The sequence below is a fragment of the Somniosus microcephalus genome, chromosome 2 (assembly GCF_052327205.1).
Source record: "Somniosus microcephalus isolate GS21.2 chromosome 2, FLI_Smic_1.0, whole genome shotgun sequence".
NCBI classification, from domain to species: domain Eukaryota; kingdom Metazoa; phylum Chordata; class Chondrichthyes; order Squaliformes; family Somniosidae; genus Somniosus; species Somniosus microcephalus.
In genome coordinates, this window is record NC_140988.1 from 194,873,534 (window position 1) to 194,945,622 (window position 72,089).

General features: G+C 47.5%; 1 protein-coding gene across 1 annotated transcript; it reads right to left on the bottom strand.

Annotated features, from left to right (window-relative positions):
- Positions 1 to 24,742: 24,742 nt before the first annotated feature.
- On the bottom strand, positions 24,743 to 38,441 carry LOC147123174 (uncharacterized). Its single transcript, XM_085968252.1, has 2 exons — positions 28,101 to 38,441; positions 24,743 to 27,532 (listed from the first exon to the last, which is right to left on the bottom strand). The coding sequence occupies exon 1, from the start codon at positions 38,384 to 38,386 to the stop codon at positions 37,436 to 37,438; it is 951 nt and encodes a 316-aa protein (XP_085824378.1). The 5' UTR covers positions 38,387 to 38,441; the 3' UTR covers positions 24,743 to 27,532; positions 28,101 to 37,435.
- Positions 38,442 to 72,089: the final 33,648 nt, after the last annotated feature.

Here is a 72,089-nt window from a genome sequence, read left to right on the forward strand (position 1 = left end):
CAGAATTCAGACTCAGACCCAAACAGCCAGGAGCTGGGTAGTCTGAGAATTCATAATGTGAGTAAGGAAGCTGACCTACAAACTATCTGGGTCATGCTAAAAATAGCTGGAGTCCAAGTGAAAATGGAGTTGGACACTGGATCAGCTGTATCAGTCATAAATCGAAGGGATTACCACAGGCTATTCTCACATATACCCTTAAGAGATACCAAGTTTGTATTGCAGACATACACGGGGCATAAAGTATACCCCATGGGAAAGATAAGAGTCAAGGTGAGAGATAGGGCTAAAGAACACCCAAGAATGAACTTATACGTACTGCCTGAGGGAGGACCACCACTTCTAGGATGGGAGTGGATCAAGAAAATAGACATGGAATGGCACTACCTACAAGCAATGACAAGTGAGGACTCGGTGCAGACAAGCAGCTCAGACTCTGAGCCGGAAGCCGATAAGTCCAGCCCAAGTATGAAAAACAAGGTTAACATGAACTCACTGACTAAGGTTGGAAAAACGATGGCGTGTATAAAGACAGAGAATTCTGAGTCTGTTCAAGTTACAGACATATGCATTACGGAGGAACACCGGGCTCGAACTTAACGTTATCTCAAAGTACGACAACAATTAGAACAATTGAGTTACCGTCTCGTACAAGAGATGAAAACAATGAAAAAGTTCTATGACACCGAATGGGAGAGTCTGGAAAGACAACAGAACCTGCTGGCTCAAGCAGAGAGCGACCATAGAGCCATCGTGACCAATTACCGATCACATCTCCCTTATGATGTTCAGGAGTTAGAATATTTGCATGATCTAGAGATACAGCATAAAGGCAAACCACGCTACACTGAGGATTTTGTCCTGCAATTGGAGACGGAGCTAGTGCAGGCAAGGTTAAGAGAAGCTGAATCGCAATGTGCACTTAAAGAGATGCAGAAAAAAATCTTGGACTTAGAAAAGAGAAACGCTTCTTTACCTGATGAGAATAATGTGGCCATGTTGCAAGAGGAGCTTATAGGGGCGAAACTGAAAGAAGCTAAGCAAAGGATGTTGGAACTTGAAACACAGAACCAAATCAGCAGTAACCAGCTATGTCGAGCAGAGAAGGAGTGCAATGGTCTACAGGAGAAGGTGCAATATCTCTCAGCCCAGAATAAGGGACTACTCACTCAGTTAAATGAAAGTAAAGGGAAAATGGCTGAGATAGACTGCAAGAATAAAGAAGATTTGATGGCAGTGAGACTTCGAGAGGCAGATAGCATAGCAGCCTTGGCTGAACTCCAACAGGAAATTGCGAAAGAAGCAAATGAAGAGGAATCTTCAGGAAGCCAGGATTTTATTCCAGTTCTTCTCTACGACTCCTTACAAGCAGAGTGTGAGAAGTTGAAAGAACAGTATGAACAGGCCCAGGCTATAATTCTGGAGGGGGTTAACTCGGCAACCTCCGAAAAGCTAGTTTCAGTAGAAGCATATGAGCAACTAAAGGTTGAACATGAGCAAGAAGTCCAAAGGCTGCAGGAAATTCTTGATGAGCTCAAGGCCAAGACAGACTCATCGGTAGAAGTTCCATCCATAGATGAGAAATTAGAGGTGAAAGACATGGCAGAACATGAAAGACAAGATGTCCAAGAACTCATAAAAATATTGAAGGAAGCCCAAGACAAATATGAGGCGGCAATGACCGAGGTTCAACAACTTGAAGAACAGATTCAACTGGGAATCCTCTCAGTGGAAGAGAAGGAAACTGTAAGAAACACAGAGACTGTAAGAATGGCCCCTGAACATGAGCTAGAGAGCATCAAGGCGCAACTTCTCCGAGCGCTGAAAGCCAAAGTACAAGAGGAAAAGAAGGTGAAAGCATTGGAGGAAAAGGTGGATGAAATGGAGAAGACTCTGATCCACAGTGTTCCCGTGAAAGAGTTAACGGTCAGCCAACTCCTTCATATGCTGAGGGACAAGACTCTGCAATGGGAACAATCTGAACATGAGCTTCAATCTTCAAAGGGAAGGAGTTCGGAGCTCTCAAAAGTTATGGAAATAGCTGAGGTTGCAACACAGATTTTACTGGGATGCCGAAAGTACGCTGAATCACATCTATGTGAACAACAGAATGTTGAAACAGCTGCTCCAGTAGAAGGATTGAATAGCCCGATCAATCAATCCCCGATGGAAGGGGAAGTATTGAAATCACAAATGAGGTCCTTAGTGAAGGATTTGCAGGAAACCCAGGAAGAGCGGGATGACTATGAACGCATGAAGAAGTCCCTTCAGGAAAGATGTCTAGGGAGGGAACAACAGTCGGCTAACGTCCAGTTGGGTAAGGAAGAAGTAGCAGGCCCTCTCGCTAGACTAGCTCAGGATGACACCGAATATTACCATGACCTGTTGAGTGACACGGAATATTACGAGGACTTGGTCTGCCCAGCTTGTGATGAAAACCCCCAAAGTGCAGAAATCAGGATGAAGCACTTAAAGTCTAAGGAACATAGGGAGATGGTGGCGCTACAGCTGGCAGCTGAGAAGGGAGCCCCGAGAGTCTCCAAGAAGCAAAAAAGGAAAAGACGAAGCCGAAGATGATAACCATCTAAATCATTTTCACTTCTAATGGGAAAGTAGGGAAAAATTACTAAGGCAGCCCAGCTGTTTGTAAAAGTCAGCACTGCTGGTTCAGCAGGACGGAAGTTCAAGCTGTTACGTCAAGGGAAAGACTATTGGATGAGTCACGCTAGCAATGTGAACCGGCTACACCACAGAGATGTTGTTCGGACCGAGTCAAGACCAGAGACTGAATCTGTGAACTGTTCCCACAGAGACTGAACCTGTGAACTGTTTGCCGCAGAGACTATATCTGTAAATTGTTTTACATGAAGCTGAATATATGTTATGTTTAATGGGGAATACGTATGTTGTAAGCTAAAAAGGGAGGATTGTAGTGTATGTAACCGTCTACCTTTAAGAGACTATTGTATGTAACCGTTCACCTTTAAGAGAACTATTTTAGGTGTGGCACTACTTGTTTGGCTTCTGTATACGGTAATACCGACGGTGACCACACCGGTATATAAGTGCTGTGGCATGATTTATAGGGCAGATTCGCCCTGACCTTCGAATAGTAAAGTCCTGTTGTATGTTACTCCTGAAGTCTGTGTCGTAATTAACTGCACAACCCACAGACTTTACACCTGCCATCTCCCGGGACTCTCCGCACTGTGCGGATGGGACCCAGGAATATCCAGCCCAACCTATCAGGTCGATGACCTTTCATCATGTAAAGTCTGTGGGTTGTTTAGTTAATTAATACACAGACTACCAGAGTAACTTAAAACAGGACTTTACTATTCGAAGGTCGGGGCGAATCTGCCCAATAAATCCTGACACAACACTTATATACTGGTGTGGTCACCGTCGGTATTACAGTATACAGAAGCCAAACAAAGTAGTGCCACACCTAAAATAGTTCTCTTAAAGGTGAACGGTTACATACAATAGTTCTCTTAAAGGTAGACGGGTACATACACTACAATCCTCCCTTTTTAGCTTACAACATACTTATTCCCCATTAAACATAACATATAATCAACTTCATGTAAAACAATTCACAGATATAGTCTCTGCGGGAAACAGTTCACAGATTCAGTCTCTGCGGGAACAGTTCACAGATTCAGTCTCTGGTCTTGACTCGGTCCGAACAACATCTCTGTGGTGTAGCCGGTTCACATTTCTAGCGTGACTCGTCCAATAGTCTTCCCCTTGGCTTAACAGCTTGAACTTCCGTCCTGCTGAACCAGCAGTGCTGACTTTTACAAACAGCTGGACTGCCTTGGTAATTTTTCCTACTTTCCAACTGATTTGGCCCCCTTCGTAGGGCCCACGTGCATGATCTGGTAGAAGTGATAATGATTTAGATGGTTATCGTCTTCTGCTTCGTCTTTTTCTTTTCTGCTTCTTGGAGACTCTCGGGGCTCCCTTATCCGCTGCCAGCTGTAGCGCCACCATCTCCCTATGTTCCTTAGACTTTAAGTGTTTCATCCTGATTTCTGCACTTTGGGAGTTTTCATCACAAGCTGGGCAGACCAAGTCATCGTAATATTCCGTGTCACTCAAAAGGTCATGGTAATATTCGGTGTCGTCCTGAGCTAGTCTAGCGAGAGGGCCTGCTACTTCTTCCTTACCCAACTGGACGTTAGCCGACTGTTGTTCCCTCCCTAGACATCTTTCCTGAAGAGACTTCTTCATGCGTTCATATTCATCCCGCTCTTCCTGGGTTTCCTGCCAATCCTTCACTAATGACCTCATTTGTGATTCCAATACTTCCCCTTCCATCGGGGATTGATTGATCAGGCTATTCAATCCCTCTACTGGAGCAGCTGTTTCAACATTCTGTAGTTCACATTGACGTGATTCAGCGTACTTTCGGCAGCCCCGTAAAATCTGTGTTGCAACCTCAACTATTCCCCAAACTTTTGAGAGCTCCGAACCCATTCCCTTTGAAGATTGAAGCTCGTGTTCAAATGGTTCCCATTGCAGAGTCTTGTCTCTCAGCATATGAAGGAGTTGGCTGACTGTTAACTCTTCCACGGGGACCCTGTGGATCAGAGTCTTCTCCATTTCATCCACCTTTTCCTCCAATGCTTTCACCATTTTTTCCTCTTGTACTTTGGCTTTAAGCGCTCGGAGAAGTTGCGCCTTGATGCTCTCTAGCTCATGTTCAGGGGCCATTCTTACAGTCTCTGTGTTTCTTACAGTTGCCTTTTCTTTCACTGAAAGAATTCCCAGTTGAATCTGTTCTTCAAGTTGTTGAACCTCGGTCATTGCCGCCTCATATTTGTCTTGGGTTTCCTTCAATATTTTTATGAGTTCTTGGACATCTTGACTTTCATGTTCTGCCATGTCTTTCACCTCTAATTTCTCATCTATGGATGGAACTTCTACCGATGAGTCTGTCTTGGCCTTGAGCTCATCAAGAATTTCCTGCAGCCTTTGGACTTCTTGCTCATGTTCAACCTTTAGTTGCTCATATGCTTCCACTGAAACTAGCTTTTCGGAGGTTGCCGAGTTAACCCCCTCCAGGATTGTAGCCTGGGCCTGTTCATACTGTTCCTTCAACTTCTCAAACTCTGCTTGTAAGGAGTCGTAGAGAAGAACTGGAATAAAATCCTGGCTTCCTGAAGATTCCTCTTCATTTGCTTCTTTCTGCAAATATTCTAACTCCTGAACATTATAAGGGAGATGTGATCGGTGATTGGTCACGATGGCTCTATGGTCGCTCTCTGCTTGAGCTAGCTGCTTCTGTTGTCTTTCCAGATTCTCCCATTCGGTGTCATAGAACTTTTTCATTGTTTTCATCTCTTGTACGAGATGGTAACTCAATTGTTCTAATTGTTGTCGTAATTTGAAATAAAATTGAGTCTGAGCTCAGTGTTCTTCCGTCATGTATGTCCTTAAACTGAACAGACTCAGAATTCTCTGTCAAACTATGTTGTCGTTGTTCGGTGGAGATCTGTTCTGAAACTTTGTTCTTCTCTGGAGCATAAGCCTTTCTGCATGCCTTCGTTTTTCCAACCTTAGTCGGCATGTCCATTTTAGCCTTGTCTTTCACATTTGGGTTGGTCTTATCGTCATCCGATTCAGAATCTGAGCTGATTGTCTGCACCGAGTCCTCACTCGTTATGGCTTTTAGATAGTGCCATTCCATGTCTATTTTCTTGATCCACTCCCGTCCTAGAAGTGGTGGTCCTCCCTCAGGTAGTACGTATAAGTTCATTCTTGGGTGTTCTTTACCCCTATCTCTCACCTTGACTCTTATCTTTCCCATGGGGTATACTTTATGCCCCGTGTATGTCTGCAATACGAACTTGGTATCTCTTAAGGGTATATGTGAGAATAGCTGGTGGTAATCCCTTCGATTTATGACTGATAGAGCTGATCCAGTGTCCAACTCCATTTTCACTTGGACTCCAGCTATTTTTAGCATGACCCAGATAGTTTGTAGGTCAGCTTCCTTACTCACATTGTGAATTCTCAGACTACCCAGCTCCTGGCCGTTTGGGTCTGAGTCCGAATTCTGTTCGTCTGAACTCTTCTCAGCCACCTTGTGTACCTTGTTGTACTTTTCCTGTGATGGCTTCCTTTGGTTGTTGGTCCTTTGGTTGTTGGTCTTCTTCCCTGACCGGCATACCTTAGCTATGTGACCCAGTTTGCCACATTTCCTACATTCCTGGTTCTTAAACCAGCATTGGTTCTGGTCGTGTGTTGTCTTCCCACAACGATAGCATTTTGTTGTTGTCGAGGTAATTTGATCCACACTGAGTGCCGCTGTCTTTAGCTGCATTTCCGCAGTTCCCTTCGCTGCGGCTTCGTGCGATGCTGCAATAAGGACAGCCCTGTCAAGTGTAAGGTCGTTCTCTTCGAGTAGTCGCTTTTGCGTTCCTTCCTTTGCCAATCCGCACACGAATTTGTCTCGCAATGCCTCTGTCAGATTTCCTCCAAACTGGCAGTATTTCGCTAGTCTACGCAGTTCGACCAAGTATTCTGCGTTGCTTTCGTCTTTCCGTTGCGTTCTCGCATAGAATTTGAATCGTTCCGCCAACATCAACGGTGTGGGGTTCAAGTGATCCTTCAGAACAGCCACAATATCATCGAAAGTCTGATCCGCCGGTTTAGCCGGTGATAGTAGATGCTTCAAGAGCCCGTATGTCTTCGCGCCCATCGAGTTTAGCAAGGTTATAGCTTTGTCATCTTCTTCTATTTTATTGGCCTCACAATAGATCTCAATGCGTTCCATATACGTGGCCCAGTCTTCTACCTCAGAATTAAAATCGTTGATGTTACCACGCTTAGGCATCTTCCTCTCTTCCTGATAAACACCACGAATTATTTGTTTAAATTTTTTTTTTTTTTTCCAAGTTGGTGGTTCCCGCGAAAATGGCGGTTTCCCGTGCTTATCTTCTCTCCCCGCCCACTTCAATGGCGGTTTCCCGCTTCTGTCTTCTTCCTCACCTAATGGCGGCTTCCCGCGTTTCTTCCCTGGCGGGAGGGGTACACTTTCCCCACGGGCGACAGCCGCTGGCTTTCAGGTTCACAGCCTGCGCGTCGGCTTCAGTGCTTTCCCTTATCTCGGCAGGGCAACCGGCGCTGGGTACACCCCGTTGACGGCGAACAGTTTCAGCTGCTGGGCTGGCTCTCGCTCAGTTCCCCTTGCTCGGGCTCTGTCTCTCTCCCGCTCGCTCGGCTCTACCGGCGCTGGGTACACCCCGTTGACGGAGAACAGTTTCAGCCGCTGGACTGGCTCTCGCTCAGTCTCCCTTGCTCGGGCTCTGTCTCTCTCCTGCTCGCTCGGCTCTACCGGCGCTGGGTACACCCCGTTGATGGAGAACAGTTTCAGCCGCTGGACTGGCTCTCGCTCAGTCTCCCTTGGTCGGCTCTGCCTCTCCCGCTTGCTCGGCTCCCAATCGCGCCTCCCAGCCCTCTCGCAGTCCGGTGCTTCCCTCCCCGGCTGCGGCTGAGTTTATCTCTTCCCGCGCCTACGTTCCCGGTCGCAGCGCTTCGTGGCTTCGGTCGCTGCCCGGCCTTTTTCGCCGGTCGCGGTCTAGCTGTCTCAGGACGCCGTTGCGTCCCCCAGCCTGTCTGTACCACGGCTTCCTTGCTCCACGCTGCCCCAGTCTCAGCGCCTCTGGACCCGACTTCTGTCCGGCTCCTTTCCCCCTCGACCGTGGTCGAGTGCACCGCCCTTATCCTCCGGTTATTCTTTTTACTTTCCCTTACTCACAGTCACCGTGGCCGCCTTGCTTCTCGTGCTGATCGGCTCACTCCTCACCGTGGCAGAAGGGACAGTCAGTGCCTGTTGCTGATGGAAGTATTTGTCTCTAAATTCTTCCTCCTTTCTAGTTCTGCAGCCTCGAGTTTTCTCCCAGCAGAACGACGAGGGCGGTTGCCTCTTCTCGACGCTCGTTAACTGCTTCGGAAGTATTGTTGCCGCAGGGTACGATCGGACTCGTCGCCACTGTAAAGTCTGTGGGTTGTTTAGTTAATTAATACACAGACTACCAGAGTAACTTAAAACAGGACTTTACTATTCGAAGGTCGGGGCGAATCTGCCCAATAAATCCTGACACAACACTTATATACTGGTGTGGTCACCGTCGGTATTACAGTATACAGAAGCCAAACAAAGTAGTGCCACACCTAAAATAGTTCTCTTAAAGGTGAACGGTTACATACAATAGTTCTCTTAAAGGTAGACGGGTACATACACTACACATGAGAACTAGAAAAAGTTAGAGATGTAACAGATTTTAAGCAAGTGCAAGGGTAGGGAAAGAGGGGTGGGGAGGATAGAACAAAAAGGAAGATCTATGATAGGGTGGAAGGGAGGAGTGATTAAATGACAAAAGTTATGATTGTGCAAAGCAAAAGGAGATGGTAATGGGACAAGTATTTGACCAAGTGTGGCATCAAGGACCCTAGTAAAATTGAATTCAGTGGGAATCAGGGGGGAAACTCTCCACTGGCTGGAGTCATACGTAGCACAAAGGAGATGGTTGTGGTTGTTGGAGGTCAACCATCTCAGACAAAGGACATCGCTGCAGGAGTTCCTCAGGGCAGTGTTCTAGGCCCAACCATCTTCAGCTGCTTCATCAATGACCTTCCCTTCATCATAAGATCAGAAGTGGGGATGTTTGCTGATGATTGCACAGTGTTCAGTTCCAGTTGCAACTCCTCAGATACTGAAGCAGTCCATGCCCGCATGCAGCAACACCTGGACGACATTCAGGCTTGGGCTGATAAATGGCAAGTAGTATTCGTGCCATAAAAGTGCCAGGCAATGACTATCTCCAACAAACAAGAGTCAAACCACTGCCCCTTGACATTCAACAGCATTACCATCACCAAATCCCCCACCATCAACATCCTGCGGGTAACCATTGACCAGAAACGTAACTGGACCAGCCACATAAATACTGTGGCAACAAGAGCAAGTAAGAGGCTGCAGTGAGTATCTCACCTCCTTACTCCCCAAAGCCTTTCCACCATCTACAAGGCACAAGTCAGGAGTGTGATGGAATACTCTACACTTGCCTGGATGAGTGCAGCTCCAACAACACTCAAGAAGCTCAGCACCATCCAGGACATAGCAGCCCACTTGATTGGCACCTCATCCACCACCTTAAACATTCACTCCCTCCACCACTGGCGCACCATGGCTGCAGTGTGCACCATCTACAAGATGCACTGCAGCAACTTGCCAAGGCTTCTTCGGCAGCACCTTCCAAACCCACAACCTCTACCAGCTAGAAGAAGGGCAGCAGGCGCATCGGATTACCACCACCTGCAAGTTCCCCTCCAAGTCACACACCATCCTGACTTGGAAATACATTGCCGTTCCTTCATTGTTGCTGGGTCAAAATCCTTGAACTCGCTCCCTAACAGCAGTATGGGAGTACCTTCATCACACGGACTGCAGCGGTTCAAGAAAGCAGCTCACCACCAATTAGGGATGGGCAATAAATGCTGGCCTTGTCAGCGCCACCCACATCCCATGAATGAATAAAATAAATTTACAGAAACAAAAGATGGGTCCAGAAGAGGTGTAAATGGGCATATCAGAATCACCAACAGCTGCCATCTGAAAAAATAGAGGCAGAGGTTATGGTCTGAAATTGTTGAACTTGATATTGAGTCCAGAGGGCTGTAAAGTGCCTTATCAAAAGGTGAGGTGCTGTTCCTTGAGCTTCCATTGAGCTTCATTGGAACATTGTAAGAACCCGAGAACAGAGAGATCAGAGTGGGAGTGGAGCGGAGAATTAAAGTGACAGGCAACTGGAAGCTCAGGGTCATGCTTGCAGATGGAACAAAGGCGTTCTGCAAAGCAGTCACCCAATCTGCGTTAGATCTCCCCAATGTAGAGGAGACCGCATCGTGAGCAGCGAACACAGTGTATTAATTTGCAAGAAGTACAATTAAATCGCTGCTTCACCTGGAAGGAGTGTTTGGGGCCCTGGACAGTGGTAAGGGAGGAGGTAAAATGGCAGGTGTTGCATCTCTTGCGCTTGCACGGGAAGGTGCTGTGAGAAGGGGAGAGGGTGTTGGGGGTGATTTATGAGTAGACCAAGGTGTCATGAAGGGAGTGGTCCTTTCGGAATGCTGAAAGGGGAGGAGAGGGGGTGGTATGTTTGGTGGTGGGATCACGCTGGAAGTGGCAGAGATGGCGGAGGATGATCCATTGAATGTGGAGGCTGGTGAGGTGAAAGGTGAGGACAAGGGGACCCCTATCGTGGTTCTGGGAGTGAGGGGAAGGGGTGAGAGCAGAGGTGTGGGCCATGTCAACCATGGTAGAGGGGAATCCTCAGTTGAGGAAAACGGAAGACATATCGGAAGCACTAGTATGGAAGTTGGCATCGTCAGAACAGATATGATGGAGACGGAGAAACTGGGAGAATGGAACAGAGTCCTTACAGGAATCAGGGTGGGAGGAAATGTAGTCCAGGTAGCTGTGGGAGTCAATGGCTTATAGTGGATATTTGTTGATAGCCTAGCCCCAGAAATAGAGACAGAAAGGATAAGAGTCTAAGGATAAGGGGTAAGCCATTTAGGACTGAGATGAGGAGGAATTTCTTCACCCAGAGAGTGGTGAATGTGTGGAATTCTCTACCACAGAAGGCAGTTGAGGCCAATTCATTAAATATATTCAAGAAGGAGTTAGATATATTTCTTAAGGCTAAAGGGATCAAGGGATATGGGGAGAAAGCAGGGACAGAGTACTGAATTTGGATGATCAGCCATGATTGCATTGAATGGCGGAGCAGGCTCAAGGGGCCGAATGGCCTACTCCTGATCCTTTCTTCTATGTTGCTATGTTTCTAAAAGTCGAGGAAGGGAAAGGAACAGTCAGAGATGGACCATGTGAAGGAGAGGGAAGGGTAGAAATTGGAAGCAAAGTGTAGTGTATGTGCCTTTAAGAGCCCCAGGTGTGCTGTAATGCCGGTAATTACCACTCGGGCTATATAAGCCTGTATATTGTGTATATCCGTTAGAACCCCCCCCCCCAGACTTTGCTTAGTAAATACCTATGAACCAACTCTTGTCTTCAATGTCTTTATCAACACACGGACACTACAGTGGTGACGAGGATGGGATAATACTGCTCCTATGCCGTAAGGGAAAGCATCGCACGCCAGTCTGATTGGCAGTGATGGGTTGTAATGAGCCAAAACTTCTTCGGATGTGATTAAGTCTTTGCATTTATGGAAGGTACGTTTACAGTCTTCGTTCCATTTCCAAATCACTCCTGTTTGTAGAAGTTCATTAAGAGGGTGTAGAAGAGTTGATAAGTTCGGTAAAAATTTATGATAGTAATTTATTAATCCCAGGAACAAACTTAATTGTGAAACATTTTCAGGTGCTGGGGCTTTTATGACCGCTTCAATTTTTTCAGGTGACTTATGCAACCCTTTATTATTAATTATGTGGCCACAATATGATATCTGATTTTGGAAAAATTCGCACTTGGGGCGATTCGCTCGTAGGCCCCGTTCTTTCAGCCTAGTGAGCACCTGCTCCAAATTGGCAAGGTGCTCGTTGTCGTTTTCTCCTGTTACAAGGATGTCGTCTAGGTGGCATTGAGTCCCCGGAATCCCTTACAGGACTTGCTCCATAGCTCTTTGCCAGATAGCTGGAGCTGATGCTACTCCAAAAACCAGTCGATTGTACTGGTACAGGCCTTTGTGTGTGTTTATCGTGAGATACTTTTTAGAGGCCTCTTCAACCTCCATCTGTAGATATGCCTGTGCCAAGTCAATTTTGGTGAAACGCTTCCCTCCGGATAGTGAGGCGAAAATATCTTCTATCCTCGAAAGAGGATACTGTACTGTGTGAAGGACCGGGTTTACAGTCACCTTGAAGTCTCCACAGATGCGAATTTTCCTCTGTTCTTCAGATTTATCTTTATTCAATGCTTTTTTCATGACTGGAACGATGGGTGTTGCCCACTTGCTCCAATCTATTTTGGATAATACGCCTGCTTTTTCCAAATTCTCCAGCTCTGCCTCGACTGCTGGACGTATTGCGTATGGCACCGGTCTTGCCTTAAAAAATTTGGGAATTGTTGCATCTTCCACTTTTATTGAGGTGGTGATGCCTTTCAAGGTTCCTAGTTTCTCTTGAAACACTTCTTTGGCGTTGGCCAAGATGTCTTTTAATCGTTCAGGTATGATGTCATCATTGTTTTTTCTCTTACTGGTCACCGTCAGTGCCTGAATGGAGTGCCAGTCTAAACGTATCTTTCTGATCCATTCACGTCCCAACAACGGTGGACCACCATCTTGTAGAATGTATAAATACAACTTTTGTATTTCTTTGCCATTGTATACAACAGGCACCCTTATTTTTCTTTTGGGGTATACTTTCTGCCCTGTATATGTTTTTAAGATAATGGATGTGTCTTTTAGAGGTATATGCGAAAATAGCCTTTTGTAATCCCGTCGATTTATTCCAGTTAGAGCTGATCCTGTATCTAGCTCCATTTTAACTGGGGACACTACTATCGTGAGGGTAACCCAAATGGTTTGGTAATCATCTTTGGCAAGTACATTATGTAATTTGAGACAGCTTAGTCTCTTGTTTTCGAAGTCGTTATCGCTCTTCTGGTCTTCGGAGCTACTGTCCGTCATCATTTGTACCTTCCTGTACTTTTCTTTATTGATTTTTTTTTCTGTCTGTGGATTTATTTTGTCCAGATCGGCATACCCGTGCAATGTGTCCAATCTTTCCGCATTGCCTGCATGCTTTGTCCTTGAACCAGCAGTCCCTCTGGTTATGGGTGGATCTGCCGCAGCGATAACATCTTTCGAAACCCTGTGTCATTTCATGGGTGCCGAAGTCCTGTGTCTTTTGTTGTATCTCTGCAGCTCCTCTTGCTGCTGCTTCGTATGATACAGCCATACTGAAAGCTTTGTCCAATGTTAAATCTTTTTCAGAAAGCAGCCTTTTTTGTGTTCCTTCACTTAAGAGACCGCAAACGAATTTGTCTTGAAGATAATCTGATCGTCCTGCCCCGAATTGGCAGTACTTTGATAGCTTTCATAATTCGGTTAGGTAATCAGCATTACTTTCATTCTTGTGTTGATTTCTCTTGAAGAACTTGAATCGTTCCGCTATCAGCAGCGGTGTTGGGTTTAAGTGCTCCTGCAGGGTATCAACAATTTCTTTAAAATTCTTGTCCTTTGGTTTGGCTGGAGTGATTAAATTTCGTAACAGCCCGTATGCCTTTGCGCCCATTAAGTTCAGAAGTACTGAAGCTTTTTTTTCATCTTCTATTCCATTTGCAGTGCAATATACCTCTACTCTTTCCACGTATGTGGTCCAATCCTTTATTTCGCTATCAAAAGCATCAATATTGCCAGACTTAGGCATTTCAGAAAAGATATGGCACTTCCCGCGCTTTTTTTTCTTTTCTGCAGCAAAGATATGGCGCTTCCCGTGCTTTCCCGCCGCTGCTGCCGATGACAACGCTGTTTACTGCAGTTTCCGTTCTTTTTTCTTTTTTATTTACTGTCGGAGACTCGTTCCCACCGGAGTTTCTCTCCAGGTCTGAACGCTGACCTGCTTGCCGCGCCGGCCGTCTCCCGAGTGCTCCCTCCCAGTCCGTTATTGCTTGCCTCCGATTTCGCTGCCTGCCTCAGCTGTAGAGCCAGCCGCTGGAGCCCCAGCCTGACGCCCAGGGAGGATTAGCGCAATACCTGCCACCAGCTTGGCCAGCTGGTGAAAACACAGCTTCTCTCACTTCCTTGAGTCTTCTGGACGCCCGAGGAATCGATGTCCTTGAGGTGCTGCCGAATTGCAGGTAAGTCCGTTTCCACTTCATCGCCACAGTGTGCATCAACTGCGATTAAGAACATTGAGTCCATAAATGGACCAGCAAAGTCGATGTGCACCCTTTGCCAGGGAGATGAGGGCCACTCCCATGGATGTAGAGGGGCTTGTGGTGGAGCGTTTTGGACCTTCTGGCATCCTAGGCAGCTCTTGGTCATTTCTTCGATGTCTCCATCGATACCTGGCCACCATACAAACGCCCTAGCTAGGTTCTTCATTTTCACTCCACCCAGATGCCCCCTGTGAAGCTCCTTTAGCACTTTATCCTGGAGTTTGGGTGGAATTACCACTCTGGATCCACACATCAAGTTTCCTCGGCACACTGACAGCTGTTCTCTTCTTTGCGAGAATGCACATCGACTTTGCTGGTCCATTTATGGACTCAATGTTCTTAATCGCGGTTGATACACACTCCAAATGGCCGGAGGTAATAAAGATGTCCTCCACCACCACGGAAAAAACCATCACAGTATTAAGGGCCATATTTGCCAGGAATGGGCTGCCGGAACAGATATGTTCTGATAATGGACCGCAATTTGTGTCCGAAGAATTCAGAAAGTTCTTAAAAAACAATGGGGCTAAGCACTACACGCCCGCCCCATACCATCCCGCCACCAATGGATTGGCTGAAAGGTTTGTCCAGACCTTCAAGAAGGCCATAAAGGCCATGGGTAATGAAGACATAAAACTTCAGCACAAGGTGGATAACTTCTTATTCGCATACAGGAATGCAACACATATGGTTACCAACCAAACTCCCGCCATGATGTTCTTCAATAGAAACCTAAGATGCCGGCTGGATTTGGTCAAGCCCAACATCAGAAGGTACGTCGAGAACCGGCAGTTTCAAGGCATGAATGAAAGGCCAACTAGAACCTTCCAGATAGGTCAACAAGTTTTGGCCCGGGACTACCGTACCGAGAAATGGCAGCCTGGAACTATCTGCACATGACTAGGACAACTGATGTATACCGTGGACATCGGAGAAAGCATAATAAGGCGCCATGCTGACCAAATCATAAAGTCATCCGAAAAGGGACAACCTACAGCACAACTCTATACATCTAACGATGAAGTAGAGATACCCATATCTACCTCCGATCCGGTGATACTGGAACCCGATGAACCCGACACTGGCATTCAAGCCGAATCAGCCTTGTCAGAAGAACCTACTACACCACCAGAAACTACTACACCCCCGAGGCGTTATCCAGACCGAGTCAGGAAGCCTCCTGAGAGACTGACTTATAATTAATTAACTACAGCAATGTATATTATTTTGCTTATAACATGTAATTAATAATTACTTAAAATATGATGTACTGGTTAGCTAAAAGGGGAGGAATTGTAGTGTATGTGCCTTTAAGAGCCCCAGGTGTGCTGTAATGCCGGTATATAAGCCTGTATATTGTGTATATCCGTTAGAACCCCCCCCCCCCCAGACTTTGCTTAGTAAATACCTATGAACCAACTCCTGTCTTCAGTGTCTTTATCAACACACGGACACTACACAAAGTGAATGAAATTTTCCAGTTCCGGGCAAGAGCATGAAACACCAACAATACTGTCATTAATGTACCAGAAAAAGAGTTGAGGGAGGGGACCTAAGTAGGACTGGAGCAAAAAATGTTCTGCATATCCCATGAAAAGACAGGCATGCGGGTTCCCATAGCAACACCTTTTATTTGGAGGAAGTGAGTGGAGTCAAAGGAGAAATTGTTCAATGTGAGAACAAGTTCAGCCAGGTGGAGGAGGGTGGTGGTGGATGGGGACTGGTTGGCCTCTGTTCAAGAAAGAAGCGAAGTGCCCTCAGGCCATCCTGGTGGGGGATGGAGGTGTGGAGGGATTGTATGTCCATGGTGAAAAAGAGAGAGTTGGGGCCAGGAAACTGTTAAAGTGGCGAAGGGCGTCGGAAGAGTCGCAGATGTAGATGGGAAGAGACTGGACAAGGGAAGAAAAAAGAGTTGAGATAGGAAGAAATTAGTTTCGTGGGACAAGAACAGGCTGGAGCGATGGGTCTACAAGGGCGGTCCTGTTTGTGGATCTTGGGAAGGAGGTAGAAGTGGGCTGTGCTGGGCCATGGAGGGAAGATCTCCAGAGGAGGTGAGGTCAGTGACAGTCTTGGAAATTATGCCTTGATGTCCGGTAGTGGGGGTCATGGTCCAGGGGGAGGTAGGAGGAGGTGTCAGAGAGATGGCATTCAGCCTCTGCAAGGTAGAGGTCGGTTCGCCAAACAACACCAGCACAACCTTTGTCTGCAGGTTTAATGACAATGTTAGGGTTGGATCTGAGAGAACGGAGTGCTGCAAGTTCATAGAGAGGTAGGTTGGAGTGAGTGAGTGGAGCAGAGAAATTGAGACGGCTGATGTCACACTGACAGTTCGCAATGAAAAGATCTAGAGAGGGTAAGATTCCAGAGGGAGGGGTCCAGGTAGAATGAGAATTCTGAAAATGGGAGAAGGGGTCAGCTGTGCAGGGGTAAGACTCCTGGCCAAAGAAGTGGGCACAGAGATGAAGGCGACAGAAAAAGAGCACAGAGTCGTGCCAAGCTCAAATTCATTGAGGTGGGGGTGTAAGGGGATGAAACTCAGGCCTTTGCTAAGGACTGATCGTTTGTGGTCAGAGAGGGGAAGGTCCGAGGTGATCGTGAAAACACGACAATGGGTGAGATTGGAAGAAGGGATGGGGTCAGAGGAAAGTGAATGGGAAGCAGGTTCCAGAGAGGTGTTGGTGTCCAAGAGTTGTTGAAGCTTGCTATCCTTGACAACTGAAAGGAAGAAAAAAGTTTTTTGTTAATGCGCCGGATGAGGCGAAGGATGAAATGGAACTGCGGACCAGGATTTATTTATTTTTGCCTGTTATGTGTGGCCATTATCAGGTGCAAAAAGTACCTACATTAGAATTTGGTAGAGCAGAGACAGTGTCATCCGAGTACCCAGCTTATATGCCACCATGTCGATGAATATGAGGCATGGAAGTAACTTCTGCTGGTAGTGTTGCTGATGGTCCTAACTTGCAGGGTTTATGTGCAACATTAGAATCATATTTTTGTGCTAGCAAAGTGAGCCTTGTATCACCATGGAAAGAAGGCATTTCTACTTTCTGCTATAAAAATTGCAATTTCTAATCTATATTCTGTGCCAGTCTCTCTGTAGTAGTTTTATTAGCTTTCTGTTTAGTACCCTGTCATGTCTCTTTCGCTAGGTCAATTAGGTACATCCGCTAGATGTAGTTAAACGCAGCACGCTTTATTCACCACACAAGTGGTTTCATCAAGGCTAGCACCAAACTATAAGCAGACTGTGAGAAATTAGTAATTTTCTCAGCAAACCAAAAATCAGAAATATTAAATAATATTCTGGCTTACAATTGCTTCCATGCTTCCTACATGACTACAGATACAGAATACAATGTTCTAAGCAAAATTAATACAAATTACTATCATACATTTCAAAGCTTCCCAGGGAAGGAAATTGAATTCAGTAGGCTTACTGGCAAATACCAAATAAGCAGACTTTTCCATCAGGGCAGAAGGTAGTTTTTGTAGTGAGGACCAAAAACTCAAACATAAGAAAACATTAAGCTAAGTTGTATCTTTCTTCAACAAACATCTCTATAACTGTTACTTCAGAGATCCTGCATATATATCTAAATTTGGAATTTTTAAATCTAGAACTTTCCTCTTGAATAATGATGCAGTCCTTCAGGATTACCCTCTTTTAAGTTAACTTTTTCTCCTGGTCTTGTTTTTGTTTTGTAGCTCAGGTTCAAATAAACTTAATTGCTATAAACCACTCAGAACATATTATTATAAAATAAAGAATCAATGTAAAATTTCAAATGAAAACTTTCACTTTGCCACACCTGTAGCGACATGGTGAGCATGTGTCAATCAGCTGCGAGGTTGCTTGAGTTCAGCATGCTGTATTTTGAATCAGCATCAAAATGAGAGTGATTATTGCTGGCACTCATCACAAGGTCACATGCTAATAGTAGGTACACTATAGGTAATCTTTCATTTTACCAATAATCATGAGTCCAGAAAATTTCTTGTGCATCTTCTTCTTTGTCCTATGAATGTGGGAAACTACAATTGTATTGCTCCAACAGCTCCACTCGGACATTATGAAGCAAACTTCTGCCTAGAAGGTGACCTTCAGCTCCAAAGAAGTTAACCCTCCTTTGCAACACCTCCTGGAGTAAAATCTCCAGAGCCGTATCTTCAAAACAAGAAGTCAGCTGCTGCTCTCGCTCTCCTTGCTGCCATACTCAGGTGAAATTGGAAATTGTACAGCTCAGTTTTAACTGTCAGCACCAGCCTTTTAAGAGCTGCTGACTGGCTAGAAAAGCAACCCTGCAATTCCAGCGCACTCCCTGTGTGTCAGCTAATCTGTGCAGAGAACGTGTCACAATGCTTACATTTTTCTCATGAAAAGACACGAGGTCTGCTGTACATGTTACTTGTGCATCATGCGCATGAGGCATAGCAGGTACTGTGATGGGACAGCGCAATAAGCCCCACAATTCTCTTTTCTAACTAAATAAATATTTGACGAGGAATTTATAAAAGTGTGGGTGCTAAATTCGATAGCCGCCAAAAACGGCCGCGGGGATAGTGATCAGCTGGTGCCTGTTGAATGGAGTGCAGGCAGCACGTAAACTTTATGCTGCCTGCTAATTAACATGAAAGCAGCGCACAGCCCAGCGCTGAGCATGCTGCTGAGTGGCTGTGCGCTCAGCAGGGGCCTGAAGTTTGTGAACGACTAGCTTTATTTAAAGCTAGCCTGTGCCTCTTAAAGTCAGTCTGCACCTCTTAAAAGGTGAGCTGTCTTCTGGTTATCAAAAATTGTAAAACTGCTTCAGTACAAACCAAAATGGCTCAACAGGCAGGCCAGGGAAAGGGCACCCAGGTTCTCAGATGCAGCACTCAAAGCCTTTGTGCAGGGGGTGAATACGCAAAGAGAGGTCCTCTACCTACAGGGGGCCAGGAGACCCTCGAGAAACACTGTAAGAAGGATGTGGGACCAGATCGCTGAGGTGGTCACTGCCAGCAGTGTCGCCCCTGGGATGTGGTTCCAGTGCCAAAAGAAGCTTGATGACCTCACACAAGTGGTCAATGTCAGTGAATGTATCTTCAAATGCCGTCTCCTACCAACTGCACTACAAGCCTCACACACTGCTCAATGCACCAGCCCCCCATCACTCATCTACCAACAATCTCTACCAAACATGAGACACACCTCACATTCCCAGCTTCACCTCACCCTCACACACTTATCACTGCTGCAAGCTTTACACCCACAGCTCACATCATGCACACACAGTCAGCTATTCAAACATGACAGGCACACCACCCAAACACATTGCACCACACTCACTGACACATTTCCCTTTCTCTGGCAGGCCAAGGTGGCTCATAACAGGAGAGAGCAGCAGCGAACCAGCAAGGGACATGTCCTCACCCCCATGGAGGAGATGGTGCTGTAGATAATTGGAGGGGCCGTCACCGAGGCTGTGGCAAGTGTTGAAAACATTCAAGACAACGGTTTGCTCCTACTTAATCCTCCTTCTCACATCCCAGTTCCCCCTCATGCCACAATCTCTTCTCACTTGCAAACTGTTGATGGTGTAAGCATGCATATCTTGCTTTCCCCCCTCCCCTCATCACAACCTTATCCTTGTGCCTTTCCCCTTTCACATACCCAAGACCTCCAAGCTGATCAGCCAGTGGTGGAAGAAGAAATTGTTGAAGAGACAGCGTCACTCGATCTGACACTCACAGGCACCAGCTCAGATAGTGACTGCGCGGACTTTAGGGGGTAGTATAGAGGCGGAATCTGCATGTGGTGACTCACCGGGCACGAGTGGGCTACCGCCAGGTCAGGAGGAAAGGGTAGCACAGTGGCAACTCCCCGGAGGGTGACATTGCACATGAGTTCTGCTGCACAGGACTCACATTAGGACTTCAATGGGGTGGCCTACAGAAGATTGCTGTTGGGCATGCACAATGAACTGCTTGGTGCATTGGCAGGCCTGCCAGAAAGCCTGTTGTCATTGTCGAGGAGCATGGAGGAGTCTGGCACCAACTTTGCACAGGCCTTTGCGCAGAGCCTGGAGCCCATGATTTCCAGGATGGAAGTGATGGGCAACTCCATTCGGGCACTTGTGGATCCAACCATGATGCAGGGTCTGATGGCCGATTTCAGAGCTTCCACTGCAGCACAATCGCAAGCAACCCAACGTCGGAGTGCTGCAATAGAAGCTCAGACTTGTGCAATGCAAGTACAGACTGCTGCCTTCATAGCTGGGTTTACCAGTGTTGAAAGGGGCTTGCAGGATTTCACAGCAGTCCAGCAATCTGTCCTCCAACAGAGGACTACAATTTGCTGAAGCGCCACCCCGGGAGTAGCTCCTTGGAGGACGAACCTGTTGTTTTCTCTCAGGATGACTGCATTCATCCTCCCACCACTGCCACTCTGCCAGTGCCCTTGTTGCTTCCTTTCAGCCAGCCAGCCCACACTGCTGCTGCCCATGCTGATCTGGTGCAGTTCGCTGCTAGGCCTTCTAGGCCCAGAGCTGCACAAGATCAAAAAAAAAGATCATTCTGCAAGGCCCTCTGCAGTCTCGCCCACTAAAAGTCAGCAGCCTTCCACCAGCCATACTGCAGCTACTGGGGTAGCACTTCGTAGGAGTACTAGAACAGTCAAAGGGGCATGCAAAACAGGCACTAAGGGAATGCTCAAGGGTGATTAGTTGACTTTGATATGTACCTTTTGATTGATTGACTGACTGATAAATTTTGTTTGAAATGTTTATTTTGTGTTGGCTTTCATTTCAGGTTGTGGGCAAGAGGACACTGTGATGGTCAGTAACAGAGGGAAGGTAAGGTGGGAAAGTGTTGAGCAATGGGGATCTGGGTTTTCTTAGGGTAACCAAAATCTGATGATATGCTCACAGACAGCCCTTCCTGAATGTGGATTGGCAGGCTGCATCCTCCATTCCTCCTCTTCCTCCTACTCCTCCTGAGGTGCTGGCGGAACCCGTGCTGGCATGAGCTGTGCCCTCATGATGGCCAAGTTGGGGAGAATGCAGCAGACCATGAAAAAATGGGACAACTGCTCCGGCAAGTACTGGAGTGCTCCTCCCAATTAAGGTCAAGGTCAAGGCAGCGTAACCATTGCTTTAGCACCCCGATGGTGTGCTCAATGATGTTCCTTGTGTCAGCATGGCTCTCATTTTATGATTGCTGGCTACAAGTGTTGGGGTTGCTGAGGGGATTCATCAGCCAGGTGCGGAGTGGATAGCCCTTGTCACCGAACAGCCTCGGGTTTGACATGGTGGCTGGAATATTCCTGTTACACTGGCCTGGCACAGGATAAAGGCATCATGACTGCTGCCAGGATAGCGGGCATTCAGCAGTATGATGCGCTGGGCATGGTCGCACACCAACTGCACATTAAGTGAGTGGTATTCTTTGTGGTTGCGATACACCTCAGCATTGAGATGCGGAGTCCACAAAGCACGTGCTTGCAGTCGATGGCTCCTTGAACCATGGGGAAGCCCACTTCCTGGCAAAGCCACATGCGTACTCCTCCTGCTTCTCTCTGTTTAAAGAGAAAACAATGAAGTCCCCTCTCCTGGTGCAAAGAGTCTCTGTGACCTCCTGGATACAGTGATGGACGGCAAACTGCGAGATGTTTGCGATGTTGCCAGTTCCAGCCTGAAAGGATCTGCTGCCAAAGAAATTGAGGGCCATGATCACCTTGAGGGCCACTGGCAGCACCATCTTCACCTTGCCCTGAGGCTTCAGGCCTGGTTGCAGGAGTAGGCAGAGTTCTGTGACCACTTCTTTGTGAAGCGGAGCCGATGAACACACTGCTCCTTCCTGGCTTATGTGCAGGTAGGAGAAGTGCACTCTAAAGACCATAGGTGGGTATGTCCTCCTGCTGAGAGCCTTCCTCCTCCCTCTGTGAGCAGCTTGTCCCCTCTGCTGCCTCTGCTCCATGTCCATGTCATGCTGCAGCCCATGAGGGACTGCAACTAGAGTCCCCAGGAGTGGGAGCAAGTAGTGTTCTCAGACGTCTTCCTTTGTCCAGCAGCACACCCTGCACACTTTAACAACTTTTTAAATATCTTACATCAAGCCAATACTCAAACAAACTGTATAAGAACCAGTAAAAAAGCAAAAAGCAACTTACCTCAAAGTTGCATGTGTCCCTTTAAATAGCGCTGATGGGGGATCTGCCATGCAGCTGAACGCAACACCCAAAATGGCAGGTCAGACTGACATGATCTGCCTCGTATGAATTCCTCTGCCGCACGCCACAACGGAAGTCAGTGGAAGTGTGGCGAGTACCACTTTTGGCTTCAAACCGGCCATAACAGCCGATGCTCAGCACAGAAATTTCACAACCAGTGATTGCACTTCAAATAAAGTGCCAGTCTATCATAAATTCCATTTACACTGGGCATTTATCTTATTTGCTGTCTACGGGATCTTGCTGTGTGCAAAATTGCTGTTGTATTTGTCTGTATAACAGTAACAATACTTCAAAAAGTAATTCAGTGGTGGTGAAGTGCTTTGGAATGTCCTGAAAAGCTATATAAATAGAGCTATTTTTATGAGGAAGGTTAGAAAATCTTGAACACTTCAGGCATATTTTCATTGGGCCGTGGAGGCGGGATTGGAGGTGTGTGGGGGGTTAAAATCCTGAAATCGGGGGGCACGAACTCATCCCGCCCCCAACCCGCCTCCATGCCAGTTTCAAAGGAGATGGGTACCCGACCCGTACTGGGACCCACCTCCCCGAGGCGGGAAGGGGGTTAGTGCCAATTAACTGCCTGTTAACAGGTAGTTAACAGGCAGTTTTTAGCCTAATCCCTATTTTCATTCATGAAATGTGGGATTCCCGACAGCTCCAAACCATGCCAAGTTAGCGAGGTGGGCCGTCGGGATGAAGGGCTTGGAGGGGTCGAGATGTCCGGTGTTCAGGTGAGTGATGGGCGCATGAGTGAAGAGGTAAGTGTGTTTGGTGTGTGTAAAGTGTTTAAAGAAGTTTTACTTACATGTACTTACCTTTACAGCCTTCCTTCCTTCAGGTCTCGGGAGACCCTCATCTCACCAGCACAGAAAGTAGAATGGCCGCGATCTGTCAAAAATTGCAGCATTCAGCTTTCTGTTCCGGGGAGATCTCTGAATCATCCTGAGAGGAAGGAATTAACCTGGAGTAGAGATTGTCAGTGTTTGGCAGCTTCAAACAGCTGTGAAAAGCTGATATTTCATCTGTCAAAAGGTCTTGACAGATGAAATATCAATCTGTGACGTCACCTGTTGCCGGGTAGCCCTTAATTGGCCTGCTGAGCACGCTGGGCAGGCTCAACAAGGTCAATCAAGTCTTAATCGCGTGGGTTGGCTAGAACTCGATGGAGGCGGGACTACAACCCCGAAAGTTGTAGTTCCCACCTCCTACCCACCTCCTCAATGAAAATCTAGCCTTTCAGCTTGAAAGGAGACAAACAAAAGGGGTCCTTATAGAGGTAAAGAAGTTGTTAAGTTGAATAGAAAAAAGTTAATCCTGAAAACTACTTCAAGTTAAATATTGACTCAGGACAAGATGACATTAGATAAATTCCAGACTGATGTCAGAAAGCCCTTCTTTACACAAAGAGCAGATAATATCTGGAATGAGCTTTTGGGTAGGGTAGTGGAGACTTCGGCTGAGATTTTCCAGGGGTCAGCAGGTGCGATCGGTGGCGGGTCAGGTGGCAAAGTTTTTTTTCCCCCAGCAGGTTGGGACCCCACTGTGAAGCTGCCGCCACGCGCCTTTCCCCGATGTCAGGTCTGTCAGCGCTGAGCAGACCCGACACACACCAGCGGGGGACCCAATTCAGGTACTTATTACCTTATTTAGAGATCATTAAGAATGCAGTGCTTGTCAGTGTTTGCAGCACCTCAATGCTGTAGAACATTGACAGCACAAATGTCAACCTAAATTTAGACATGGTCCCTTTAAGGAAACCGGCTGATGACGCCTCATCAAATGACCTTACCAGACCCACTTCCTCTCATTGGCTGGGAACCGCGCTGGGTGGGCTTAACAAGTCCAATCAGAGGAAATTCTTTCAGAGTGGGGTCGGGACCCGCCGCCTACATCACCCACCATGGACCCACTGAGGTCAGCAAAATCACGGCCAAAGATTCTAGTGTTATTCAAGAGGCAGCTGAATGCTGTAAGAGAGTCACCATAGGTTTCTAAGGAAGAATGAGCTAGACAGGCCAAATAGGTGCACTCAACTGTACTTATCTTGATGATACTCCATTGATGCAGCAGCTTCCTGGTTCTTGCTAAGTAATCATTCTTTATGTGTGAGCCTAGGCAGGGAATGTTCATAGGCCATTTTACATGCAAGGTATTACAAATGACCAGTCTTGTTCTCATCCAATATCCGTGCATGTGTGCTTTCCAGCAGGGGTCACTAGATAGCAATTAACAGAAGCTAATGTTTAACCAAGTCTGAAGGTGTGGAAGCCATTTGCAGTGTTTCACCTGCTGCCTTCACTGAGAACAGCTGGCTTAGCACAGATCAGGAATTAAACCTGCATTTCCAGTCTGTAAGGCTTTGCACCACACTAGGAAATGCCCTTACCCATTTGGTGATCAAAGGACTTTTAATCCTTCCCTTTCACTGTACTTTTTTCCCGCTATCAAACTAAAATCTATGAAAAATATAAAAATTATTTTCTCTGTATATGTGAAGATTAACTTAAATCTGGCTGCTCTCAGTGGACATCTAATAGCACATTGTTCAAGAAATGAATCATAGCCAATTAATTTTGTTTCTTCAGGTAAATAAAACTCTCAGTTACAACAAAAAGGGCTAAAAAGAAAATTTATTACATTCCACTGCAGATTTCCTTCGATTAATGTTGGAATAATGTTTGAACTGACTTAATATCCAGTGCAATCTATTGCTTTTTATATAACCTTTTTACATAGAAGCTTTGTTAATTATTCACTACATCTAACTTTAAGGGATTAAACACAAAAAGGGAAAAATTTGTGTTCACCAACAGAATCGCCGGCGTCACCGGCAACTCGAATTAACGGTCGCTGAAAATGGCCGCAGCGCTACTGTTGAAAAATTCACACTGGGAGTTGGAAATGTGACGCGCAGCACTAACTTACCATGCAACACCCGCCATTAATGGAGGACTCCGACCCAAAGTTCCCGTCCACAGTCGACGTTGCAGATTCTTACAGCCTGTGTGAGGGAGGTTGCGGAGTTTGCAAGGCACTGTGAGCAATTAAAGGGCCTATGAATTAAAGGGGCACTGCATTCAGATCTGATAAAATTAAAATGCCGTGTAAAAATACAATTTTCAGTCCTTACTGCCCTGCAATAAAAAAATTATTAAAAAGAAGTCCAAAATGGGAGTCTTCAGCACTTAAAGCTGAATTCCTTTCCGCACCTCAAAAAATGGGAAAAGTGCTTCAGCACAAATGGTTCAGCAAGCCAGGGAAGGGGTACCCAGTGCCTCATACACAGCACTCCAGCTTTGTGCAGGGGGTCAACACTGCAGGAGAGGTCCTCTACCCACAGGGGCCAGGAGGCCCTCCATAAAGAACAATGTGGGACCACATCACCAAGGCCATCACTCTGTAGGGGGGCATCTTTTAACTGGTTTACGGTAATTTACCTGGTCAGGCAGCTTTCCCTGCACTCTGACCAATTCCAACCTTTTACCTGGTTTACGGTAATTCACCTGGTCAGCAGCCTTTTGCTGCTACACTGTAAACCAATTTCCAAACAGCGGTTTCGAATCGCTACCCCGCCTTCCAGTTCTGACTGGAGGGCTTATAATTAATGATATATTAAAACGGACAACTGGTCTGGGTGTGAGAAAGTCAAACTTTTATTAAACTAAAGAAACTATAATCAAATTTAAACTATACCACATGAACACAACTACACTAAAATTGCTTAAATGGGGGAAGGCAGACGGCAAAAATGAGGGATTGATGGCTACAATGTTGATTAAACAATCACAATCACAGATTCACAGAAACCCTACAGTGCAGATAGAGGCCATTTCGGCCCATCGAGCCTGCACCGACACATATCTCACCCGATCCCCGTAACCCCACGTATTTAATCCCCCTAACACTAAGGGTCAATTTATCATAGCCAATCATCCTAACTCACACATCTTTGGACTGTGGGAGGAAACCAGAGCACCTGGAGGAAACCCACGCAAACACGGGGAGAATGTGCAAACTCCACACAGACAGTCGCCCGAGGCCGGATTCGAACCTGGGTCCCCAAAATCACCACCCCCTAACTCCTGACTAGATTGCCTTGCTGTGGAGTCAGAAAACCTGCTCACCTGGGGTCCAGCGAAGTAAGAGAGAGAGAGCTTCTCAGGAGCTATCTTTTATATCCTGCCAACTCCTGTTTGGCGCTGAAAAAGGTCTGTGTGCAAAACTCGTGCCCAAAAGTTCCAATACACAAAAGAAAGGCTGTGATTGGCTGATTCAAAGTGGTTGGAGTGATTTAATGTGTCTACACTCTGGGGCCGGAGTGTACCCGCCCACATCCGGAGTTCTTCTGGGCTAACAAAAGGGAATCCAACTGCCTTATTGTTTAGAATTGGGTGATTCAAAAACCCATTCATTCCTAAACTGTTGCATATCAAAAGTCCTTTTTCCAGAGTTTAGATGTATCCATTGTGTGTAAGTGCTTTGAATGGGTTTGGATTTCTGTGTAAATAGAAGCCGATTGTCCTGTGGTTTCAGTTCAAGTGGGCTAATCCCTTAAGTAAATAAACATCCTGCAGTTTCATATAAACAAACCTTGCCTCTCCACAAAAGGGAAACTCCCTGGTTTGATTGACAGGTCTGACTGCCACTGTATCCTCCCACTTTATACACAGACATCATGGGCTGCTTATCCAAGCCCTATTGTTCTTGTCCAATGCTTTCTCTGACAGCCATTTTAAAATCTTTGTGATTGACCAAGCTCCAGGGAACAATTTTATTAATAAAAGTACTGTCTTAAGGTGTGTGAATATTTTCCACAGAGCTCCTCGATTCCGGTGTTGACCACGTGCTGTCCATCTCAACACAGCCTTTTTGCGGTTCTGGGCATGTTTTAAAACATTGTCAACAATTCACATCACCCAATTCTTCGTCCACGATCTGGACCAATATTTCCCGATCTTCAGGGAAAATAGGGGAATTTTGCAAACCCCTACATTCCCCCCTTTTGCTACTCCCAACTTGATTGAAGTATCCACTCGAAGGAGTGAGCAAAACTTTCGGACCCCCCGACAAACAACCATCCCCTCTATTTACCTAACAGCTACCTAACACTGATCCCCGTCCCATCTGTTCCCCTCAAATTCAAGAAAAAACCGTGGTACGGTAGGCATCAATTTACAATAAGGGTCTGATTCCCCTGCGTCACTTGTTACATTATACAATGCATCAAAATTTACAATCACTTGTTACATTACAACTTATTACAAAATGTTGCAATCTTAGTTACACAATGTAATCAAAATGTTCCCAAGCTCGGAGAGGGTCCTACGCCTCTGATCAACTTGGAGTTGTCACAAAATGATCACAAGCACTGAGAAGATCCTACGCCTCTGCTCAACTTGGGGCTGTAACACAAAATACAAAAAATCTTGAACAACATGCTTAAACAAACCCCGACCATCATGTGCCAATGATGGGTCAAAAATTCGAGTGGGTATTGCTCCTCCCACCCGGGCAGTAAATGTACCTTCCACCTCCCTTTGATTGTCTTAAATTTTAAAACAGACAGAATGGATTTACAGACCAGCCTGCTCCGCTAGCCCCGAGCTGTTCCCTTGTACCTTTGTGGAGGCGGGGCACCCCTCATGTTTAAAATTAGCTAGGCACAGACCGAGACCAGGGGGTATGGGATCCCGGCTCCCAGTCCCTCCCCCTCCCATCTTCCCTTGACTGGCTGCAGAAAATGATGGGTGCCTGTGTGGCGGCTCTCCCTGGCCCCACACTCAAACTTGGATCCCAGATCCGGCCACCCACTCATCCTCACCAGCCACACTTACACTCTAACTTTGCCCGTGGGCCCCCGGGTGAGTTCCTCACTTCCCTGAATGCACCCATGCGACTCTTGGGTCTCCCCCTCCCCTTTACAATCTTTCCCGGGCCATCACCACCCACTCCCAGGGAATGCGTCCCTACCTGACAAGGCACCCGTGCTTCCCCACCATGACTCTTCAACAGCGAGGTCTCCCGCAAGTGAACTTCGGTCAGGATAGTGCTGGGTTGGGGGCCATACCCCACCCAGCTGGGGCCATTTCTTCCATGTCGGAGGAGTAGGCAAGTTCCTCCGGACCCTGTCCGGATTCTCCCGAAGGTCGTTGCGGGGTTTCCCTCTGGATTCGTCCAGTGATGAGGTGATCCCTAACATTCTGTATCCATATCTTCATTCGATGCCCAGCTTGGGCTGGGCAAACAGGGCTGCTTCATCTTCCACTCTCCTGCAAAACTTAAAAGGACATGCAGCCAGGTCTCACTGACCTGCTGCCTTAGGTGGAGACATGGTCGTGTCCCTTGACCTCGGACCAAAATACAAACATTTGGCACACATGTAAACTTAAACTTTAACTTAAACTACAACAGTTAATTCTAAACTTACAATTTACACCTTAAAGCAAGCTATATACACACATAGCTATAATACAAATGCCGCCTGTCTCCGGACGGCAAGGCTAAACACTGGCACTGTCACAGATTACTGCTGGCTGCAGCGAAGCTGGACTGCCTCCTGCCTCTGGTCCCTCGCAGCTTATGGCTGCTGGTTGGGGACCTCTGCCCTTTGGCTTCTCCCCGGTTTGGGAGATTGCTCTTTGTGGCAGGTACCTTGGGCTTGTGGGCCCGCTGAGACCTTCTGAGGGGCGTCTCTGTGGGGGAAACTTTGGCTGGTGGACCCTGAGCTTGGGTCACAGCCCTAGCTGGCTGGGAACCTTCTCCCCCTGGTGCAAACATCCCGGACTGTATAAGTTACCTGGCAGCCTGCCGGTACTCCGGGTTTGTCTGCTTTTCCCTGCCCACTCCTGTGCTGGGGGCAGGTATTCCCTCACCACCCACTGCTGGTGGCTGGAAATCTTCCTCCCCATGTGCAAAACCTGTTCCCAGCTCCCCTGCAAGAGGAATTGCTATCCCTGCCTCCCCAGGGTCCCACATCATGGGGGGGACCACTCTAGAAGCGGGCTGGGAAGCTTGTTCCTTTAAACAGATGACTGCGCCTGCACAAATCTCCTCCCCTGAGTCCCTCGGCAGAGGCTGTGAAGCCTCTGTATTCAAGCAGGCGAGTGCGCCTGCGCAAACCTCCTGAAAAAGAGCGGCTGTGGTCACGCCGGCAACTGCGCCTGCGCAAACTATCTTTTCGGAGTGCCTCGGCAGAGGCTGTGAAGCCTCTGGCTTCAAACAGGCGATTGCGCCTGCACGGCAAAACTTAGGAAGAGCCGCTGGGGTCCCGCAGGCAACTGCGCCTGCGCGAACAATCTCTTCACAGGGCTGGGGAACTGCTACACTCTCACAGGCAACCGCGCCTGCGCGTTCGATTTCTCTAAAAAGGGTTGGAAGAGCCGCTGAGTCTTCCAAGCAGGCCGTTGCGCCTGCGTGTATAGATTGGGAAGTGGGGATCTTTAAACGGCCAACTGCGCCTGCGCGCTCGGCCTCAAACTGAGCAAGAGCCACTGGGGGGTTCCGGGTCCATGACTGCACCTGCGCGAACCCGGTGCTGGGGAACCTTTTTTCTCAGGTGCGCAGCTGCGCCTGTGCGGGAAAACTGAAGATGATCCACTGGGGTACGGGCTGGGGAACCGCGCCTGCGCAAACCTGGTCTTGGGAAACCACTCCCCTCAGGTGCGCGACTGCGCCTGCGCGAACCTGCAGTTCAGAAGACTGGGGGATTCCTGTCTCCAGACCAGCGACTGCGCATGCACGGGCAGTCTCCAAGCGATCTTTTGTGAATGGATGGGCAGCAGCCTGCTGATTTCTAATCCCAGGCTGCTGTTTCTCTGTTTCTGAGCCACCTAACTTTTTCAAATTTGAAATTTGGGCAAAACTAGGGTCCCACTGGGGCGGGGAAGTGTCCCAATTTGTGGGCTGGACAACTTTTCCCTGGGAACAAGCCACAGTGCCTGTCTTTACAGGCTGTGAACTTGAACTTGTTTGGGCAGATTTGTACAATTTTCCTGAATTTCTCTGTGTCCCATCCCTGCCTGTAATCACTGCCACTGGCCCGGACCCATATGGGTCCCAGAAAGTGCCTGCCCATGCACCCTCCTTGACCAGCATATCGGCCAGTCATTGTGGGGAGGCAGAGTTGGGCGAGGGGAGTGCAGCACCACTGATGGCTGCTACCTTTCCCTGGTTGGTCAGGAGAGACTGCATTGCCTCCAGTAGCGACTCGACTGAGGCAGGGGAAATTCCTGTCTCTACCCTTTGAGTTGGGGCTGCGGGGGTCCCAGCTTTATCATCTCTCCCAGGCTTTTTACAATCCCTGCACCAGTGGCCACCCTCCCCGCACTTGTAACAAGTGATCTTGTTCTGGGAGGGACGACTCCCCTCCTGGCGCCACTCTTTCTTATATTGAGCCCCAGGTTTAACCTCGTGGACTTTACCCTTTTGCTGGGGGGTCTCTCTATTCCTCCCATTCCAATATGCTACCATGAGCTGCCGGATTACACTCTCTTCGGTTACTAAGCGGTCTCGGGAGTCAAACGAGGTATCAGCTTCTCCTTTATCTGGGGCAGGCAATTGGACACCAGGCAATGAAGCCATTGGGTCTGCTGCCACTGGTTCAGTCATGCCCTATTTTGTCCCCCTGCACAGGCACGGTTGTACACTGGCCACAGCCTGTCTGCAAATGCCTGTGGGGTCTCCCCTTCCTTCTGCAGGGTTTTCCCTACGCGATCGAACGGTTTGCCGTCGTTCGCAACCATGGCTTCCAGTATTTCCTCCTTCAGGTCCTCAAAACCTTTCTGCCCACTCTTGGCCTCATCCAAAAGGGTCTGATAGAGCTTGCTATCCACAGAGAAAGGCAACATTCTAGCTTTCTCTTCATCATCACAGCTGTTAACGCCGGCTGCCTGGTCTACTTGTTGGAAGTGCATTGAGGGCTCTCCCTTTTCAGAGAGTATGGGAATATGGTTCACCATGCCTCTGAGCTGTGGGGTATCATAGGGCACCATATAGGTATGCTGAACAGCCCCTGGGTTATTATCATCCACGGGCGGACCATACCTCCGTTGTCGGAGGGGGTACACTGGTCTTGGTCCCCGCCTGCCTAGCGGGACCTGCTGGTGTTCTCCCACCACCCCATTGTCCACCCCTCCTTGCTGCCAGAGCTCCTCAAGACTCGGAGCTGTGGGCTGCGGTCTTGGGATCTCTAGTTCCCAATCCAGCACTGCTCTGGGTGCTGCCTGTGGGGTGGTCTGGTTTGGGCTGCTAGTAAAATCCGGCTGACCTGCCTTCGGGCTGATCACACAAATCGTCCCCTTTGCTGCTTTTAAAGCCATGTTAAGGCTTTCTATCTCTGCCCTACAGGGGCCATGATCTGCTTCACTAAACCTTTGGGTGCAGGCCAGCTTATAAGCTGTTTTTACTTCCCTAACCCTTACCTCCTGCTCTGTAACCTCTGAGATGAGGCGGACATGCTCTTCCTGCAGTCTCATCTCACTATCTCTGGCCTCAGTGACTTCCTGCACAAGGCGCTCTATCTCTGCCTGGCATTTTTCAAGCTGGGACTCCCGATTCTCGGCCTCTTTAACCTGGCAACCTATACTATAATAGGCCAGCTTACACACTGCCACTACCTTCCGCAGGACTGCCCACAGACTAAAAGCAAGAACTGATGCATTCTCCAGATCCAGACCTCTTATCATATCAAGAACTGCCTCCAGTCCAGCTGCAGTCGCCATTTTGTAGGGGGGCATCTTTTAACTGGTTTAACAGGTGCAGCAGGTGATCAGGAAGGCCAATGGAATCTTGGCTTTTATTGCAAGGGGGATGGAGTATAAAAACAGAGAAGTCTTGCTGCAGTTATACAGGGTATTGGTGAGGCCACACCTGGAATACTGCGTGCAGTTTTGGTTTCCATATTTAAGAAAAGATATACTTGCTCTCAAGGTGGTTCAGAGAAGGTTCACTTGGTTGATTCCAGAGATGAGGGGGTTGACGTATGAGGAAAGGTTGAGTAGGTTGGGACTCTACTCATTGGAGTTCAGAAGAATCAGAGGCGATCTTATCAAAACATATAAGATTGTGAGGGGGCTTGATCGGGTGGATGCGGTGAGGATGTTTCCACTGATGGGTGAGATTAGAACTAGGGGGCATAATCTTAGAATAAGGGGCTGCCCTTTCAAAACTGAGATGAGGAGAAACTTCTTCACTCAGAGGGTAGTAAATCTATGGAATTTGCTACCCCAGAGAGCTGTGGAAGCTGCAACATTAAATAAATTTAAAATGGAGATAGACATTTTCCTAGCAGATAAGTGAATTAGGGGTTACGGGGAGAGGGCAGGGAAGTGGACGTGAGTCTAGATTCAGATCAGCCATGATCCTATTGAATGGCGGAGCAGGCCCGAGGGGCCGTATGGCCTACTCCTGCTCCTATTTCTTATGTTCTTATGTTCTTACAGTAATTTGCCTGGTCAGGCAGCTTTCCCTGCACTCTGACCAATTCCAACCTTTTACCTGGTTTACGGTAATTCACCTGGTCAGCAGCCTTTTGCTGCTACACTGTAAACCAATTTACACAGCGGTTTCGAATCGCTACCCCGCCTTCCAGTTCTGACTGGAGGGCTTATAATTAATGATATATTAAAACGGACAACTGGTCTGGGTGTGAGAAAGTCAAACTTTTATTAAACTAAAGAAACTATAATCAAATTTAAACTATACCACATGAACACAGTAATTACAGTAAAATTGCTTAAATGGGGGAAGGCAGACGGCAAAAACAAGGGATTGATGGCTACAATGTTGATTAAACAATCTTAGCAATTTCCCCTAAATCACCCCCCCCCTAACTCCTTACTAGATTGCCTTGCTGAGGAGTCAGAAAACCTGCTCACCTGGGGTCCAGCGAAGTGAGAGAGAGATAGCTTCTCAGGAGCTATCTTTTATATCCTGCCAACTCCTGTTTGACGCTGAAAAAGGTCTGTGTGCAAAAATCGCGCCCAAAAGTTCCAATACACAAAAGAAAGGCTGTGATTGGCTGATTCAAAGTGGTTGGAGTGATTTAATGAGTCTACACTCTGGGGCCGGAGTGTACCCGCCCACATCCAGAGTTCACCTGGGCTAACAAAAGGGAATCCAACTGCCTTATTGTTTAGAATTGGGTGATTCAAAAACCCATTCATTCCTAAACTGTTGCATATCAAAAGTCCTTTTTCCGGAGTTTAGATGTATCCATTGTGTGTAAGTGCTTTGAATGGGTTTGGATTTCTGTGTAAATAGAAGCCGGTTGTTCTGCAGTTTCAGTTGAAGTGGGCTAATCCATTAAGTAAATAAACATCCTGCAGTTTCATATAAACAAACCTTGCCTCTCCACAAAAGGGAAACTCCCTGGTTTGATTGACAGGTCTGACTGCCACTGTATCCTCCCACTTTATACACAGACATCAGGGGCTGTTTACCCAAGCCCTATTGTTCTTGTCCAATGCTTTCTCTGACAGCCATTTTTAAATCTGTGATTGACCAAACTCCAGGAAACAATTTTATTAATAAAATTACTGTCTTAAGGTGTGTGAATATTTTCCACAGAGCTCCTCGATTCCGGTGTTGTCCACATGCTGTCCATCTCAACGCAGCCTTTTTGCGGTTCTGGGCACATTTTAAAGCATTGTAGACAATTCACATCACCCAATTCTTCGTCCACGATGTGGACCAATATTTCCCGATCTTCAGGGAAAATAGGGTAATTTTGTGAACCCCTACAACTCCCACCACCTGGCTCCAGTGCCCAAAGACGCTTCATGATCTCAGACCAGTGGTCAAGGTCAGTGAATGCATCTTGAAAAGCCATCTCCTACCAATTGCCTCACTAGCCTCACACACTTCTCAATGCACGACTCCTCCCAATCACTCACCTACCAACAATCTGTACCAATCACGAGGCACATCTCCCATTCCTAGCCTCAGCTCACCCCCTTGGAGGAGACTGTGCTGGCCATTCTTGGCAAGGGCATGGCTGAGTTCTTGGTCAGCGGTGGGACTAAAAGGATACAAGATGCTTATATCCTCATACATTATCCTCCTTCTCACATGCATCTCTTGCTTTCCTGCCCTCCCTTCACCACACTCCACCCATGTGCCTTCCTCATTTCACACACCCAAGAAATGGAGCCTGCCCAGCCAGTGGTTGACCAAGAAGAGGGAGAGGAGAGTGAAGAAGATGATTAATTTGACACTCCCAGCCACCAGCTCCTCAAGATCGACCAGAAAGGCCAATTGCAGTGTCCCACACTGAAAGGCAGCAGCCTTCCTCCAGCCATGCTGCAGCCACCGGGGTAGCACTGCGTGACATCAGTAGGATAGGCAAGGCACACATGACAGTCACTGAGAGAAGGCATAAGGGTGATGAGTTGATTTCTTGATGTCATGTCAGATGGATAGATGTATAAATTTGGAATGGAAAGTTTGCTTTGTGGTGGCTTTTATTTAACTATTGTGGCAAAGAGGACACTGTGATGGTCAGTAACAGAGGGAAGGTAAAGTGTGGGGCTAATGTTGAAAGGAGAATTGGGGTTGTGGTCACTGGGGATGGCAGAGACAGTGATGCATGACAGGCGGATGATGCCATTCCAGATATCCCGGCCACAAAGGGGCTGTCTGGGATGCATCCTTCCATCTGCTTCCACCTCTTCTGTTTCTTCCTCTTCTGAGTCTTCCTCTTCCCTCTGTGAGCGGATGCTGTAAATCTGAAATGAAAGCATAAAATGCTGGAAATACTCAGCAGGTCAGGCAGCATCTCGACCTGAGACATGAAATCTGTTTCCCTCTCCATGGATGTTGCCTGACCTTTTGAGTATTTGCAGCTTTTTCTGTTTTCTCAGATGCCTTCCTTTACCACCTAAGGACTTGCAAGCATCCAGCAGCACTCCCGGCACACTTTAAAAATGTTTAACATGTATTGCACTAAGCCACTACTTAAATAAAATCCCCCCAAAAAAGTCCAAAAGCTTAACTGGAACCTTACCTGAAAGATTCGTGTGCCCCTTTCGGAGGCGCTGACAGCACCCCCTTCAGTTTCTTTGCACACTGGCCGTATTTATGACCCAGCGCTGAACTCAGCGCTAGGTTAATGTTGGCCATGGTGATGTTAAGTCGGTGTGCAGGCGTCACCAATCTGCCATTTATTTTTGCAGGGCTCCCGTACTTACCGGATGCATTACTGGGACGATGGAGGACGCCGCAGGACCCGCCACCAGCTGGCTTTCGCCATTTTTTGATGGTAACGGGTTGCGTAAAGCCCCCAAATTTTTCACCTAAAATGTGTGAAAAATATAATCAAACTGTTCAGAAGGCACAGTAGCTTAGCTAGCTCGATCTCAGTGAACCTTGACAGTGGTAAATTATAGCTGTCAAACAACTTGATCACAATCAATTTTGTAAGATAGCATTATCTCCAATATTTGATATGACTATATGTTTGCTACAGCAATGTTTCCTTAAATCTTATCCAAACAAAGAGGCTTTTTCATTGTGGATTAAAAAGATAATCTATATGGATAATAATTTAAATCACTTGAAATTAAACAAATACTTGAAGCAACTTCTCCAGTGACAGCTACAACAATTTGAAAAACTACTTAATTCAAATTTTACAATTAAAGCTATATTTTTCAAAAATCTAGGGTATAATTTATTATGAAAAGGAACAGGCTAACAATGGTATAAATTAGATAATAACACATTCAGAAAGAAGATTCTGTTGATTGTTTATTTAACCTCAGATATAGGTTAAAATCCAGTTTAACATTCCTTATATTAAAAATGTATAAGGAAACTATTCCAAAGGACAGCCCTACCTGGTGTGCACCTAAAGCTGTTTTTATATTGTACTTTTATAGTCAATAGTATGTTACTGACTGGAAAAAAAATACAATAAAAAATTAACAAATGTCATAGGCCTAGAAATTTGGTTGTTTGCGCCAACGGTTAGCGCCTAAAGAGACCGAGAATTGGGGCGTTACCCAATGTTGGGGCGGGCGCAATGAAGATAGCGACAACTCCCATATTGACTATACATTTAGCGCCTGCGCTAAGTGTTTGCGCGCGCCCGCGAGCGCAAGCAGATCATGACGTCATTTCATTGTGCAACACCTTTTAGGGGTGCCTGAGCGGATATTGGGTGGCGCCCGGAGCCTTTACGCCTAGCGCTATTAGTGACAGTTCGAAGGAGCGTTAGCAGGCCCTTCTCGGAGTCGGGGGTGCTATTTAAAGGGGACAGCTCTAGTATAGAAGCTTCAGCCACTTGGCCTGTTCATTGCGATCGTTGGTGGAGAGAGTTGGTGAGCTACTGTGGAGCAGAGTTTTTGGAATTTAGCATTAGAGTACTTGAGACCCTCAAACCTGTCCAGAGCAGTTGGAGCACGAGACCTAACAGCCTTTTGACCAACTGGCATCGGAATGGGAGATGCTTTGGAGGGCGACGGCCTCATGGCCGAGCACTATGAAGGGGCAGAGAGACGGCGGGAGAGAGGGCCGGGATTGGCCAGAAGGAGGAGGGGCAATGGAGGTCGGCCAATCCGAGGGTATGCTGCGAGGGTCTTTAGGCAGCAGGTGTCATACCTTGACATGTCGGAGGAGCAGTGTGTGCAAAGGCTCCGAATCGGGAGGGACGTTGTTACTGAGCTGTGCCACCTGCTTGCTGAGGATCTGCAGCCGCGTCTACGGTGCAGGACCTCTCTGTCGGTGGCCGCTAAACTGACTGTTGCCCTCAATTTTTATGGCAACGGATCCTTTCAGTGAGCCATTGGGGACATTGCGAATATCTCTCAGGTTGCAGTCCACTGCTGCATCCGGCAAGTTACAGCTGCCCTTTATAGGCGAAGGCGTCAATTCATCACCTTCCCTCTGACCCTGGAGAAGCAGGCGGAGGAGGAGGAAGAGGAGGAGCATGCGGACGAGGAGGAGGAGGAAGATGGAAGGGCTCCTGAAAGTGGAAGGGCCATCCGTCAAAGGCTCATGAGGGCTCGTATCGAGGCCCCTCTGGCGGAATGATGAGTGTCTTTACTCCTGCGCACTTTGGATGTTTGAAAGCCTCTGAAGGCCAGCATCACTGTAATTAGTCACGTACACCACAGCACATTAAAACTTCTCTTTATTGTCACAAAAGTCTTTCATTACAGCAAAACAACGTCATGTCAACAGAAACCATAACTAACAAAATAACAGTTAACTCTTCGGCAAAGCCGCAAAACTAAACAAACTATTTCCAACATTTCCAACAGGTGAGGGTCTCCTTGAATTTGGCCAAAGAAACATCTCAGCACCTCCCTCTACTGCTGGCCCCTTGATGGAGAACGACTTCTCTTTCGCGGTCGGACCCTTCCCACCCTGCTGCTCCTACGTAATTGAACCCCAGTGGCGGGGTGAAGGCTGGGGGACGCCTGCTGACTATGTGGAAGCGCAGAAGCCCCTGAGGGACGGCCTGGCCGACCTTTGGGTTTGGAGGGTGCGGACGCAGGATGCTTGATCTGAGCATGGCTGGAAGCAGTGTGCCCTGCAGGTGGTGGCAGCTGCACTGCAGATGTGCCAGCGCTGGCATGTGGAATGGTCACCTGCTGAGAGAGGACACCTGCACCATTGTCGGACGACACACTGGCTCTCTGAGGGGACCGGCTCAGCTCATCCACCACAATCGCATGCTCCACTGATTCCTGGCCTTGTATGGGACTGGAAGGACCCGGGGTGATCCTAGCTGATGCAGATAGGGTGGCTGCAGTGAGAGTTCGCGTTGCCTCAATCTGGGTGTGGACGAGGCCGGCAAGTGACTGCATGGCAGCAGTAAGGACCTGTGAGCCAGGTGCCAGTGCTTTGGAGAAGCCCTGGACAGTTCTTTCCATTGCTTCAGACAAGGCCGGTGCCGCCCGCTCCACTGCCTCGGACAAGCTCTGGACAGACCTTTCCAGGGATTGTCCGAAGCCCTGAACAGTCCTTTCCATAGCGGCCTCGAAGCCCTGGACAGTCCTCTCCATTGTTGGCCCAAAGCCCTCGACAGACCTCTCCATTGTTGCCCCGAAGCCCTGGAGAGTCCTGTCCATTGTTGCCCTGAAGCCCTGGAGAGTCCTCTCCATTGTTGCCCCGAAGTCCAACACACTCTTTGCCAGTGTATCTATTGACTGAGGCATCCTCCCCACTGCAGCCATCAGCTCAGTGTGCCTGAGCCGGGCCTGGGTGCTCATTTCAGCCAGGCAACACACCTCCTCTGCACTCTGTGCAGCAGTCATCACTACCTGCCTTGCCCTCCAGGAAGACGGTGGCCGAACTTGCCTACCCCCCTTGCGTTGCTGCATGCCGCTTGTTCCGGCAACTGGCTGATCCTCAGAGCCCCCCCCCCTCCCCTCCAGGGAACTATTATCCCCAGTCTGTAGATGTGTTTGCTCCCCTGAGATTGGAATGGATGGTTCGCCTTCCTCCTGATCCTCGCCTCCTGAGGCACTGGCACTGGCAGCTTCAGGGCGTTGAGCCCGAGTTGGTGATGCATCATCTGAAAGAAGGGAGGTGGAAGAGTGGCTTTAGCAAAAGGACAGGTTGGCGGAAAGGCATGCCAGATTGCGGCACACTGAGGAAGCATGCTGGCAGGGGGACCAAGTGGAAGGAGACAGCTGAAAAAGGTGAGAGCCTTACCCTCGCTGTCGAGTATGGAGTCGGCAGCTGCAGTGGTAACAGGACCAGACAGACGTCCTCCAAGAATCTGGTGCACTCTCTCCTCGAGATCCGTGAGAGTGACCACTTGTGGAGGTCCGCCACCGGTTCGACGCTGCTCCTTTCAGATCGTTGCCAGCTTGGACTGCAGGGGAAAGAAGGGGAAGTTCTGTAACATGATGCCTTGAGAGATCATCTCATGCCCCCCATGGTGCAAGAGCCCTTACATGAGGCCTTGAGAGATCATCGCATGCCCCCCATGGTGCAAGGGCCCTTACATGATGCCTTGAGAGATCATCTCATGCCCCCCATGGTGCAAGGGCCCTTACATGAGGCCTTGAGAGATCATCTCATGCCCCCCATGGTGCAAGGGCCCTTACATGATGCCTTGAGAGATCATCTCATGCCCCCCATGGTGCAAGGGCCCTTACATGTGGCCTTGAGTGAAATGTCCATGTGTGTGCCCAGAAAGGGCCATGGGTGCTTGCTGACAGATGGCCATTGGGGCATCATGGCAACAGGGTCCTCGAAGTTAGGTGCAGATGGAGGGAATCAGAAGTTTGCATAACCAACACTCACCCTAATGACCCGAGTGAGGTAGTTGAATTCCTTCCTGCACTGAAGAGGGGTCCTGGTCGCCATGCTGCTGGAGTTGACCCTCAGAGACACCTCCCTCCAAGATCGCCGGTAAGCCTTTTGATTCAGCCTCTTGCCATTGTCAGGATACAGAACATCTCGACGGCGCTCAACTGCAGACATCAACTGGTCCAGAGCCTCAGTGCTGAAGCGCTCTGCTCTCTGTCTCACCTTATCCATCCTGACCAAGTTTCTTGCGCCAGAGAAGGGCAAGCGCTGATTCTGAGGCCTACAGGGCGTTGAGTGTGGCAGCTCAGGCTGACTGACCCACCCCTTTAAGAGCCGGCCGGCGCCTGGAAGTCTCGTGGTTTCCGGTAATTGAGATCACTTGCGCTGCGCCCATCCGCACCGATATTGGGTAGCGCCTCAACTTTTGTGCCTTAGGAGCCCCGTGCAACGTCTGATTTCACGCCTCAATCCTCTTTGGGGGCGATGCAACCCAATATCTCGCCAGGCAGCGATAACTTTCGTTTGGCTATAAACTTTGCACAGCGCCAGTTCTAACGCCTCAAGCGGGGCTATACCCAATTTCTAGGCCATAGAGTCATAAAGTCACAGAGTCATAATGGCACAGAAGGAGGCCATTCGGCCCATCGAGTCCGTGCTAGCTCTCTGTAGAGCAGTTCAGTCAGTCCCATTCCCCCGCTCTATCCCCGTAGCCCTGCAAGTTTATTTCTCTCAAGTGCCTATCCAGTCTCCCCTTGAAAACATTGAGTGTGACCACTTCCATCGGCAGTGTAGGGGGTGGCGTGTGGTGGTGTTGTTTGGCATGTATGCCCAGTCAGTTATGCCGCTGACTGTTTATGAGCGGTTCGAATCGCTCCAACGCCCCTGGGTTCTAGACACCGGACTTAGGTACAAGGTGGCGGTACAGAGAAGACTCGGGTAGACAGGTGGTTGGATGTAAACAAAACCAAGATTTTATTGAAGAGGAAAAATTGTTACAATCTTATGGAAAATTACTAGTCTACACTTCTACAGGCAATATACAAAAGAATAACTATACTTATACAGGGAATGGGGACCACACGGCACATCGAGGGAAAACAACTATCTTAACAATCCCCTTATCCTTATCCCACCCCCTATACCTAACTAGATCAAGCTATGAGGGGTCACAACTTCATGCTCACCAATCAAAAGGGATCTGCTGGACTCAAAACAGCAGTTGGGTTCGGGGTTCGCTCTTGGTGCTCTCTAGAGCCTGCCATCATCACGTGGTCTCCGAGTGCAGCAAGGGCGTTGTCCAGGTTCGAGTACCCCAAAGTTAAAGCCTCTGATTGGGTACTTTACCTTGCAGGGATGATTCTTCGTCATCGGCCGACAGTTTGAGTTTGTGTGTAGTCGCAGGTTGGCTGAGGCTGAAGGCCCAATGATTCGAAGCCTCCCCTCAGTTCGTCTCCTCAGTTGGTCTTCCTCAATTGGTCTTCCTCAGTTGGTCTTCTTCGGTCGGTCACAGAAACCCCACAGTGCAGATAGAGGCCATTTCGGCCCATCGAGCCTGCACCGACACATATCCCACCCGATCCCCGTAACCCCTACACCAACACATATCCCACCCTATCCCCGTAACCCCATGTATTTAATCCCCCTAACACTAAGGGTCAATTTATCATAGCCAATCAACCTAACCCGCACATCTTTGGACTGTGGGAGGAAACCGGAGCACCCGGAGGAAACCCACGCAAACACAGGGAGAATGTGCAAACTCCACACAGACAGTCACCCGAGGCCGGATTCGAACCCAGGTCTCTGGCACTGTGAGGCAACAGTGCTAACCACTATGCCACCGTGCTGCCCTCTTCCCTCCTCCCCTCGTCTCGTCCCGCCTCGCCTGGCCTGAATTGCCCGTGTCCGCCCGATGCAGTGCCTGGGCGAGTTCCAGATGGAGTGGGGAATAGGCACGGGCAAAGGCCAGGGGGTTAGCACAGGATGGGGAAAGAGCGACAGCCATGAGGGTGAGGGGCGGAAGAGCCGAGCAGAGCAGAGAGTGGAGAGATTGCTACCCGGGGCCTTCAATTATACTCTTTTAGAAAACCCTTAACTGCGCGCCAAATCAGGTTAGTTCTTGGTCTTAATCTTGGCGGGCTATTTTAAATAATGGTAGCAATCCATACTGTTTTTAGATGGCCAGTAATTGCATCTACCGGCCCGATAATTGACTTGCTTTGTCATGAATGTTCCTTGATGGGCCTGTCCAGCCTCGATGGCTTCCTTAATCTGTTGTCGATTATATATGTAAACTGCTTGATGGCCTTAACTATAAGCCTAACTGAATTTAGATTTCTCTCCAATTCGGTCTAATGCATAATTCAAAGTCCTGTCTGGTTTCAAAATACAAAGTCTCTCTTCACAGAAACTGCAGCTTTGGTTTCGATCCACAAGCTGTCTGCGTTGCAGAGTCCATTTTAAAAGCTCACAGGCTTTCTGCCACGAGGCGCGGATGCCATTTTGGGTACCGCTTTTCATTAAAAAAATGTCCATGCAGGGTCCCTTTTCTTATTAATAAACTTCGAGAAGATGTAGAAATTTTGCGAATCTTACAGCAGCGAGTTCCAGGTCCTCGCCACTCGCTGCATAAAATAGTTTTCCCTCACATCCCTCCTGTATCTCTTACCCAAAACCTGAAATCTGTGTCCCCTAGTTCTTGTACCATCAACTAGTGGGAACAGCCTTTCCCCGTCTAGCCTATCCAAACACGTCATAATCTTGTACTCCTCTATCAAAATACCCCTCAACCTCCTTTGCTCTAATGAAAACAAATCCAGCTTCTCCAACCTGTCTTTGTAGCTAAGATCCCCCATCCCCAGAACCATTCTGGTAAATCTCCTCTGCACCCTCTCAAGGGACTTCACATCCTTCCGCAATACTCCGGTTGTGGCCTAACCAGCACTTTAAAAAGGTTCAGCATAACTTCTCTACTTTTGTACTCAATACCTCTATTTATAAGAACATAAGAAATAGGAGCAGGAGTAGGCCAATCGGCCCCTCGAGCTTGCTCCGCCATTCAATAAGATCATGGCTGATCTGATCCTAACCGCCAATCTACTATCACTGAACCATCTCCTGAATCTAACAGAATTAGACACATGAAATAGGAGCAGGATCAGGCTACACGGCCCCTGGGCCCGCTCCGCTACCCACAGGGCCATGACTGATCCGAACCTAGACTCATGTCCAAATTCCTGCCCGTTCCCCATAACCCTTTATTCCCTTTACTTCTAGGAAACTGTCTATTTCTGTTTTAAATTTATGTAATGATGTAGCTTCTACAGCTTTTTGGGGCAGCATATTCCATGGACCTACCAGCCTCTGAGTGAAGTAGTTCCTCCTCATCTCAGTTTTGAAAGAGCAGCCCCTTATTCTAAGACTATGCCCCCTAGTTCTAGTTTCACCCATCATCGGGAACATCCTCCCCGCATCCACCCGATCCAACCCCTTCACAATCTTATATGTTTCAATAAGATCGCCTCTCATTCTTCTGAACTCCAATGAGTAGAGTCCCAATCTACTCAACCTCTCCTCATATGTCCATCCCCTCATCCCCGGGATTAACCAAGTGAACCTTCTTTGTACTGACTCGAGAGCAAGTATGTATTTTCTTAAGTATGGACACCAAAACTGTATGCAGTATTCCAGGTGCGGTCTCACCAATACCTTGTACAACTGAAGCAATACCTCCCTATTTTTATATTCTATCCCCCTAGCAATGAAAGCCAACATTCCATTGGCCTTCTTAATCACTTGCTGCACCTGCATGCTAACCTTTTGAGTTTCGTGCACCAGGACCCCCAGATCCCTTTGTACTTCAGTACTTTCCAGTTTCTTGCCATTAAGATAATAACTTGCTCTACGATTTTTCCTGCCAAAGTGCATAACTTCACACTTTCCAGTATTTTATTCCATCTGCCAAATCTCTGCCCACTTACTTAGCCTGTCTATGTCCCCTTGCAGGTTTTTTATGTCCTCCTCACTCACTACTTTCCCTCCCATCTTAGTATCATCTGCAAACTTTGATATGTTACACTCGGTCCCCTCCTCCAAATCGTTAATATAGATTGTAAAGAGTTGGGGACCCAGCACTGACCCCTGTGGAACACCACTAGTTACTGATTGCCAGTCCGAGAATGAACCATTTATCCCAACTCTCTGCTTTCTGTTAGATAGCCAATCCTCTATCCATGCCAGAATATTACCCCCAATCCCGTGATTTTTTATCTTAAGCAATAATCTTTTGTGTGGCACCTTGTCAAATGCCTTTTGGAAGTCTAAATACACTACGTCCACTGGTTCCACTTTATCCACTCTATATGTTACTTCCTCAAAGAACTCCAGCAAATTTGTCAAACATGACTTCCCCTTCATAAAACCATGCTGACTTTGTCCTATTAAATTATGATTATCCAAATGTCCTGTTACTGTCTCCTTAATAATGGACTCCAATATTTTACCTACCACAGATGTTAGGCTAACCGGTCTATAGTTTCCAGCCTTCTGTCTACTGCCCTTTTTAAATAAGGGCGTTACATTAGCAGTTTTCCAGTCTGCCGGGACCTTTGCTGATTCCAGGGAGTTTTGGAAAATTATTACCAATGCATCCACAATCCCTACCGTCACTTCCCTCAAGGCCCTAGGATGTAAGCCATCAGGTCCAGGTGATTTATCCGCCTTGAGTCCCATTATTTTACCGAGTACCACTTCCTTAGTGATTTTGATCGTGTTTAGCTCCTCCCCCCCATAGCCCCCTGTTTGTCCAGTGTTGGGATATTCTTAGTGTCTTCTACTTTAAAGACTGAAACTAAATATTCATTCAGTGTTTTTGCCATCTCCATATTTCCCACCATTAATTTCCCGGTCTCATCCTCTAAGGGACCAACATTTACTTTAGCCACCCTTTTTCTTTTTATATAACTATAAAAACTCTTACTAACTGTTTTTATATTTTTTGCTAATTTACTTTCATAATCTATCTTCCCTTTCTTAATCAATCTTTTTGTTACTTTTTGCTGTCTTTTAAAGTTTTCCCAATCCTCTATCCTCCCACTAGATTTGGCTACCTTATATGCCCTTGTTTTTAGTCGAATACTATCCTTAATTTCTTTACTTAGCCACGGATGGCTGTCTTTTCTTTTACACCCTTTTCTTCTCAGTGGAATATATATTTTTTGGAAGTTGTAAAATAACTCCTTAAATGTACACCACTGATCATGTATCGTCTTACCCTTTAATCTTTTTTCCCAATCCACTCTACTCAATTCCGCTCTCATACCTTCATAGTCTCCTTTATTCAAGCTTAGCACGCTTGTTTGAGATCCAACCTTCTCACCCTCTAATTGAATATGGAATTCAACCATGTTATGGTCACTCATTCCAAGGGGATCCTTTACTAGGACATTTTTAATTAATCCTGTCTCGTTACACAGGACCAGATCTAAGGATGCTTGCCCCCTGGTCGGTTCAGTTACATACTGCTCAAGAAACCCATCCCTAATACACTTAATGAACTCATCCTCAAGGCAGCCCTGCCCAATTTGATTTGTCCAATTAATATGATAGTTAAAATCCCCCATAATTATAGATGTTCCCTTATTACAAGCCTCAACTATTTCCTGATTGATACTCCGTCCAACAGAGTTGCAACTGTTCGGAGGCTTATAGACTATGCCCACTAGTGTTTTATTCCCCTTATTATTCCTTACCTCCACCCAAACTGTTTCATTATCCTGATCTTTTGACCCAATGTCATTTCTCTGTATTACAGTGATTCCTTCCTTTATTAACAGCCACCCCACCTCCCCTTCCTTCCTGCCTGTCCTTCCTGATCATTAAATAACCTGGTATGTTTAGTTCCCAGGCATTGTCACCCTGCAGCCATGTTTCTGTAATGGCCACAAGATCATACCCATATGTAGTTATTTGTGCCATTAACTCGTCTATTTTGTTACGAATGCTACGTGCATTCAGATAGAAAACTTTCAAATATGTTTTGTGACACTTAGTTCCTGCTTTTGCCCTTTTTATTACTTTACCTTTTACTCCATACCTTCTGCCCCTTCCTGACACACTCTGGTTTTTAATTTCCCCACTGCTACCTAAGTCTATGACCTTCTCTGTTGTCATTTTTATTATTTGCTCTCTAGGAACCTACCCCCCACTAGTTAGTTTAAAGCCCTCTCTACAACCCTAGTTATATGATCCGCCAGGACTCTAGTCCCAGCACTGGCCAAGTGAAGCCCGTCCCAAGGGAACAGCTCCCTCCTGCCCCAGTACTGGTGCCAGTGTCCCAGGAAGCAAAACCCATTTCTCCCACACCAGTCTTTGAGCCACGCATTTAACTCTCTAATTTTATTTGTCCTAGCCAAATTCGCTCGTGGCTCAGGTAATAATCCAGAGATTATTACCCTTGAGGTTCTGTTTTTTAATTTGACCCCCAGCTGCTCATACTCCTTTAACAGAACCGGCTTCCTAGTCCTATCTACGTCGTTTGTACCAACATGGACCACGACAACTGGATCCACCCACTCCCACTGCAAGTTTCTTTCCAGCCCAGAAGAGATGTCCTTAACCCTGGCACCGGGTAGGCAACACAGCCTTCGGGACTCTCGCTCTCGGCTGCAGAGAACTCTATCTATCCCCCTAATAATACTATCCCCTACCACTACAACATTTCTATTTACTCCCCCCTCTTGAATGGCCCCCCGTTCCACGGTGCTGTGGCCAGGTTGCTCATCCTCCCTGCAGTCCCTGCTCCTGTCCCCACAGGGAGTAAGAACCTCGAACCTGTTGGTCAAGAGCAAGGGCTGCGGCTCCTCCAGCTCTACCTCCTGGATCCCTGTACCTGCCTCACTCGTAGTCATACCATCCTGTCCCTGACCATGGGCTACATCTGAATTACTTAACTTCATAGGTGTGACCACCTCCTGATACACAGAGTCCAGGTACTTCTTGTGGTAAACCACTGTTACCGTTCACAACCGTTCACTATTGTTACACTGTTGTTATCACTGTTTACACTGTTGTTATCACTACACAAGGTTACCTCTTGCCACGCACGCTGTTATACCTAGGCATACCTCAGCTGACTCCGCCCATGGCTCCGCCTGCTTGCCCAGGTATAAAGGTGACCACTTGGCTAGTATTCTTCCTTGTTGGAACCGATCACCCACGAGGGTGTGCTCTGTCATTTAGCCAATAAAAACCTATAGTTACTATCTTAACTCGTCGCTTTTCATGGAATGAATTGATAGGTATATCAATTTTATTGGCTAAATTTTGAAATGAGTGGATCAGAGCAGCCAAACGACCAGCCAAATGGCCAGCTACAACAGCCACAGCAGCCGGCCTGGCTGCGAGCCCTCCGACCGCCGTACCTGGATCTAAACCCACAGGCAGCGAACTCAGCCCTCGACTTCGAACACTGGCTGAGCTGTTTCGAATCCTACCTGGGAGAATCCGGCGTGCCTCCGGGATCCAAATTAAGAGTTCTGACCGCCCAGGTGAGCCTTAAAGTATTTGCATTCATCCGGGACCTTGCTACATATGAGGACGCCCTCAACCGGCTGAAAGAGCAGTACCGGAGCCCTGTAAATTCTATGTATGCCAGGCATCTCCTAAGATCCCGCTCGCAACAGCCAGGAGAGTCTGTCGATGAATTTTTACGGGCGCTACAAACACTCGGCAGGGACTGTGACTTTAAAGCTGTAACGGCTGCAGAAAATACTGAAGGAAATATTCGCGATGCCTTCGTGAAAGGCCTTCGGTCCGACTACTCACGGCAAGGACTGCTCGAATCAAAGGACCTCGACTTGAATACAACTGCAGCCCTCGCTCGCTCTCTGGAAGTGGCCCATCGGGACCTCGAGGCGTACTCCAGGTACTGTGCTGCGCGACCCTGGGACTCGGGCCCGACTCCGGCCGCAATTCCCCTCGCACCGCCGCCCCTGGGACCCACCACGGCGTCGGTGTCCCGGAATCGATCGGGACCGCCACCCCCGGGACCCGCTGTGGCAGCGGACCTCCGCGATCGGGGCGCCAGCTGCTTCCTCTGTGGCCAGGCGAGACATCAAAGGGCGCGCTGCCCTGCAAGGAACGCGACCTGCTCCGGCTGCAAAAAGAAAGGCCACTTTGTAAACGCCTGCAGGGGGAAAGCCACAGACGCCAGCATTGCCTCAGGTGAGTCGTGGGGGCAGCCATCTTTGATCAAGGCCACAGACGCCAGCAGTGCCTCATGTGAGTTGTGGGGGCGGCCATCTTCTCCGCCATTTTGTCCAACTTCGTGGGGACCCGCGTCATGGGCGCCACCATTTTGCTCACCGCACTCGGCTGCCGTTTTGTCTCCAGACCCGACCACCGCCTCGCCTGCAGACTACAGCAGCTCACTCAGCCATACACTGGCCTCCGTCACGCTTGACCAAGCTCTCCCGCATCATCTGTCCAAGTCCATGATGGACATCGAAGTAAATGGCCACGCCACGTCCTGCCTGTTCGACAGCGGAAGCACGGAGAGTTTTATTCATCCAGACACGGTGAGCTGCTACTCCCTCACTGTCCGGCCAGCACGCCATCGGATCTCGATGGCGGCGAAGTCCCATTCAACAGACATTAGCGGCTACTGTGTAGTGACCCTGTTGGTTAGGGGCACGGAATATAAAAATTTTAAACTTCTCGTCCTGCCCCAGCTCTGCGCTGCCGTCCTACTAGGGCTGGATTTCCAATGCCACCTTCAAAGTGTCACTTTGGCTTACGGTGGACCCCTCCCCCCACTCAGTCTACAACCAGCAAATTTTAAACCGCCCACCGCGTACCACCTGCGGCCTCTCCACCCTCAAAGTCCCGCCCCCCTCCTTGTTCGCTAACCTCACCCGTGACTGTAAACCCGTCGCTACCAAGAGCAGGCGGTACAGTGCCGGGGACAGAGCTTTTATTAGCTCTGAGGTGCAGCGACTCCTGAAGGAGGGCATCATCGAGGGGAGCACCAGCCCCTGGTGTGCCCAGGTCGTAGTCGTTAAGACCGGCGATAAACACCGCCTGGTCATCGACTACAGCCAAACCATAAACCGGTACACCCAGCTGGACGCATACCACCTTCCCCGCATATCTGATATGGTCAACCAGATTGCACAGTACCGGGTATTCTCCACCATCAACCTCAAGTCAGCCTATCACCAACTCCCTATCCGCCCTGAGGACCGCCAGTATACTGCCTTCGAGGCGAACGGCCGCCTCTACCACTTCCTTAGGGTTCCCTTCGGCGTCACCAACGGAGTCTCGGTCTTCCAAAGGGAGATGGACCGGATGGTCGACCAGAACGCGCTTCAGGCCACGTTCCCTTATCTAGATAACGTCACCATCTGTGGCCGCGACCAGCAGGACCATGATGTTAATCTGGAGAAATTCCTCCGTACGGCCCAACGGCTGAATCTCACTTACAATAAGGATAAATGTGTGTTTAATACCTCGCGCCTGGCCATCCTCGGCTGCGTAGTAGAGAACGGAGTCATCGGCCCCAACCCCGAAAGAATGCGCCCCCTCATGGAGCTTCCCCTCCCCCACTGTCCAAAGGCGCTGAAGAGAACCCTGGGGCTCTTCGCTTACTATGCCCAATGGGTGCCGAATTATGCGGACAAAGCCAGACCCCTCATGAAGTCCACCTCCTTCCCCCTGACAGCAGAAGCAGGCGCAGCCTTCTCCCTCATAAAAGGAGACATTGCGAAGGCCACAATGCACGCTGTGGATGAGTCCATCCCTTTCCAAGTGGAGAGCGATGCCTCTGACTTCGCCCTAGCGGCAACCCTTAACCAGGCGGGGAGACCTGTGGCCTTCTTCTCAAGGACCCTCCAGGGCCCTGAGATCCGACACTCGTCTGTCGAGAAGGAGGCCCAGGCAATTGTGGAGGCGGTACGACGCTGGAGGCATTACCTGGCAGGCAAACGATTTACCCTCCTCACCGACCAGCGTTCGGTTGCTTTTATGTTTAATAACAAGCTGAAGGGCAAAATCAAGAACGACAAGATCTTGAGGTGGAGAATTGAGCTCTCCACCTACGATTACGACATCTTGTACCGGCCTGGTAAACTCAACGACCCCCCGGATGCTCTATCACGAAGTACTTGCGCAAACGCGCAAGTTGATAGACTACGGACCCTCCACAATGACCTCTGCCACCCCGGGGTCACCAGACTTTACCACTTCATTAAGGCCCGCAACCTGCCCTACTCCATCGAGGAGGTCAGGACCATGACCAGGAACTGCCAAACCTGTGCCGAATGCAAACCGCATTTCTATAGGCCGGACAGAGCAAGCCTGATCAAGGCCACCCGCCCCTTCGAGTGCTTGAGCATCGATTTTAAGGGGCCCCTCCCGTCCTCTGACCGTAATGTGTACTTCCTCAACATTATTGACGAGTACTCCCGTTTCCCCTTTGCCATCCCCTGCCCAGACATGACTAGTACCACGGTCATCAAATGCCTGAACGACCTCTTCGCCTTGTTCGGGTTCCCAAACTATATACATAGCGACCGGGGCGCATCCTTCATGAGCGAGGAACTTCGCCAGTTCCTGCTCGCGAGAGGTATTGCTGTGAGCAGGACCACCAGCTACAACCCCCGGGGGAACGGCCAGGCGGAAAGAGAAAACGCGACAGGTTGGAAGGCCGTCCTCTTAGCCCTAAAGTCTAAGGGCCTCCCAATCTCTCGCTGGCAGGAAGTCCTCCCGGCAGCACTCCATTCCATCCGGTCACTGCTTTGCACTGCCATTAACGCCACCCCCCATGAACGAATGTTTGTTTTCCCCAGGAAGTCGACTACGGGAACCTCGCTACCAACATGGCTGACTTCTCCGGGGCCCGTCTTGCTGCGGAAGCACGTGAGGGCCCATAAAACGGACCCCCTGGTCGAGAGGGTGGACCTCCTGCATGCCAACCCCCAGTACGCCTATGTGGCATACCCAGACGGGCGGGAGGACACTGTCTCCTTGCGAGACCTCACACCCTCGGGCACCCCTGAGACACCACCATTACCCCCCACCACTCCCCCAAATCCAGCTCCTGTAGACGGCATGCCGGAACCCCAGGAGCCTTCGTCGACCACGCAGACACCAGCATTAACATCGGATACTGCACCACCGCCGCCGCTGCTGCGCCGATCAGAAAGGCTTACGAGGCCTCCTGAGAGACTGACATACACGAACTGGTAGTACACTTCACCCCGCCGGACTCAATTTTAAACAAGGGGTGAATGTGGTAAACCACTGTTACCGTTCACAACCGTTCACTGTTACACTGTTGTTATCACTGTTTACACTGTTATCACTACACAAGGTTACCTCTTGCCACGCACGCTGTTATATCTAGGCATACCTCAGCTGACTCCGCCCATGGCTCCGCCTGCTTGCCCAGGTATAAAGGTGACCGCTTGGCTAGTATTCTTCCTTGTTGGAACCGATCACCCACGAGGGTGGGCTCTGTTATTTAGCCAATAAAAACCTATAGTTACTATCTTAACTCGTCGCTTTTCATGGAATGAATTGATAGGTATATCACTTCTCCCCCTCCCTGATGTGTCGGTGTCTGAAGCTCAGACTCCAGCTCATCAACACGGAGCTGGAGTTCCTGTAGCAGCAGACACTTGTCACAGACGTAATCACCGTCAGCCTCAATGGGGTTCACCGGCTCCCACATCGCGCAACAGTAACACATCACCTGCTCCATTCTATTTAATTAAATAATTTTTTATTGTTAGTTATGGACACCCTCTGCCTGATTTTAGATGCTAGTATCCCCTTTAATTAATTGGATTTAAATTAAATCAATCCCTCTAGTTACACCAGTTAAATGGTTTACCAACAGTCACTCTGCACCAGAAAGGCCTTGGTACACCACAGCAACCTTAAAAACTATAAACCACAGACTTAGGCCTAGAAATTCAGTATAGCCACTTTTGGGGCGGTAAAGTCGGGCGGCCGCTAAAGTTTGCGCCCGGCGCAAAGTCGAGCCCCCTTCGCCGATATTCAGTTGCATCGCCCTAAGAGGTTGCTGCTGTGCTAAAACATGCGATGTACGACTATCATTAGGCGCTAAGCCGGCAGCCCGGGCGCTAACACCAGAAGTTGGGCGCAGGGCAGGTGCGGCGAGCTGCTGATTGCCGTCAGACACTCTGGCTCCGGTGAGCTCTTAAAGGGGGAGGGTGGATTTGTTTTTTTGAAAGGCCGAGACTAGTGTATTTGTGTTTTTGGGGATCATCCTCCTCCCTCCTCCTCCCTCCTCCTCCTCCTCCTCCCAAAGAAGGAGTGTTGCAAAACGGCTGCCTTTTCTACTGCAGGAGTGCCCTTTAATTTGTGCTCCCCGCGGCCCGCCTCGGCTGTGTACCGTTCCACTTCACAGTCGTTCGGGCCGCCAGGCGCACAATGGGGCGGCGCGAGTGAAGTTCCGGTTCCGGGCGCACAAAGGGCGTTGCACGACGAAATGACGTCATGATCTGCGCGCGCAGATGAGCGCGCGCAATGACTTTGCGCCGGCGCTAAATGTCTACTGAAGTTGGGGCGAGGCGCAGATCGCGCTACGCCCGGGCGCTAATCGCCTAGCGCTCGAGATCTACTCCTCCTAAGGCGCTAACGGCTGGCGCAGCCAACTGAATTTCTAGGCCTTAAAGTTTTAAAATGAGAAATACTCCAACCAATCACCTACCTGTTTTGTGGTGACGTCACACTTTGAATACTTTTTACCTCTCTCCTTGCCTGAGATTGGAGATTGGTGAGGCCTACCTGAGCCTCTGGGGTCTCTTGTAGTTGCTCTGCCGCTCTGCTCCGCCTCCAGCTGCTGCCGATGCCGCACTGAGGCCTACCTGAGCCTCTGGGGCCTCTTGCAGTCGCTCTGCCGCGCTGCACCGCCTCCACCCGCTGCCGATGCCACACTGAGGCCTACCTGAGCCTCTGGTAGTTGCTCTACTGCTCTGCTCTGCCTCCACCCGCTGCCGATGCCGCACTGAGGCCTACCTGAGCCTCTGGGGCCTCTTGTAGTCGCTCTACCGCTCTGCTCCGCCTCCACCCGCTGCCGATGCCGCACTGAGGACTACCTGAGCCTCTGGGGCCTCTTGCAGTCGCTCTGCCGCTCTGCTCCGCCTCCAGCCGCTGCCGATGCCGCACTGAGGCCTACCTGAGCCTCTGGGGCCTCTTGTAGTCGCTCTGCCGCGCTGCACCGCCTCCACCCGCTGCCGAAGCCCAAGATCCCATATGCTTTGCTAACCACTCTCTCAATATGTCCTGCCGCCTTCAGGGATCTATGCACGTTAACTCCCAGGTCCCTCTGTCCCTGCACACTCTTTAAAACTGTACCATTAAGTGTATATTGCCTCTCCCTGTTCCTTCTGCCAAAATGCATCAGTGTAGAAGAAGGGAGATTACCTGAAAGATGTGATCTCACTCTGCTAATATAGTGCAGGAGTTGATGTATAAAAGCACCTGGTGTGAATCCTTTTCAAAAAAGACAAATTGTTGAAGTGTAAACAAACTCTCAAGGCTCATTGTTCAATCATTTAAATCTTAATTATTGAAAATAATTGATGAAAACGTCACCTCTTTCTGATCATTAAAAATTACACCAGCAGTCAAAGACCAGAAAGCAATGACTTGTGTATATTCCGTTAGAGTGCATAAAGCCCTGATCTCCCCAACTTCACAGTGATGCAAATCTGTAGTGAAAAACATGGCTACTCACTTATTCCACTGTAATAATAGAGACAATACTGCACCCCTTGGTGAAGTATAAAAGTGATTAAAAAAACTGCTGCGGATTTTCATTGCCTAAACCTCTAGGTGGTGCTGTAGAGTTTATTTTGTACCTTTGTGTCTTTCTTTGCATTATATCTGTTCATTTTTGCAAATTTACAATATCTTTGTATTGCGTTTCCCTGTTATTCCTTTTTTTCTCATATCTGCATCCTTCCCACATTTTATAAATATTGTTTTATTTTTCTCACACCTCTCAAGCGTTAATAGTTAATTTAATCATTCCCAGTTTTAAATGCCTATTATTCCATATAATTTTGCCTTTTCAGTCTATCTTTGTCTCCAACTCATTCCACATTTTATTTCTGTCTGATATTGTACATCCTTCATTCTTTCCTGGAAATATATTTCTTCTCAAAACTATGCATTGTGTTTTGAAAGGCCACTAAAATGTTACCCTTGCAGAAAAGCTGGAATGAATGTAAAAGCAGTGTATTACTTACATGTGATAAAAGCACTAGTTATTGTGGTTGAGTTGTAAGTAAGAGCTTATAGTAACATTTACACTACAACGGCAATGCTGCTTTCATACTTTGCTCTTGAATCAAGTCAAACATTAACTATAGATTAACATAAGGTAAATTCATCCTCCCCGCCCCCTCACTACACCACCCCCCCCCCCCCAACCCCAGTGGCGTTCGGGCGTCCGGTGGACGAATCAAGTGGCTAGGAAGACCAGACCATTCTGCATTACATTGGGGGGCTGCCCAAGCATTGGGATCATTGTTGGGCAGCCTGTCCAATTGGGGGCAGGATTTCTGCCTGAGATCTGTAGTATTTAAAGGGTGAATGCACTTCTTAAAGAGATGTGTCAAGTCACCCTAAGAAGAGTATGTCCTGTTGATTTTTGTGATTTCACAGCATTTGCAGAATGTCGAAGGCTTAATCGCCAAGATTCAGTGACGTGGCAGTGGAGGGCCTGGCGGAACATGTAAGAAAGCAGAGGCAGGTCCCCATCAGCAGAGATGGTGGCAGAGTCCCAAACCAGACACAGCAGAAATCCTGGAAGGGGGTTGATGAACTTGTCAGCGCCTGCAGCATTGCCCCAAGGACCTGGTGCAGAAACAGGTATTATGACTTGTCCAGGACAGCAAGGATGAGATGAAGGTCTTCCTGTCTCCAATTTCATGTGCCACACCTTTCCATAGCATTTTTGTGGCACCTCACCACCCAGTCCAAAGATGTGCGGGTTAGGTTGATTGGTCATGATAAAATTGGCCCTTAGTGTTAGGGGGGATTAAATATGTGGGGGTTACGGGGATAGGGCTTGGGTGGGATGGCTGTCGGTGTAGGGACCGAGTGCTAGGGTTTGGATGATCAGCCATAATCTCGTTGAATGGCGGAGCAGGCTCGAAGAGCCGAATGGCCTACTCCTGCTCCTAGTTTCTATGTTTCTATGTAAGCACGATGAACTCTTCCCCCAACACTATACGAGCTTCTTCTCCACTCAACAAGTTACAAAAGCAGCTCTCCTTCTACTTACAAACAAATACTCATCTGGGGTTCATGCCATCACAACAATCACAAACAGAAAAGGAACATAGGAACAGGAGTAGGCTATTCAGCCTCTCAAGCCTGTTCCGCCATTCAGTTAGATCATGGCTGATCTGTACCTCAATCCATTAGCCATCTTTGCTCCATAGTCTTTGATAACTTTACCTAAAAACTGGGTTCACCTGGTCACAACTGGAAGGTCTTTCACTCTTCTGCTAATTGCTTCCAGCTGTTCTCAGTGAAGCCATTCTCTTGCACAAGAGCACCTCCTCATCCTTCTTCAAACTTGCTGCTTATTCCGTTTGGCGTGCTTTCTAGGCGAAGAAGCCTCACACTGCTGAATAGTAGTTTACTATAAAGAAATACTAACTTTCTGTTACTCTTTGTGCAGGAGAAGATAGCCCACAACTAGAGAGGGGGGGGGGGAGGATTTGGGATGGGGAAGGATGATTGCCTACTTCCGCCCCCGCACTTAGATGGAAGAGGGAGATTTGTTGTTCTTAGGGCAAGGAATTGCCAGGAGCTTTGGATATGGCAAGGCTAGTACAAACCCACAGTAGGATGTTTGCCTTTATTACCACCAGCTCTCCATTCTGTCACTATCCATCATATACAACTTGATGCTGTCTAGAGCTGACAGTTATCCACTGCTTTGTTTACTGTTACTGTCATAATAAACTTTGCTCTTCTCCCCTTCTCCAGATTTTTCCCATCATTCCAAAGATGAAGCAGAAGCACCGTCACTCACTCTACCTCTTTCAAGCACCAGTTTGAGATGTGAAGTGGTTGGTTCTGAATTCTCTTCTACTAGAAGCATTGTTTTTTGAGTTGCTGTCTAATAGCCCTAGCTTTTTGTTGTGCAGGTCTTGCTGCAGATTCTCCTGCATCCTCAACTGCCCGGGGCTCTTCTTTCGCTGATGACAACTCATTCTCAGCTGGTGCTGGCTCGATGTCTTGCCTCCATTACAAGGCAAGGTTATGCAGGATGCAGTAGATGACGATGACATGGAAGGTGTGATGGGGTTGGTATTGAAGGAATTCACAGATTTATCCAGGCACCTGAATCACTGTTTCAAAACATCAGTGAATTGTGCAATTACTGCCCTGATCATGCCAAGGCTAGCATTGTACCACCAGATAAGAGAAGTAAAATTAGAAACATAGAAGATAGGAGCAGGAGTAGGACATTTGGCCCCTCGAGCCTGTTCCGCCATTTAATGAGATCATGGCTGATCATCCAAATTCAGTACCCGGTCCCTACTTTCTCCCCATACCCCTTGATCCCTTTAGAAACATAGAAAAATAGAAGATAGGAGCAGGAGTAGGCCATTTGGCCCCTCGAGCCTGTTCCGCCATTCAATGCGATCATGGCTGATCATCCAAATTCAGTACCCGGTCCCTACTTTCTCCCCATACCCCTTGATCCCTTTAGCCTTAAGAAATATATCCAACTCCTTCTTGAATATATTTAATGAACTGGCCTCCACTGCCTTCTGTGGTAGAGAGTTCCACAGGTTCACCACTCTCTGGGTGAAGAAATTCCTCCTCATTTCTGTCCTAAATGGCCTACCCTTTATCGTTAGACTGTGTCCCCTGGTTCTGGACTCCCCGACCATCAGGAACATCCTTCCTGCATCTAGTCTGTCCAGTCCTGTCAGAATTTTATAAGTTTCAATGGGATCACCTCTCATTCTTCTAAACTCCAGCGAGTACAAGCCCAATCGATCCAATCTCTCCTCATACGTCATTCCTGCCATCCCAGGTATCAGGCTGGTGAATCTTCGCTGAACTCCTTCCATGGCAAGAAAATCCTTCCTCAGACAAGGCAACCAAAACTGCACACAATACTCAAGATGTGGTCTCACCAAGGCCCTGTACAACTGCAGCAAGACATCCTTGTTCCTGTACTCAAACCCTCTCACTACGAAGGCCAACATACCATTTGCCTTCTTAACCGCCTGCTGCACCTGCATGCTTACCTTCAGCGACTGGTGCACAAGGAAACCCAGGTCTCGTTGCACTTCCCCTTCTCCCAATCTATTGCCATTCAAATAATAATCTGCTTTCCTGTTTTTGCCACCAAAGTGGATAACCACACATTTATCCACGTTATATTGCGTCTGCCATGTTTCTGCCCAATCACCCAACATGTCCAAATCATCCTGGAGTTTCTCTGCATCCTCCTCACAGCACACGCGCCCACCCAGCTTTGTGTCGTCTGCAAATTTGGAGATATTACATCTAGTTCCCTTGTCTAGATCATTAATATATATTGTGAATAGCTGGGGTCCAAGGACCGATCCGTGCGGTACCCCACTAGTCACTGCCTGCCACTCGGAAAAAGACCCGTTTATTCCAACTCTTTGCTTTCTGTCTGCCAACCAGTTCTCTATCCAAGTCAATACCTTGCCCCCAATCCCATGTGCCTTAAATTTACATGCTAATCTCTTATGCGGGACCTTATTGAAGGCCTTCTGAAAGTCCAGATACACCATGTCCACTGGTTCTCCCTTATCTATTTTACCAGTTACATCCTCAAAAGATTCCAGCAGATTGGTCAAGCACGATTTACCTTTTGTGAATCCATGTTTACTTTGTCCGATCCTGTCACTGTTTTCCAAGTGCTCTGCTATTACATCTTTTATAATGGACTCTAGCATTTTCCCCACTACCGATGTCAGGCTTAACGATTTGTAATTCCCTGTTTTCTCTCTACCACCTTTTTTGAATAGTGGGGTAACATTAGCTACCCTCCAATCCATGGGTACTGTTCCAGATTCCATCGAATGTTGGAAGATGATCAGCAATGCATCTACTATTTCTAGGGCCACTTCCTTAAGTACCCTAGGATGTAGATTATCAGGCCCTGGTGATTTATCGGCCTTCAATCCCAACAATTTCCCTAACACCATTTCCCTACAAATACGGATTTCTTTCAGATCCTCCCTTTCATCAGACCCTATGTTCCCTGGCATCTCTGGGAGGTTATTTGTGTCCTCCTTTGTGAAGACAGAACCAAAATATGTATTTAGTTGGTCTACCATTTCTTTCTTCCCCATTATAAATTCCCCTGATTCTGACTGCAAGGGACCTACGCTTGACTTCACCAATCTTTTTCTCTTCACATATCTATAAAAGCTTTTACAGTCTGTTTTTATGTTCCCTGAAAGCTTACTCTCATATTCTATTTTCCCCTTCTTAATTAATCCCTTTGTCCTCCTTTGTTGAATCCTAAACTGCTCCCAATCCTCAGGATTATTCCTTTTTCTGGCCAATTTATATGTCCTCTCCTTGGATCTTATGCTATCCCTAATTTCCCTTGTTAGCCACGGTTGAGTCACCTTTTTGTTTTATTTTTATGCCAAACTGGGATGAACAAATTCTGTAGTTCATCCATGCGGTCTTTGAATGTTTGCCATTGCCTATCCACCATCAACCCTTTGAGTGACATTCCCCAATCAATCCTACCTAACTCATGCCTCAGACCATCGTTGTTTCCTTTATTTAAATTTAGGACCCTAGTCTCTGAGTCAACCACTTCATTCTCCATCTTAATGAAGAATTCGATCGTATTATGATCGCTCCGACCCAAGGGGCCTCGTACAAGATTGCTAATTAATCCTTTCTCGTTACATAATACCAAGTATAAGATGGCCTGATCTCTGGTTGGTTCCTTGACATATTGGTCCAGGAAACCATCCCATAAACACTCCAGGAATTCCTCCTCCACAGTATTGTTACTAATTTTGTTAGCCCAATCTATATGTAGATTAATGTCACGCATGATAACTGCTGTGTCCTTATTGCACGCTTCTTCAATTTCCCTTTTAATGCCATCCCCAACCTCTGCCTTACTGTTTGGAGGTCTATATACCACTCCCACTAATGTTTTCTGCCCCATGGTATTTCTCAATTCTACCCATACAGATTCCACATCATCAGAGCTAATATCCTTCCTTACAATTTCTTAGACTTAAGAAATATATCTAACTCCTTCTTGAATATAGTTAATGAATTGGCCTCAACTGCCTTCTGTGGTAGAGAATTCCACAGGTTTACCACTCTCTGGATGAAGAAATTCCTCCTCATTTCTGTCCTAAATGGCTTACCCCTTATCCTTAGACTGTGGCTCCTGGTTCTGGACAACCCGGCCATCGGGAATATCCTTCCTGCATCTAGTTTGTCTAGTCCTATTAGAAATTTATAAGTTTCAATGAGATCCCCTCTCATTCTTCTAAACTCCAGCGAATATAAGCCCAATCGACCCAATCTCTCCTCATATGTCATTCCTGCCATTCCAGGTATCAGTCTGGTGAATCTTCGCTGCACTCCCTCCATGGCTAGAACATCCTTCCTCAGATAAGGCGACCAAAACAGCACACAATACTCAAGGTGTGGTCTCACCAAGGCCCTGTACAACTGCAGCAAGACATCCTTGCTCCTGTACTTGAATCCTCTCGCTATGAAGGCCAACATACCATTTGCATTCTCAACCGCCTGCTGCACCTGCATGCTTACTTTCAGCGACTGGTGCACAAGGACACCCAGGTCTCGTTGCACTTCCCCTTCTCCCAATCTACTGCCATTCAGATAAAAATCTGCCTTCCTGTTTTTGCCACCAAATTGGATAACCTCGCATTTATCCAAATTATACTGCATCTGCCATGAATCTGCCCAATCACCCAACCTGTCCAAATCATACTGGAGTTTCTCGGAATCCTCCTCACAGCACACATGCCCACCCAGCTTTGTGTCTTCTGCAAACTTGGAGATATTGCATCTAGTTCCCTCGTCTAGATCATTAATATATATTGTGAATAGTTGGGGTCCTAGCACCGATCCCTGTGGTACCCCACTAGTCACTGCCTGCCACTCGGAGAAAGACCAGTTTATTCCAACTCTTTGCTTCCATCTGCCAACCAGTTCTCTATCCAAGTCAGTACCTTACCCCCAATCCCATGTGCTTTAACTTTACATGCTAATCTCTTATGCGGGACCTTATCAAAAGCCTTCTGAAAGTCCAAATACAACACATCCACTGGTTCTCCCTTATCTATTCTAGCAGTTATATCCTCAAAAAATTCGAGTAGGTTAATCAAGCATGATTTACCTTTTGTAAATCCATGTTGACTTTATCCGATCCTGTCACTGTTTTCCAAGTGCTCTGCTATTACATCTTTTATAATGGACTAGCATTTTCCCCACTACCGATGTCAGGGTTACCGGTCTATAATTCCCCGTTTTCTCTCTACCACCTTTTTTGAATAGTGGGGTTACATTAGCTACCCTCCAATCCATGGGAACTGTTCCAGAGTCTATAGAATTTTGGAAGATGACCAACAATGCATCTATTATTTCTAGGGCCACTTCCTTAAGTACCCTAGGGTGTCGATTATCACGCCCTGGGTATTTATCGGCCTTCAATCCCGTCAATTTCCCTAACACTATTTCCCTACAAATGCTGATTTCATTCAGTTCCTCCCTCTCATTAGACCCTATGTTCCCCGACATCTCTGGGAGGTTTTTTGTGTCCTCCTTTGTGAAGACAGAACAAAAGTATGTATTGGTCTATTTTCCCCATTATAATTTCCCCTGCTTCTGACTGCAAGGGACCTACGCTTGACTTCACCAATCTTTTTCTCTTCACATATCTACAAAAGCTTTTACAGTCAGTTTTTATGTTCCCTGAAAGCTTACTCTCATGCTCTATTTTCCCCTTCTTAATTAATCCCTTTGTCCACCTTTGCTGAATCCTAAACTGCTCCCAATCCTTAGGTTTGTTGCTTTTACTGGCCAATTTTTATGCCCTCTCCTTGGATCTTATGCTATCCCTAATTTCCCTTGTTAGCCACAGTTGAGTCATCTTTTTTGTTCTGTTTTTATGTCAAACAGGGATGAACAAATTCTGTAGTTCATCCATGCGATCTTTAAATGTTTGCCATTGCCTATCCACCGTCAACCCTTTAAGTAACATTCCCCAATCCATCCTAGCCAACTCGCGCCTCATACCATCGTAGTTTCCTTTATTTAAATTAAGGACCCTAGTCTCTGAGTCAAATACTTCACTCTCCATCTTAATGAAGAATTCTATCATATTATTATCGCTCCGCCCCAAGGGGCCTCACACAAGATTGCTAATTAATCATTTCTCATTACATAATACCCAGTCTAAGATGGCCTGATCGCTAGTTGGTTCCTCGACATATTGGTCCAGGAAACCATCCTGTATACACTCCAGGAATTCCTCCTCCACAGTATTGTTACTAATTTGGTTAGCCCAATCTATATTTAGATTAAAGTCACCCATGATAACTGCTGTGCCCTTATTGCACGCATCTCTAATTTCCCATTTAATGCCATCCCCAACCTTAGCATTACTGTTTGGGGGACTGTATACAACTCCCACTAACATTTTCTGCCCCATGATCTTTCTCAGCTCTATCCATACAGATTCCACATCATCGGAGCTAATATCCTTCCTTACTATTGTGTAAATCTCCTCTTTAACCAGCAATGCTACCCCACCTCCTTTTCCTTTTTGCCTGTCTTTCCTGAATATTGAATACCCCTGGATGTTGAATGCCCAGCCTTGGTCACCCTGGAGCCATGTCTCTGTAATCCCAATTATATCATATCCGTTTACATCTATTTGCGCAGCTAATTCATCCACCTTATTACGAATGCTCCTCGCATTAAGACACAAAGCCTTCAGGCTTGTTTTTTTAACACTCTTAGACCTTTTAGAATTATTATTTACTGTGGCCATGTTTGATTTACACTCTTGATTTCTCTGACTGCCACTTTTGCTCTTCTCCTTCCCATCTTTTGCATCTATCCTTGCTTCCCTTTCCTCTGTCTCCCTGCACAGGTTCCCGAATCCCTGCCATTTTAGTTTAAACCCTCCCCAACAGCACTAGCAAACACTCCCCCTAGGACATCGGTCCCGGTCCTGCCCAGGTGCAAACTGTCCAGTTTGTACTGGTCCCACCTCCCCCAGAACCGGTTCCAATGTCCCAGGAATTTGAATCCCACCCCCTTGCACCATTCCTCTAGCCATGTATTCATCTGAAATAGCCTTCTATTTCTACTCTGACTAGCACGTGGCTCTGGTAGCAATCCTGAGATTACTATCTTTGAGGTCATATTTTTAAATTTATCTCCTAACTCCCTATATTCAGCTTTTAGGACCTCATCCCGGTTTTAACCTATATTGTTGGTACCTATATGCACCACGACAACTTGCTGTTCACCCTCCCTCTCCAGAATGCCCTGCAGCCGCTCTGAGACATCCTTGACCCTTGCACCAGGGAGGCAACATACCATCCTGGAGTCTCGTTTGCTGCCGCAGAAACGCCTATCTATTCCCCTTACAATAGAATCCTCTATCACTATAGCTCTCCCGCTCTGTTTCCTCCCGTTCTGTGCAGCAGAACCACCCATGGTGCCAGGAGGTTGGCTGCTGCTGCCTTCCCCCGATAAGCCATCTCTCTCAACAATATCCAAAGTGGTATATCTGTTTGAGAGGGGGATGGCCACAGGTGACCCCTGCACTATCTACCTGCGCCTACTACTCTGCCTGGTGGTCACCCATTCCCTTCCTGCCTGTGCAGCCTTTACCTGCGGTGTGACCAACTGATTAAACGTGATATCCACGATATCCTCAGCATCGCGAATGCTCCAGTATGTATCCATTCGTAGCTCCAGTGCCGCAATGCGGTCTACCAGTAGCTGCAGTTGGATACACTTCCCACACACATGGTCATCAGGGACACAGGAAGTGTACCTGATTTCCCACATAGTGTAGGAGGAGCATGCCACGGGGCCGAGCTGTGCTGTCATGACTTACCCTTCAATTAATTTAAATTAAATTAAATCAAATCAATACCACCAATTACACTACAATTAAATGATATACTCAAGGGCCCTTGGTTACTAGCACTCCCTGATACACAACAGAGACCTTAGAAACTATAACCACAAAAATTAAGATGTTCTAAACTTTATAAGCTATTAACCTTAACTGTCAAACTATAGATTAGTATAAATACTCACCTAGCCGTACTCACCCAATCAGCTGCTTCCTCTTGCCCACGTCACTTTTTGATTCGTGGCGTGGCTTTGGTACGCCACCACTGGTCTGCGAGATTGACCGGCCTTTGAGAAAAAGCCCGCAAAAGTGAGTTTAAATACTCACTACTCTCCTGCTGCTCCCAACACTGGCCTCTTCCTACAGGGTTAAAAGTTAGGAAAAACAAAGGCGAAGCAAGGGAGCTCCTCCTTCCACTCCTCACCTGACTCTGACTCACTCAACTCACAGCACTCTGTTGAAACCGTACTCAGTGCAAAATCGCACTTCAAAGCCTGTTTTATAGGCCCTGAAACAAGGGAGACTTGTTGAGACTTGCTGAGCCCAGCTACAGGAGAACTAGTTTAATCTAGTTTCCCTAATTAACTGCCTTCAGCTGCTCTGAATTGTAGGCCTTGTATATCGCTTTATAACCCTGCTTAAAGCTGGGAAATCTAGATTTTAAACAGTGGACAGTAATAGTAAATGGGAAACAAACAAAAGTTTGATTTTAGCAACCAGTTAAGCTTCCCTGACTCACCCAACTTGCAGCACTCTGCTGAAGCTGCACTCAGTGCACAATCACACTTCAAAGCCTGTTTTGGGAACATCTAGGCAATAGTGACCATAATATAATACGCTTTAAGATGATAATTGAGAAGGGCATAAGTATGATGAAAACCAGGGTAATAGATTGGAGAAAAGCTGATTTTGAGGGGTTGAGAATAGAACTTGGAAAAATGGGCAAACAATGAGGTAGAACAGCAATAGGAAACATTTAAAATGGTGTTCAACAGAGTGCAGGAACAATATTTTCTACTAAAAGGAAAGAAGAAACTAAACACTAATGAGACTCCATGGATGAATAAAGCCATAAGGGAACAATTGAGGGTAAAGAAAGAGGCAGACAGCAGGGGAGTGTATGATAAAGGAGAATATGAAGAGATTAGGGGAAAAGTAAAAAAAAGTTAGGAAGGCAAAGAGGAACTATGAAATTAAATTATCAAGGAACATAAAACAAAATAGTAAAATATTTTACAGGCACATCAATAAAAGATGAAAGTTGACATGGGAATAGGGCCATTAAGGGATCGACAGGATAATACCACAGGTAATGATAGAGAGATGGCAGAAATATTAAATAATTATTTTGCTTCAGTATTTACCGGGGGATAGAACAGGTGGACATGGCATTGGATGATGAGATTTGTAATGAAATAATTGCATTTAAAATAAAAAGAGGGGTTATATTAAATAGACTAATCAAACTCAAAGAGGATAAAACCCCTGGTCCGGATGGATTGCATCCACACATTTTAAAAGAATCTAGGGAAGAGATAGCAGAGGTATGAATACACATATTTACTAATTTGTTAGAAAAAGTTGTAGTGCAGGAGGACTGGCAGATAGCTAACGTAATACCTATATTTAAGAAGGGGGATAGAACATGTCCAGTGAATTATAGACCAGTCAGCTTAACATCGGTGATAGGAAAAATAATGGAATCCCTACTAAAGGAGAAAATAGAACAACACCTAGAAACCAAAATCATAGTAATGAATAATCAGCATGGATTTCAAAAGGGAAAGTCTTGCTTGACCAACCTCATTGAATTTTTTGAAGAGCTAACAGAGAGAGTTGACAGTGGTAATGCAGTAGATGTAATTTATCTAGATTTTGAAAAGGCCTTCGATAAGGTACCGCATAATAGACTGATGATTAAGATCAGAGAATGCAGAGTCGGGGGACAAGTAGCAGAATGGATAGCTAGCTGGCTTCAAGACAGAAAGCAGAGAGTAGGGGTAAAATGTAGCTATTCACAGTGGCAGAAGGTGGGTAGTGGTGTTCCACAAGGATCAATGCTGGGACCACTGTTGTTTACAATTTATATTAACGATTTAGACTTTGGAATCAAAAACACAATTTCTAAATTTGCGGATGACATCAAATTGGGGGAGGATGGTCAATACTGAGGAGGACTGCAACAAATTACAGGAGGACATTAATAAACTTGTAGAATGGGCATATCATTGGCAAATGAAGTTCAACACAGATAAACATGAGGTATTACATTTTGGTAGGAAGAATAGGGAGATCACTTATTACTTGGAGTGTGCGAGTCTAGGTGGCGAAGAGGAACAAAGGGATCTCAGAGTGCAAATACTCAAATCACTAAATTTTATGACACAGGTTAGCAAATCCATAAAAACAAACCAAGCACTAGGGTTTATTTGTAGAGCTACAGAATTGAAAAGTAGGGAAGTTATGCTAAACCTGTATCAAACCTTGGATAGACCACACTTAGTCTGCGAATTTAATCGTGCTGAGGAGGCGGGTTTGGAGGCGGGTCCACTGTCAAAATCGGTAGGAAACCCGCTGTCAACCCGCCTCCACGCGAGTCTCCCAGGTATTGGGTCTGTCAGCGCAGAACTGACCCGACACCAAGCAGTGGGGGAGACAATTCAGCTTGTTAAGACCCAATTTAAGAGTATTTGAGGCTTACTTGTAATTTTACCCTCTCCCCGAATGGTTACCCGCTGTTCGGGGAACACGCCAGCTCAACCTGGCATGTTTTGAGCCTGCTTTGATTTTTTTTGAAAAGCTGACAGCTGCAGAAGTGGTGTCAAGGATGCCATGTTGCAGCTGGTGAGTTTCAAAGCGCAGAAAATGTTGGTTACTGCATTTTTTAATACATATGGGGGGGAAATTCGGATGATTTGCGCCTCCCGTTAGCGCCCTAAGAGGAAGCTAACGGGGCGCAAAGCAACTAACGCCTGACCGCGGTGCCGCCAACACCTCCTGCGAAATTCAGCGGGAGGGTAGCGGCGCCGCCAACACTTCCCGCGAAATTCAGCAGGAGGTTCGCGGCGGCGGTAACCATTAGTGCCCCGTGGCACTGCACCTCCGGCGATAATGTCATCGGCGTGTGCAGTGCCCCGGCCGCGATCTTCGGTGGTGCCCCCTGACTTACCGCGGACACTATGTCCGACAGGATCAGGGGGGCCTACGTGCGGCCAGCGCAGCGCAAATTAAAGAGGAGTTGCCGGGCGGCCATTTGTGTTGCTGGCCACCTGCCAGCACCTGCCCCCATTGCTGACCACGGCCTTCTGTGCAGCCCCCCCCGCAAGGTGCCTGCTGTGCTCCATGAGCCCGGCACTCCGATCCCTGGTGGCCCAGCTGGGCCCCGGGTCGCGCTGCACTAGGCCCCTCCCCTTTAATAAGGGGAGGAAGGCTTGCAGTACCGTGGCACTGTGGCACGTAGCACCATGATATTCACTCGCAGCATCCCAAGAGGGAGGCGGGGTGCTTCCAGTAGCGCCCCGCCTCCCTCTTGGGGTGCTACCAGTGAATTTCGGGTGCAAGGGCACTAATTTTTTCGGGGCACTAAAAGTAGTGCCCCGGTGAAGTTAGCGCCCCAAAGTGGGTGCGACCCAATTTTCCCCCATAGCGATTTCTTTAGCTTACAAGTTTTTAGATCCAACTCTATGTCCAGTGCCACCTCATTGGGAGAACGTCTCTCACCAGTGACAGATCACTCCTGTCATCTCACCTGCAACTGCCATCTATTCCAGCAACATCTGAGCCAATGAAACAATCAGAACTTGGTCCTCCGAATCCTTCCATGATCAGCTCTAACACCAACATCACCAACCTCATCTGCCATCGCCTGATGCAGCACTGGACACAGGGCATCAGCCCCAGACAAAATTGCTGGCTGGGAGACCAGCGATGGCATCACCATGGCCAGATTCTCTTCACTTGACGCTGTAAACCCTGGCTGCCACACGATGTGCCAGGATGACACCATCCCACACCAGCACCATGAAGCAACCCTTTAATGTCCAAGCCACTCCATGCACACTCATCAATATAGCAGGGGGGGGGGGCGCGGGGGAGTTATGACAGAACAATTACTGGAACTCAGGTGCGCTCAGGTCTGTCCAATAAGGGGCACTTTTTGAAAAAGAGATTTCACTGCATGACAACGCATTACCAGAAACTTCACATAGACAATGGCTAAACCTCTCAAGTACCTACCCTTGTGTGTTGTTATTTGGTATGCTTGCAGTAGGATGAGAGTGAGGGTGAGTGTGAGATGGGAAAGTTATAAAGTAGATAGAGAGGGTTTGGCGGAGGTACAAGTTAAGTTGGTGTCCTGGGGAGGTCTCTTCTGCCCTTGGAAGGGAAGAGAACCTCCCTGCATGCTTTGACTCCCTCCATAAGCATATGGAGGGAATCATTGGAGAGCCTAGTTGCAAGCGTTCACCTTTGTGCAGTGATTGTCAGTGTTTGCAGCACCTCAATGCTGTCAAACACAGACAGAACAACTGTCAAAATCCATGTGAACGTGGTCCCTTTGAGGAAATCGACTGATGATGCATCATCAAATGATGTCATCAGACCCTCTTCCTATTAATTGGCTGGTAAGCCCTCAGGGCGGGCTTAACAAGGCCAATCAAGGGAAAATCACGTCTGCAGCTGGGAGCGGGACCGGAACCCGGAACCAGCTGTCCCACACCCATCCCGCCTCCTCAATTAAATTCTCAGCCTATAGAGTACTGAGTACAGTTCTGGTTGCCATATTATAAAAAGGATATAGAGGCACTGGAGAGGGTGCAGAGAAGATTTACAAGGATGATACCAGAATTGCAAGGGTATACTTATCAGCAAAGGATGAACAGGCTGGATCTCTTTTCTCTTGAAAAAAGGCTGAGGGGTAACCTAATAGAGGTCTTTAAAATTATGAATGGTTTTGATACAGTGGATACAGAGAGAATGTTTCCACTTGTGGGGAAGAGCATAACTAGAGGCCATCACTATAAGATAATCACCAAGAAATCCAACAGGGAATTCAGAAGAAACTTCTTTACCCAAAGAGTGGTGAGAATGTGGAACTCGTTACCATAGGGAGTGGTTTAAATGAATAGTATAGATGCATTTAAGGGGAGTCTAGACAAGCATATGAGGGAGAAGGGAATAGAGGGTTATGCTGATAGATTTAGATGAGGAAAGACGGTAGGAGGCTCATGTGGAGCATAAACGCCGGCGTGGTCTTGTTGGACCAAATGGCCTGTTTCTGTGCTGTATATCCTATGTAATCCTATGTGGAGAGTAGGGCTGGCTGCACGCAACCCCCTTCCTATGTGCTGCTCTGATAGCACCTGTTGCAGCTCCAGCATGCTCTCCTTGCCAATCATGTTGCTGTTGCTCCTGTTGTTGGTACTTATGCTGCTTCTCCACTTCCTCATCCTCCTGTTCCCACAATTAGGTTGTTAGAATCACTCCTATTCCTCCACTCCTCAGTCACTTTCCCTGAAGGCAAAGAATAAATTCTGCCCAAAATTTTCAAAACACCTCTCAGTATTGAAATTGCCAATCCTTCCATACCACCCAACTAAGAATTTCAGAAGGACTCACCATTTTTGTCTGCAGTTGCTTGTTCCTTTAATCAGGCTCTTAATTGCCGATTCTGACCTTTATTGCTAAGGATTGCTGAACAGTTCCACCCCTCGTCGCTATTTCCATTTTAGCCACCAAAAGTAGCACTGGGGTTCTATTCATGTCATTGGACCCCGATTTGCATAGAATTATTAGCCTACCCCTGTGCTCAGGTGGCTGCCCAGGTCACCTAAACCTAAATCCCAGAAAAATGGCACCAGCAGCACCATTGACAGAAACAGGACAAAAAGTCTTTCCTGCAATTTTTGGGGCACTAGCGTCCCATTTAAGCGAAGCAGGAAGACTCAAACTTCACCACCACAAGTTTAGCATTGGCGTGAATGGAAATCACGTTGCTGTGATTCCCAACCTGTAATGTAAAGGCACCTTTAGCGATTTGTTATTAAATTTAACTGATTCCTTTAATATGGTGGTACTTGTTTAGTTTAAAATGAGCCCCAACAATAACATGGCTTCAAGAGGGAGCTGGACCAGTTCCTGACTGGGGCAGAGGTCAAATCATATAGAAGCTAAGTGTTTTTATAGGTAACATTTGGTCCATGTAATCTCCTGAACTGGTTTTGATCACCTTGGGGGGTTGGAGTGGAAATTTACAGAGTATTTTTTCCCTTATTAGCCCTAGGATTTTGCTCTGGATTTTTTGCCTCTCCCAGGAGATTACATGGCTGCAGAGGTAGGGGTGAGGTCGGCGGAAGGTCGGGGGAGGAAAGTAATGTTTAGCTATAATGGCCCGGCCATCATGATGTGGGACAGGCTTGATGGACCAGCTGGTCATCTCCTGCCTGTCCATTTTGTATGTTTGTATTAAATAATCCTAGCTGCGTTTGCACAGAGTTCTGATGATGTACAAACAGGCACCTTATTAATACTATGAGGTTGATTTTAACTCAGGCAGCCGATTGGTGGAGTGTACCGGCAGCCTGCCCATTCCAGCAGCAAAAAGGCCAGTGCTATTTTGAGGCCTGGGCCTCATTTAAATAGAACCAGTGATCTGTGGGTGCAACTCATCAGATTCAGGCAAGATTAGTCTGGGGGCGGGGTCATAATCGCAGAGGTGGGGAGCCCAGTGCAGCAGTGGCCCAGATTATTTTTGTGGAGCCCAGCTGAAGCACTCCACTCTTCCTGGTCCTACGAGAATAATTTAAAGTTTAGCTTTTCAGGGTCTCTTCGGCTTTATCGGCAATGACATTGTTCGGAGAGTGTCCAGCACATGTTCTGATCAGATCTATCCAAAAATGGCAATCAGGCCTCATGTCCATCATAGGAACCTGATTTGCATATGAAAATGGGCCTACCACCTAAAACAAGCAGGCTCTTCAGTGACTCAGTGGTAGGTGCTTGTGAAAGTTGTGGCTGGCTGTTACTGCCCCATTAAAGCTGGTTTCAGCATGTTAAATGTGACTCCAAGGAGTACTATCACTGACCTAGAAATTCGTGACCGCTACAAAAGCTACTGGTGTCACCGCGGCTGAGTGTTAACAGCCGCCGAAAATGGTGGCATTGGCAGGACCAAAAAATTGGCACTGGGGAGTAATTAACATTAGCCCAACGCTTGACTTTCCATGCAACGCTATCCTGGTGGTGTTGATCCTGGCAGGAGGCTCCAATGTAGAGTTGCTGAAGCGTCGTTGCAGCAAGAACACCCTCTTTGAAAGCGAGGCTGCCATTTCATAAAGCATTGTTGGTTTCTTAAAGGGGCAATGCCTTCTGAAATAATGTAAAACTATACAGTTTTTAGCCCTCAAGAACTGCCTTCTTAAAAAAAATTAACGTTAAAAAGAATTCCCAAATGGAAGTCATCAGCTCTTGAAGCTGAATTCCCTTCCGCACCTAAATAAATGGGTAAAGTGCTTCAACACTAACACAAATAGCGCAACAAGCCAGGGAAGGGGCAACCAGGATCTCGCATGCAGCACTCCAACTTTGTGCAGGGGGTCAACACTGCAACAGAGGTCCTCTACCCACAGTGGCCAAGAGGCCCACCAGTAAGAAGGATGTGGGACCAGATCACCAAGGCTGTCACTGCCAGCAGTGTCACCCCCACCACCAGGCTCCAGTGCCCAAAGAAGCTTCATGACTATTTACAATCTACATTAATGACTTGGATGAAGGGACCGAGTGTTATGAAATCAAATTTGCTGATGATACAAAGATGGGCGGGAAAGCAAGTTGTGCAGAGTACTCAAACAATCTGCAAAGGGATATAGACAGGCTAAGTGAGTGGGCAAATATTTGGCAGATGGAGTATAATGTGGGAAAGAGCGAGGTTATCCACATTGGCAGGAAAAATAAAAAAGCAAATTATTATTTAAATGAAGAGATATTACAAAATACTACAGTTCAGTGGGCCTTGGGGGTCCTTGTGCATGAAACACAAAAAGTTAGCATGATGGTACAGCAAGTAATCAAAAAGGAAAATGGAATGTTGGCCTTTATTGCAAGGGGGTTGGAGTAGAAAAGCAGGGAAGTCCTGCTACAACTGTACAGGGTATTGGTGAGACCACACCTTGAGTATTGCGTACAGTTTTGGTCTCCTTATTTAAGGAAGGATATACTTGCATTGGAGGCAGTTCAGAGACGATTCACCCGGTTGATTCCTGAGATGAAAGGGTTGTCTTATGAAGAAAGGTTGAGCAGGTTGGGCCTATACTCATTGGAAATTAGAAGAATGAGAGGTGATCTTATTGAAACATATGATACTGAGGGGGCTTGACAAGGTAGATGCAGAGAGGATGTTTCCCCTTGTGGGGAAATCTAGAACTCGGGGGCATAGTTTCAGAATAAAGGGTTGTCGTTTTAGAACTGAGATGAGGAGGAATTTCTTCTCTCAGAGGGTTGTAAATCTGTGGAATTCTCTGCCCCAGAGAGCCATGGAGGCTGGGTCATTAAATACATTTAAGGTGGTGATAGACAGATTTTTGCAAGATAAGGGAGTGAAAGATTAAGGGGAGCGGGCAGGGAAGTGGCTTTGAGCCCAAGATCAGCCATGATCTTATTGAATGGCGGAGCAGGCTCGAGGGGCTAAGTGGCCTACCCCTGCTCTTATTTCTTATGTTCTTATGACCTCAGACCAGTGGCCAAGGTCAGTGAATGCATCAGCCATTCTTGACAGGGGCATGGCTGAGCCCTTGGCAGCAGTGGGGCTGAAAGGATACAAGATGCTGGTATCCTCATGTTATCCTCCTTCTCACATGCATCTCGTTTTCCCGCTCTGCCCTCACCATAACTCCACCCTTGTGCCTTCCTCATTTCACACACCCAAGAAATGCAGCCAGTGGTTGACCAAGAAGAGGGAGAGGAGAATGAAGAAGAAGAAACACTGTCACTCGATTTGACACTCCCAGCCAGCAGATCCTTAAGATCGACCAGCATGGCCATTTGCAGTGTCCCCCACTGAAAGTCAGCAGCCTTCCACCAGCCATGCTGCAGCCACTGGAGTAGCAGTGTGTGACATCAGTAGATTAAGCAAAGGAACACAAAAGACAGTCACTAAGGGAATGAATAAGTGAGATGAGTTGATTTCTTGATAATATGTTGGATGGATAGATGTACAATGTTGGATTGGAAAGTTTGCTTTGTGGTGGCTTTTATTTCAGCATTGTGGCCAAGTGGATGCTGTGATGGTCAGTAACAGAGTGAAGATAAGGTGTGGGACAAATGCTGAAAGGCAAATTGGCACTGTGGTCACTGGTACCACAGGCGGATGACTGGATATCACTGCCAGAAAGGGTCTGTCTGGGTTGCATCCTTCCTTCTGCTTCCTCCTATTCTGCATCTTCCTCTTCTGCATCTTCCTCTTCTGCATCTTCCTCTTCCCTCAATGAGCGCATGCTAGAAGGCTGAATTGA

What these genes read in the sequence shown, in the direction of transcription:
- LOC147123174 (XM_085968252.1), bottom strand. Translation starts at nt 38,386, where the DNA reads ATGACTGCTGCACAGAGTGCAGAGGAGGTGTGTTGCCTGGCTGAAATG.